This window comes from the organism of the source record quoted next, unplaced genomic scaffold (assembly GCF_019419815.1).
Source record: "Pyrus x bretschneideri cultivar Hongxiangsu unplaced genomic scaffold, Pyrus_bretschneideri_v1 Contig16, whole genome shotgun sequence".
In the NCBI taxonomy this organism is placed as follows: domain Eukaryota; kingdom Viridiplantae; phylum Streptophyta; class Magnoliopsida; order Rosales; family Rosaceae; genus Pyrus; species Pyrus x bretschneideri.
This window is the reverse complement of record NW_025999457.1, coordinates 4,250,957-4,310,613: the sequence shown is the minus strand read 5'-3', so window position 1 is coordinate 4,310,613 and position 59,657 is coordinate 4,250,957. Positions and strand designations below refer to the sequence as shown.

Genomic DNA, 59,657 nt, shown 5'->3' with positions numbered 1-59,657 from the left:
CATAGAGATATTGTTCTCGTGCTTGACGCGAAGGGAGTGGTGGTGGTTGATATTACGTTTATGGAGGATTTTCTGGGTCCAAAGGGTTGTATCATGGAGAATATACAGATGTTGGGAAAAAGTTTTGAATGCTTTTTTGTTAATTGCAGAATAGAGCTTGTTGTGGCTCATGAACTAGCTCAGTATGCAGTTCGTGCTGATGATTTAAATCTAGGATTTAAGAGGAGCCTAGTTGGCTCTCTCCTCTTGTACTGTCTATTGATCCCTCATGTTAATGAAAGTCACATTTTCATAAAAACATGAAATAAAAAATCTATAAACATAACTAAATGTGTAGAAAATTGATGGAAGACTAAACCCTTGAGTGGACAAAACTAAATGAGCATAAAATTCAATAGAGAATATAAAAAGAAATTTTAAATTTAACAAAGAGTGTGGGTGTAAGAGTAGTATTGGAAAGTATGTGAGGTGTATTAAGATAAATTTTAATCTAAAAAGTAAAACGGGGGTGTATTAAGTATGTGAGGTGTAGTCAACAAAATGTGGGGTGTATATAAAATCCACAAGTGATAGTCACATGATTTTATTTAACGGAAGACTAACAGAACATTGGATTTGGACCTCAATTGCTAATAGGGCTCACCACTGGGGTTTAATTAATAGTTTTTTCACCACAAGGGTCACCTTGAAAGTGGCGTGTCACCACAGGGACTACAAAAAAAAAAAAATTTGGCCATCCTTTTAAGTATCGGCTCCTGTGTCACGTTACACATACACTCAAGAAAAATACAAGGAAAACTCTCGTTGGCTTTTGGATCTCACCCGACCCATTTTGGTGGACCTCTCTTTGGCATTTGGATCTCACATGACCCATTTTGGTGGACCTGAATACAAGAGTCTCTTCTTGTATGTATTTTGAGTTTATAGTTAGTAAATTCGCGTGCACTTTTTTTAAACTCTAATATATGATACACGTGTTCTACACGTACATACATACTTTTTATGTTTAATACACGTTTAAATAATTTTCAATAATACAAATAAATTTTATCTCTATTAGAGAGATAATACAAATGATGATATAAATAGATGGTAAGAATAACATTTTTTAATATTAAATTCAAAAAGGCTTATTTTTAGCTACACTATGTAGAACTCCATTTTGCTTTCATTTTGCCTCCTGGCTCTTGTAACTTAGAAGCCACCTCTTACTTCTTAAAACTCAAAATTTGTTCCATTTTGACTTGTGGACTCTCTTCTTCCTAAAACTTATATGTCACGTCTTTAAATGTATGTGGGATCATGTTGGCCAGGGATGGGGTGCAATTCCCTATACCCTTTCCGTGTCCCAGTTCAGATTAGTCCTTGGTTGAAAGCTTTGGGATATTGAATATCTTTGACAAAAAAAACCAACCAATAAGACTATGCCACATGAGCATTAAATTTGATTATAAATCTCAATTATGTGTTAACATTCTAGACTTAGAAAATATTAAGTTTAAAAGAGATTGAAGAGATGAAAACTAAAAAATAAATTGATTTTCCTGGTGCACCCAAATCAAGCCCACATAAGAGATTAACAAATCTAAGGCAACATGGAGAGAATTTTGAGTTTTATAGAGATGACTTTCAAGTTTCAAGGGCAAAACGCGATCAAAATCAAGTTCCACGGTGCAAAGTGAAGCGAACTTTGAGTTTCAGAGGTAAAGTGGCGACTTTTGAGCTGTAATGAGCAAAATTAGATTAAATTCGAGTTTCAGAGGATATAGCTAAAAGTAAGTCTTTAGTAAAAAGGAAAACTAATGAAAATGATTCCAAAACTTTGAATTTTAGCCAAAAGCTAACACACCCCGACCGAAGTCGAGGCGTGCTAGCCGTCACGTGAGAGTGACGTAGCCAAGAGTGCAAAAGAAGTAATTAAAAATGTGAACAAATTAAAAGCAAAACTAAAACTTAAACTAAAAATAAGTGAGTATGCGGAAGTGGTCAAACCCAAGTTACAAACATTCAGAGCATAGGTAATTTAAAGGTGCAGTCGAACTAAGTACTAAATACACAACCAGAGAAAAGAACCCTACATAATTTAGTGGAATGTCAAAACTGTTGGGTAATCCTCGTGTGCCACACAGAAGAACAACTATCTAGTACCTGGAGGGACGAAAAACAGAAAGGTGATTGGGCAAAAACAAAGCTTTAGAAAACACATTTCTCTTTTCTGTAAGTAATAACCCTTCACTGTAAAACCCGTATAGTTTCCAAAAAAATAATATTGTGTAAGTATGAAAATCAATGCATAAGAGCAGTGAAAACATGAGCATGCCACGTCACAACATCTCAGCAATAATAAATGTAAGTCAGGTGTGAATCAGTCTAAACTATCATGCCAGTCAGAGTCACCTAATGTGACCTGTACGACTGGACCTATTGCTCATCAGCCTATGCTTGTACACAAGTCGAAGTCACCTAGTGTGACATGTACGACAGGGCTAGGTGTACGCTCTAGTGCTACGATCACATGAAGGCTAGCGATAAATCGCGGGTTGCCTACTAGTCGGAGTCATCTAATGTGACCTGTACGATAGGGCTAGCACCAAACTTGGATCCAAGGCTAGCGATAAAAAAAATTGAAATCTTGTATATGTCAGGCGTCAGGGGAATGGCTTGAATATACAATTAGGTGTTGGGGGAAGTGCCTGTTTACTAAAGTGGAAATTGAGAGTTTAATTACAAAAATTGGGTTTAAGGGATGAACGAGAGTTAACTCATACTCTAACGTATTTGGAGCCAAGTGGTATAAGCATGGTATGGGAGGTGCATGCTTGAATGCCTTAGGTATGTGTTAGCAGGATTAGAAGGGAGTGAGTACATTCATGCATCTCATTTGCACATATTTCATGCATTTGAAAGAATTGTTACAATTTAATTATTATTTTGTTGGTACTTTTTGTTGTAAATTAATTTATGTACTATTCTATTTCCACTGTGTATTCAATAATTTTTAATAATTTAATTTAATTTTTCCACCATATCTTGGTTGTAGAATTTATTTCTATAGCTAAGATATGACTTACATCCTCGCTCATGAATAGTCTTTATTCGTGGGTCAAGACGTGACAGTTTTTCTAATAATAGTGCATCACTTCACAAACACATCAGGATACATTCTAGGGGCTTTTAGATCCAGGTCCAAAAACATAATGTTTTTAGAAGTGAGTCTAGTTATCGAATTATATGTTTTTATTTCTTTTATACTTATTTAATATTTTCTAAAAATATTCAAAATCAATTAAAATCTTTTAATATTATGCATTTTCCAACTCCAAAATAATTTTTTTTGTAAAAATCAAATTTCTTCATAATTATCTCTTTGATTATTTCTTTTTATTTATTTATGTTTTGTTATTTCTTATTCTTCCTCTTGCTTTAACCCATTTATAGATTTTATTTTAATTTTTATAATCAACCTATATCACAGGTTAATTGTATTTATCTACCTATATGACATATTTTTTTTCATAGTCAACCTGTCACAGATTAATGTGTCTTGCTTGTAGGTATATTATGTTTTTTTTTTCTACCTTTTACTTAGGTTTCATAGCTCACTTATAGGTATATTATACATTCATATATTTATCACTTGAGTTAGGGTAAAATATTTTGCAGATAGATTTATGTTAGTATATTAGTTTTTTTGTTATAAGATATTAATTTGAAGAGATAATTATTGATAATTAAATTTTTACAATAAATTTTTACATAAATTTTTACTATAAATTTTTTAATTAAATAATTATTGGACTTATTTTAATAAACTGGACTATTTCTACTATTGACTCAAAAAATTGGACTTATATCAAGTTTCCCTTACATTCTATACCTTTGCAGGAAATCCTCTGGGCGGTCCTCTTTCAATACTTTATGTATATAATTATATCATTCCATAGTAATTGATCGTCGATTTAAAAGACGTTCAATAAGTTGTCCAAATATAATTATAAACTCTTTTAGCACGTGGACTACAGCTTGAATTGCCATCAATAAATATTTAATGGTTTCATAAAGTTCTTCTTCCTCAAATTCTTCTTCATCAGTTTCTTCTTCTTCTTCAATTTGTTCTTCCACCATCTTCTCCACTTCCATTTCTTCATCCACTTCCATGCTTGATTGAGATATTATATAAACTACTCGACCAAATAAACAAAATCATAAAGAAGTTAACAACATACCCAAATACCACCAACCACGAATTTTTTACATCGAAACCATCATCTAATCTATATACACACACCACAATTAATCTATACACACACACCATATATGATTACTAAATAGCATCATCATCATCATCGTCTAAAATTACTAAACAGATATCTACACACACATTCCATCAGCATCATCATCACCACAATTATTCTAAACACATACATTCCATCGGCATCATCATCATCTCATCTAAAATTACTAAACAGATATCAAAATATATGATTGAAAAAAATAAGAGGGGGAAAGCAGCAAGCTTTTGCCAATTGCAGCAAGATTAGTTAACTCCTTGGCCAATTGATGACCCCCTGACTTCACATGAACATACACCACAAAAACCCCATGAACCGCCGTTTCTTCCACTTCCTCCGCCGCCCCCTTCCCCTTTTGAATCAACCAATAAACCCATCAAACAAACACCACAAAAAACCCAATTTTCTCCTAGAAAGCACCGAACTTTGATCCTCCCACACTGAGTTTTCAAATTTTCCCTGTCCTAACCAAAAATTACGCGCTGGGTTTTTCTGTTTCGATTGGTATTTCGATCCTAAAGGGTAAATTCTACAGTTTAATATGAAAAATTGAAAATTTATGTACGCTATTCAACCTGCCAGCACACTCCTGGATGCATAATATCTGATACAGATTTCTGAAAGCCTTGCACCGAGAGGAAAGAAAGGGAGGATTTCTTCCCTTTCCCTTTTTAATCTATTGCATGTATGTTTTCTCTTTTCATTGCATACGTATTGGTTTTTCCAGCAATCAAATAGATTAAACATATACAAATTGGGAAGAAACCTGCAATACCTTGTGGCGATAGAGGAAGATGAGAGACAAAACTGTTCCACTTCTGTGACGAACGTGAAAAGAAATCGCACGGGCTAGGGTGAGATTCTTGATGACACTTTGTATTTATACCATCTACCTTCAAATTCCTCAAAATCTCTTGGCCATTAAAATCCTAATAAATCTTTGACATTCTTACTATAACTAGATTTGAATGTATTTTTAAACTCTTAAATCGGCTACCCCTGAATTTGGGTATATTCTTCAAAATCCTCTTCAATACTAATTTGACTACATCATGATTTCAAAATCTTTTAAAATCCTCTTTTAAAACTCTAATCGACTACACCCAGATTTTAAAGTCTATTAAAATTTTACAAAATCCTAATTTGACTACACCCCCTAATGTTGTTTAATGGCTAAGGCTTAGTGTCACATCCCAGCCCGGGCGGGACGACTTCCCGGGCCCGCTTCCACTACCGTAGCACGATATTGTCCGCTTTGGGCTTGCCATTCCCTCACGGTTTTGTTTTTGGGAACTCACGAGCAACTTCCCAGAGGGTCACCCATCCTGGGAGTGCTCTAGCCCTCTTCTCGCTTAACTTCGGAGTTCCTACGGAACCCGAAGCCAGTGAGCTCCCAAAAGGCCTCGTGCTAGGTAGGGATGGAATATACATATAAGGATCAGTCCCCTGGGCGATGTGGGATGTCACAATCCACCCCCCTTAGGGGCCCGACGCCCTCGTCGGCACATTTCCGGCCAGGGATAGGCTCTGATACCAATGTCACATCCCGGCCCGGGCGGGACGACTTCCCGGGCCCGCTTCCACTACCGTAGCACGATATTGTCCGCTTTGGGCTTGCCATTCCCTCACGGTTTTGTTTTTGGGAACTCACGAGCAACTTCCCAGAGGGTCACCCATCCTGGGAGTGCTCTAGCCCTCTTCTCGCTTAACTTCGGAGTTCCTACGGAACCCGAAGCCAGTGAGCTCCCAAAAGGCCTCGTGCTAGGTAGGGATGGAATATACATATAAGGATCAGTCCCCTGGGCGATGTGGGATGTCACGATCCCATCAGAACTCCAAAGTTAAGCGAGTAGTGCACGAGAGCATTCCCAAGATGAGTGACCCACTGGGAAGTTGCTCATGAGTTCCCAAAAACAAAACCGTGAGGGAATGGTGAGCCCAAAGCGGACAATATCGTGCTACGGTGGTGGAGCGGGCCCGGGAAGTGGTCCCACCCGGGCCGGGATGTGACACTTAGGTAGTTATAGGAAGAAAAAAAAATTAGAATTTTTTATTTTTAAATTTTGTCCAAAAAAAAAAAATTCAAATCCAACGGTTACCTGGCATCAGCATAACTCCAGCTAACAACTTTAGGCCGACCTGAGGCTAGCTGGCTGGCTCATTTGGGCTAGCTGGTTGGCCTGATTTGGTATTTTTGGCTTGGTGGGATCCACGAGTCTTTTGGCCTAACCTTCGGTTGGAGTTTTCGTATCATTTCGGGCTATTTTTAACCCTATGATCCTCTGGCCGGATCGGTTGGAGATGGGCTTAGTGGACATATATCAAGCTTTAAAAGTGATGGTAAGCATACACCCTAGTTTAGGGTGATGAGCAAAAATGCTCTCTTACATATTACCCGTATAATGTTATAACATGATGTTAACGTTCAACGTCTAAATAATATAAAATATAAAATTGCACTACAATCATTTAGATTTACACTCTAAGGTTACATTATCTTAAAGTTATAACTAATTATATTGAATGACGTTGGTATTACTATAACAAGATTTCCCTTTACAGCATTGATGCTAGATTACACTCCTAAGGTATATATGATGTTATACTTGGATGCGTTTGCATTTCAGTATTAATGATAAAGTTAAATGGTACCAAAACCCAAAACCCCACTAGGCAGCGTGCGTATTGAACATCATAGGCAAGTGCTGCAGAATAAAAGGGAGAAAGATAAACAAAGCCAATAAGAAATTAAGTGACTAGAAACCAGGTTGAAGCAACTGAACAAGGAGCATAATATTGGTTATAGGAGTAGCAATATCTCTCAAGTTATAAGTTGAGATCCTAAAGCACAAACTACCGGTAAGTCCAGACACTACAAAAGATAAAAAAACTCAATGCTAAATATGCAGTGAGTGAAATCAACTCAAGCAGGAGGATCATCCTTCGGAATGCAAGGCTCCAAAGTTAGTTATGCGACGCTCGAAATTTGCTTCCATATCATTGACTTGCTCGACGAATCATTAGTACGCCTTTGAATTAATCAGATTTTTAAATTAAGTTCATTATTTAATAAACTAATAATTAAGAAAAACTAGTTGATTAAATGATGATTGTGGTATATGAGAAGTCTCTCTCCTTCTTTTTCTTGGACACCAAAAAGCATCACAAAAGTGAGCAAAAAGATGGATATGGTAAAACGATGGAGACATTTAGATGTAACCAAACCAAGAATAACTCGGAAGTTGAGATAGTTTTTGATAAAAGAAGCATGACATGTTAGACACGAAGTTAAAGGGACATATCACCATGAAAAAGATAAAAATAAAATACAATGTAAACAACAGATTAATCGAAAGCTTTGAAATTAAAACCTACCTCTGTAACCCGTCGAACTTCAAGCTTCAACTCAACCTCTTGCTTTTGGCACTAAGCTTCTTTCTTAGAACCAGCTACAACCTATACGAACACGAAGCAACCATAGACTTGCTAAACAAGTTACCCAATGAACAATCAGACATAGATACCTATGTGCATTTGTTTTTACGCATATGATATATGACATATGTGTGTATATTACAACTATCTATATCTATGATTTAAACAAACCTGAAAAAGAACTACTTAAGTAATCTATACTACAAGAAATGTGAGAACAAAAAAATTTATGACAGATGCATCACTCGATGCAATTGCTGATAGATACATCATTCGATACAATTTCTGACAGATACATCACTCGATAAAAGGAAATGTGGGAACAAAACAATTTATGTGCTCTCACCATCAAGGACCTTCAAAACTGCGCGCTAGCAGCTGGATTGCAAAGACTGACTCACATTTGCAGCCTCCCCTTCTAGCTGTCTGCTAGGTTTCTTCCCTATAAATTGCCAAATCAGTCAGAGGATACGTTAATTGCCACTTACTACTCAGAACACACTCAAGTTCTATTTTTCTCTCTACAGTTTTTTTTTTTTTACTTAGGCATTAGAGAACCTTTGGCGGACACCTTCATGACTCCAAGGGAATCACATTTCCCAGAAACAAACGATTTTTAGTGGAATCAATCTGCACCTTCCCATTCTCATCTGTATTTTTAACTTCTTCTTCTTTCTCCATTTACGCGTTTTTGAACAACCTAGTTTTCTTGTCAAGCATGGCTCCACACGACAGAAACTTTTATAGGGCCATATGAATTGAGGAATCCTTTTAATTATCGGTTTCCATGTCACGTTACATATACACTCAAGAAAAATACTAGGAAAACTCTTGTTGGCGTTTGGATCTCACCCAACCCATTTTGGTTGACCTCTCTTTGGCATTTGGATCTCACATGAACCATTTTGGTGGACTTGAATGCAAGAGTCTCTTCTGTATGTACTTTGAGTTTATAGTTAGTAAATTCGAGTGTAATATGCATATTGTACATTTTTAGTACATCTTAAAGATTGCACTTTTTTTATGAGAATTGTTATTAGCACTCCAAAAATCTCATTCTACACTCCTCACAAGTGTATTTTTCTTTCTAATGAGATTTTTGGAGTGCTAATAACAATTTTCTTTTTTAAACTCTAATATATGATACACGTGTTCTACACATACATACATACTTTTTATGTTTAATACATGTTTAAATATTTTTCAATAATACAAATAAATTTTCATCTCTATTAGAGAGATGATACAAATGATAGTACAAATATATCGTAAGAATAACATTTTTTGAATATTAAATTCAAAAAAGCTTATTTTTAGCTACACTATGTAGAACTCCACTTTGCTCTCACTTTGCCTCCTAACTCTTGTAACACATAAATCATCACTTTACTTTCTAAAACTCAAAATTTGTTCCACTTTAACTTGTGGACTCTCTTCTTCCTAAAACTTACATGTCACATCCTAAAACATATGTGAGATCCAACAACCAATAAGACTATGCCACGTAAGCAATAAATTTGATTATAAATCTCCATTATGTGTTAACATTCTAGACTCATAAAATATTAAGTTTAAAAGAAATTGAAGAGATGAAAACTAAAAAATAGATTGATTTGCCTGATGCACCCAAATCAAATCCATATAAGAGTATAACAAATCTAATGCAACGTGGAGGGAATTTTGAGTTTTATAGTGGCGCTTTTAAGTTTCAAGAGCAAAATGCGATCAAAATAGAGTTACACGGGGCAAAGTGAAGTAAACTTTGAGTTTTAGAGGTAAAATGATGACTTTTGAGCTGCAATAAGCAAAATTAGATTAAATTCGAGTTTTAGAGGACATAGTTAAAAGTAAGTCTTTAATAAACAAGAAAACTAATGAAAAAGACTCCAAAATTTTGAATTTTAATTAAAAACTATCCTGTAATTTTATTTAATGATAAAGAAAGGAAAAAAAAAAAAAAAAAAAAAAAACCTTATTGGCGCGCGTGCAACTCAACGAGCAGAAGGCCACTGCCTTTGATCATCGCCAAGGTGATGCTCAATGAGCACTCCCAGTTACATCAATTTCTTCAAACATTGGGGTTTTCTGGGTTTTCACCCACTTCAATTTTGTTTTTTTTTTTTTTGTTTTAAGTTTTTAGTAATTTTTTTTGTTATTATGGAATTTCCTGTTCACCGCCGCTGGGTGATCTCCAACTTTCTCAAGAAATTTTTCACCACTCCAACATTTTTGTTCACTCCCACTCCAACATTTTTATGTGATTACAAAGCTATGTAGCTTCGTAGCAAGGGTTGTGTTTGATTTGGATATCTCATCAAGAGAACGTAAAAAAGAAGTGAGGAATGACTGGGTATCTCTTGAAGAACAACATGGGCATGGGCATCACCACCTCATCACCATCATGAAGGTGGCTGTTGCTCAGAGGATGCACGAAATCAGAGAAGACACTATTTTTAAAATTTAATCAAAAAATTGGATCAGGAAATAGACTATTTATGAAACTGGATCAAGAAAGAGACACTATTTATGAAACTAGACCAAGTTAGAGACATTATTTAAGGAACTGTACCAACTACTATAAACTATATATGAAACTGGACCAAGAACTAGACACTATTTATGAAAGTGGACCAAGAACTAGGCATCATATATGAAACTAGACCAAGAGTGAGACACTAGTTATAAAACTGGACCCAATAACTAGGCATTATTTATGAAAGTAAATCAAGAACTAGGCACTATTTATGAATTTGGACCAATAAATAGTGTAATCCTGTTCAGTTTCATAAATAATGTAATATCATTCAGTTTCATAAATAGTGTAGTACCGTTAATTTTTTATAAACAATATAGTAGTTCAATTTCATAAACAGTATAGTTATGTTCAATTTCATAAATATTGTTTGTGATGGACGCGTTAGGTTTTTTTTTTTTTTTTTTAATTTTATATCAAAATTGTGTCATTTCATTAAATTTTAAGTTTTTTTGTCATCTTTATTAAAATTTAAGGGTTTTTCATTAATATTTAAGTTTTTTTTTTCATTAAATAAAGTTATAGCATGATTTTTTGTCAAAATAAATTTAACCCAAACTCTTTTCATAAAGCAAGTGACCCTTTACCACAAGAGATTTTTCAGTGTGACCGGCATACGAGGTGGTACACCACGTGTCATTATACAACTTGTGGGATATGTGTGTTAAAAACTTAAAAAATAAAATTTCTCACCACTTACATAAAAACACGTGGTGTACCATTTTGTTCTCGTCACAATAAAAAATTTCTTCTTTACCACAGTGGTGAAAAGGAGTTGAGTCATTGCACAACGGCGTGAGTTCGAACCCGTTGGTACAAAAAAAAAAAAAAAAAATTTCATGAAAGCTCCCTTATGAAAATGGCCAAGTTTATAAAATATCAATTTTGCAAAGTTGGCCAGGAACATACGTACGTGTTTTTCACGTACTAATTTCGTAATTTAAATTTACCGACTATCGCTTGGTGGAGTTTAATTCCACACCCACACTGCAGAGACCACTCGTTTTTTAATTCCACACCCCACACTGCAGAGACCACTCGTTTTTTAATTCCACACCCCACACTGCAGAGACCACTCGTTTTTTAATTCCACACCCCACACCCCACACCCCACACCCCACACTGCAGAGACCACTCGTTTTTTAATTCCACACCCCACACCCCACACCCCACACCCCACACTGCAGAGACCACTCGTTTTTTAATTCCACACCCCACACCCCACACCCCACACCCCACACTGCTTTAATTCCACACCCCACACTGCAGAGACCACTCGTTTTTTAATTCCACACCCCACACCCCACACTGCTTTAATTCCACACCCCACACCCCACACTAGGCCTGGCAAACGGGTCGTGTCTATCGTGTTCGTGTCGTTTTCGTGTAACACCTGTTATCTTAACGGGTCGTGTCGTGTCACACCCGTTATCTTAATGGGTCCTTAACAGTTCGTGTCACTTTACCCAACGGGTAAAGTGACCCGACCCGTTATGACCCATTATGACCCGTTAAGAAAAAAATATTTTTTTTAAATTTGCACATACCACACATTGCCACATAAATATTACTTCAAAACATTAAAACATTTCTCGTTCAAGTACTATATCTACACTCGAAAATAAAAGCCTAATAAAAAAATAATACATACACTACTAATATATTACAAATATTAAATGTGCAAGGATAAAGAGTTTTTGTTTTTAAGATTGTAAGTCTTTCTCAAAAGTTTACACCTCCATTTACAAAATCTTCAATTTACATTGATCATAATGAAATTGTATTCAATTTACACCTACATCTATATAATTATTATAGTTTTTACTTTTTAGGGATATAAAATTATTAAATTAATGTATATAATTATTAATATTATAGTTGATTCATATTTTTATTAAGCATATAAATTATAACATAAGATTTTGTGATATCCACATCCACTAGTGTAAATATTTTAAATTGAAGATCAAATTCATTCTTTGTATTCATATAGGGTTAAGGAGTGTAGTTGTAAAAATTCATCAAAATCAGAGTTAAAATAATCGTTAAATCTTGATTTTTCGTTTATAACCGTCGAAAAGCTTTGTCCCGTTACTTGATCTCTGAATGTTTTTTTTTTTTGTGATTTTTTGCTGATGTGATCTCCAAGCATATACAAACAATTTTGACGGTTTGGATCGTTGAAATTAGTTTTGGAGAATTCGTAAAACGATAGATTGACTAACACTTAGAGTTTATTTATACTTTCATTAAGTATAACATAAGATTTTGTGGTATCCACTTGTGTAAATATTTTAAATTGAAGATCGAATTCATTCATTGTATTCATATAGGGTCAAGGAGTGTAGTTATAAAAAATCATCAAAATCGGAGTTAAAATAATCGTTAAATCGTGATTTTTCGTTTATAACCGTTGAAAAGCTTTGTCCAGTTACTTGATCTCTAAATGTTTTTTTTTTTTTTGTGATTTTTTGCTGATGTGATCTCCAAGCATATACAAACAATTTTGATGGTTTGAATCGTTGAAATTAGTTTTGGAGAATTCGTAAAACGATAGATTGACTAACACTTAGAGTTTATTTATACTTTCATTAAGTATAACATAAGATTTTACGGTATCCACTTGTGTAAATATTTTAAATTGAAGATCAAATTCATTCATTGTATTCATATAGGGTCAAGGAGTGTAGTTATAAAAAATCATCAAATCGGAGTTAAAATAACCGTTAAATCGTGATTTTTCGTTTATAACCGTTGAAAAGCTTTGTCCCGTTACTTGATCTCTGAATGTTTTTTTTTTTTGTGATTTTTTGCTGATGTGATCTCCAAGCATATACAAACAATTTTGACGGTTTGGATCGTTGAAATTAGTTTTGGAGAATTCGTAAAACGATAGATTGACTAACCTTTAGAGTTTATTTATACTTTCATTAAGTATAACATAAGATTTTGTGGTATCCACTTGTGTAAATATTTTAAATTGTAGATCGAATTCATTCATTGTATTCATATAGTGTCAAGGAGTGTAGTTATAAAAAATCATCAAAATCGGAGTTAAAATAACCGTTAAATCGTGATTTTTCGTTTATAACCGTTGAAAAGCTTTGTCCCGTTACTTGATCTCTGAATGTTTTTTTTGTGATTTTTTGCTGATGTGATCTCCAAGCATATACAAACAATTTTGACGGTTTGGATCATTGAAATTAGTTTTGGAGAATTCGTAAAACGATAGATTGACTAACACTTAGAGTTTATTTATACTTTTATTAAGTATAACATAAGATTTTGTGGTATCCACTTGTGTAAATATTTTAAATTGAAGATCGAATTCATTCATTGTATTCATATAGGGTCAAGGAGTGTAGTTATAAAAAATCATCAAAATCGGAGTTAAAATAACCGTTAAATCGTGATTTTTCGTTTATAACCGTTGAAAAGCTTTGTCCCGTTACTTGATCTCTGAATGTTTTTTTTTTGTGATTTTTTGCTGATGTGATCTCCAAGCATATACAAACAATTTTGACGGTTTGGATCATTGAAATTAGTTTTGGAGAATTCGTAAAACGATAGATTGACTAACACTTAGAGTTTATTTATACTTTCATTAAGTATAACATAAGATTTTGTGGTATCCACTTGTGTAAATATTTTAAATTGAAGATCGAATTCATTCATTGTATTCATATAGGGTCAAGGAGTGTAGTTATAAAAAATCATCAAAATCGGAGTTAAAATAACCGTTAAATCGTGATTTTTCGTTTATAACCGTTGAAAAGCTTTGTCCTGTTACTTGATCTCTGAATATTTTTTTTTCGTGATTTTTTGCTGATGTGATCTCCAAGCATATACAAACAATTTTGACGGTTTGGATCGTTGAAATTTAGTTTTGGAGAATTCGTATGGCATCAATCAAGTTCCGTGTGTGTGTGTATATATATTTATTAAGTAGATTTAAATCTATTTATTTTGTACGTATAAATTATAATTGACTGGTACACGGAATAGTACATACATCACGTGTCACATGTGTCATTATAAAAATAGTGAGATATGTCATGACAGTCATGTGTGTGATAAAAAGTTAATAACTTAAAAAAAAAAAAAAAATTCTCACCACTTCTATTAATTTTCATTTTTCCCTCTCTTTTTTGTTTCATTTTCAACTTTTTCTTATCATTTTCACTTTTCCCTCCAACATCTTTCCCTAATTCCCTCCAACATCTTTCCCTAATTCCCTCACTTTTTGTTTCATTTTCAACTTTTCTTAACATTTTCATTTTCCCTTCATTTTTTTTTTTCAAAAAGGGCTGCAACTTGGCAACGGCAAGAAATTGATTATTGAAATTTGAATGGAAAGAAATCACTCAAATTTCAATGGATGCAAAATCATGCAATGCATCATGCATATTAAATTATTAATTAATAATTATTATAGTTTTTATAAAATTTAATATATATATATATATATAATTATTATAGATAGACTTAATATTTTGGGGGTATAATTATTATAGTATATATAATTCTTATAATTATTATAAATTTTATAGTTAATTTAATATATATATATATATATATATATTTATTATAATTTTTAGGAGTATAAAATTGTAAAATTAATGTATATAATTATTATAGTATTTTTTTAGGGTTATAAAATTATAAAAATAATATTCTGCTTATCGTGTATCGTGTTACCCGCGTGTATACCCGAACCAACCCGTTATTTTAACAGGTGCTTATCGGGTTACCCAATAACGACCCGATTCGTTATCGTGTCGACCCAAACACCTGTTAATTTCGTGTCGTGTCGTGTCGGGTTATCGGGTCGTGTCAGAAATTGCCAGGCCTACCCCACACTGCAGAGACCACTCGTTTTTTATTCCACACCCCACACCCCACACTGCAGAGACCACTTCGTTTTTTAATTCCACACCCCACACTGCAGAGACCACTTCGTTTTTTAATTCCACACCCCACACTGCAGAGACCACCCATTTGTCAACAGTCGAAGTCAACTCCACTCCCCCTATCCCAACCAACACGCCCGGCATTTTTCTCTCCTTTCACTTTGTTCCTCGCTCCCACAAACTTTCCCGTTCCCCCAAAAATTCCATAACCCAACACACAGACATCTACCTCTCTCTATCTCTCTCTCCTCCTTCCACCTGAAAAATCACATATACTAAGTATACATACAACAAATCTCTCTCACACTATCTTTGTAGCCGGAAAATGAGCAGCTATGGCCGCCAAACCACCTCACTTGTCCTGTATTTCAATTTCCATTTCTTCTTGTCTTTCTTCTGCTACCTTCCTGTTCCTGTGGTGTTCTCTGCACTATCCTCAAACCAAAAAACCGCCATGATCGATCTCTCCAACAGCCTCAACGCTTCTGCTGGTGGTGCTGTTTCATGGGACGTCAACAAAGAACCGAACCCATGTTCGTGGAAGGGAGTCGGGTGCAATTCCTCGACCAATTCATCAGTTATCCGGATTTCGTTGTCCGGGCATTCTATATCTTCCTCGGAGTTTCTGCCGCTCGTTTGTCGGATTGAGTCTCTGCAGGTTCTTGATGTGTCCCGCAACCGTCTGACCACAATTCCGCCTGGGTTTATCTCAGCTTGTGGAAAGCTTGGTGAGTTGAAGCTGCTCAATTTTAGCGTGAACAATTTGGTAGGTCCTCTGCCCGCTTTTGTTGGGTTTTCGGCGTTGGAGGCTCTGGACTTTGCTCGGAATAACTTGAGTGGAAACATTGACTCCGAGTTGGACGGGTTGGTCAAGCTCAGAAGCTTGAACCTTACCTTCAACCGTTTTACTGGGCCTGTTCCAACTCTTCTCGGAAAGTCTAAGGTTTTGGAGGCGCTTGAGCTTTCTATGAATATGTTTGATGGTCCTATCCCTGATGAAATTGTGGGATATCCGAATTTGACTCTCATTGATCTTAGCGTAAATCAGCTTACCGGGATTATTCCTGCTCGGATCGGAGAGCTCTCCAAGTTGGAGGTTTTGATTCTTTCGGCCAATACGTTATCCGGCGGAATCCCACAAAGCATTTCCGATATCACAAGCCTTTGGAAATTTGCAGCAAATTCTAACAATTTCAATGAGAAGATTCCTGATGGCATTACGAAGCATCTGAAAAACTTGGATCTCAGTTATAATAAATTGAGTGGGTCGATTCCATCGGAGCTCTTGTCGGCAAGGAATCTGCAGACTCTGGATTTGTCGAATAATAGATTAGAGGGACCGGTACCTGAAGTTCTGTCTCCGAGCTTGGTGAGGTTGAAACTGGGAAGCAATTTGCTTGATGGGAAGATACCTTCTGCAGCAATTGCAACACATGAAAATTTGACCTACTTGGAGATGGAAAACAATAAATTGATTGGATCAATTCCTCCTGAAGTGGGCGATTGCCGGAAATTGGCGCTGCTGAATTTGGCTCAGAATCGACTGTCTGGGGCTTTGCCGCCAAATTTGGGTAACCTTGGCAGTCTTGAGGTCTTGAGACTTCAATCGAACCATTTGAGTGGGGGAATTCCAATTCAAATTACTCAACCACCCAAGTTGTCCGTTCTGAATATCAGCTGGAATTCTCTCAACGGCTCAATACCACCTTCAGTTTCACAAATGCAGAGTCTTGTTAACATGAACTTACAAGGCAACAAGCTCAGCGGTTCCATTCCCGTCGGTATTGCCTCCATGAATTCTCTGATGGAACTCCAACTTGGACAAAATCAATTAAGTGGTGACATTCCAAGAATGCCGGCGAATTTACAAATTGCTTTGAATCTCAGCAGCAATCTTTTTCAAGGACATATTCCGGAAACTCTTTCGAGGCTCAGTGGACTAGAAATTCTGGATCTCTCAAATAACAATTTCTCAGGTAAGATACCTGATTTTTTTACTACATTGGGAGCCTTGACGCAGTTGTCACTTTCTAACAATGAGCTCTCTGGAGAAATTCCGAAGTTCCCTTCTTGGGTCATGGTCGACGCACATGGGAACAAGGGTTTGATTAACAGAACAACAATAAACACTCCACCCCAATTGGAGAAGAAGAAAAAATCATATGCAGTGACAATTGTTCTTGCCCTTGTAGGAGCTGTGGTCGCTTTTGGAGCGATCACCATTGTTGCCAGAGGAAGAACTTGCTGTTCCTGAGGTCGTCCAGGGCAATCTCTTAACTGCAAATGGTATTCATAGATCAAACATCCATTTCACTAAAGCGATGGAAGTAGTTTCCGACCAGTCAAACGTTGTGCTGAAGACTAGGTTTTCAACTTACTACAAAGCCATCATGCCGTCTGGAGCAAGCTACTTTGTCAAGAAGCTCAACTGGAGTGACAAGATATTCCAACTGGGCAGCCATGATAGGTTTGCCAGGGATTTAGAGGTCTTTGGGTAACTAAGCAATTCCAATGTCATAAATCCTCTGGCCTATGTCTTGACTGGTGACAGTGCTTATCTGTTCTATGAATTTGCTCCAAAAGGAACCCTTTTTGATGCTCTTCGTGGTATCTCGGGTGATGACATGGATTGGGGGAGCCGATAAAGTATTGCAGTTGGAGTAGCACAGGGTCTTTCTTTTCTTCATGGGTGCACTCCAAGTCCAATACTCCTCCTTGACTTGTCAAGCAAAAGCATTTTGCTCAAGTCCCTCAAGGAGCCTTTGATTGCAGAAGCTGAGCTCTTGAAGGTGATCGATCCTTCAAAGAGCACTGGAAGCCTTTCTACTATTGCTGGTTCTGTTGGCTACGTTCCTCCAGGTAAGCAGTTCTGTGATTTCTTCACCTTACAGTAACATAATATTGTTTCTCAGAGTCATCCCCGACTTGTCAGTATACCGCTTATTTAAGTAACTTGCTGGATTTGGAAGTAACTGTGTCTGAATATTTGTCTCTGTTCTGTGGTAACAGAGTATGCATACACTATGGTTGTAACAATGGCCGGGAATATCTTCAGCTTTGGGGTCGTTCTGCTGTAGTTGCTGACGGGAAAGCCAGCAGTTAGTGAGGGGATTGAGTTGGCCAAGCGGGTCTTGAGTAACTCAGCGCAGCAAGATAAAAGGGATCACATTCTTGATTACAGTATCAGCAGAACATCAACTGCTGTCCGAAGCCAGACGCTTGCGGTCCTGAAAATTGCTCTCGCTTGTGTTAGTGTATCATCCGAAGCAAGGCCAAGAATGAAGAGTGTGCTTAGGATGCTCCTCAATGCAACATAAAGCAACGCGGCATGATTCAACGTCGTATATGAATACAAGTTCCATGCATAAGATGGGATGAACCTGAAGCTTTGGTCAGTTCCTACAACTAGAATATCAGTCGTTCGATGTAGTTAAAAGCTTATCTTTCCATAGAATATATGGCAACTATAGGAAGTAATGTATCATGTAGAAAATTTATAAACTGAATGCGAATATATAAACAATGCGCTGCTTGTACCACTGCTTCATGTTCGTTGAAAATAGGCACGATACATACGAAGTCCTAAAAACATTTTGCGAGTTGGATTTCGGTAGCAATACGTTTGTATCATGGATACGCTTGTTAAGTTACAAATACATACTACTACAACCTCAATAACCAGTTTCATGCAATAGCCAACTCTAAAAACCGGAAAACGACTGAGAAAAAACAACGGCCGCCTCGCTAAAACTTTGCAATGAAAACTTGGTATGATAAAAACCTGGTCGAAGCAACGTGGCTAAAACTTTGCAATGAAAACTTGGTATGATAAAAACCTGGTCGAAGCAAAAAGAGCACGGTGCGCTTATGTTCAGTGTAGCATATTGTCGAAGACTCACCCTATTGAATAACTCTTTGGTGACTAACACTCCAACATGGTCGAAAACACAATTGAAAATATCAACAAGACAATCTTACCACGGCAGCAAAAGCTCGTACAAGCTTTGCAACTGTGTAATGTCTATCAAATGAAATCCAATTAAATGAGTAGATTTGTGCGCCCTGTTGGATAAAACCCTTTCCGGTACATCACTTCTACCCATCTCCTTGCTTCAGATGTCCTCCCATGTCTAAGAAAACCTTCTACTAAGGCGTCGTAAGTCCATCGATTAGGCTCATAACCTTTTTGGCACATCTTTTCGAACAAAGCACAAGCGTGCTCCATGTTGCTTTGGCTTAGTCTTCTAATCAACAAATTGTGTGTGAACACGTCTAGCGGAAAGCACATTTCAATAGCTTCTTCCAAATTCCCAATATCTCGGCTCACCTTAATCTGACCAGAAAACGCACCAATGAGCAGACCAAGCATTGAACGATCAGACATCTCATTCCGCTCCTCTCTCAGCCGTACCCAAGACTTGTAGAGCTCTGGAGTTTTCAGAGATTGCAACAGAAGTATGTTACCGGTAAAGGATGTAATATGGCGGCCGACTTTCTCCAAGTCATTTATGAGATTTACTGCCATATCAAATTCTTTATTCTGGCACAGCAACTGTATCAGAAACTCGTAACAGTCATCGCTTGGAACCACTCCCTTCTCTTTCATTTCCATCAAGAAGTTAACTGCAATTTCCGCCTTTTTGGCTTTGCATAGACCAACGATCAGGGTGCTGTATAGCCTTCTCCCCATCACCTTTCTCCTCTGGTGCAGATCATTGAAGAAGTTCAATGCATCCGAAATTCGTTGACTCTTCAAATAACTCTGCAACATAAGAACATCGGATCTCACATTGGGATGAATCCCACTCCGCTCCATCATCTCAAATACTTGTCTAGCCAGATCAGGCCTTTTGGCATGCCCAGCTCCGTAGATGAAAAAGTTGTATATATCACGGCTGGGTTCCCTACAAGACAACTGCATCTCCAACAAAGTAAAAAATTGCTTATCTGGATTTTCCATATCACAGAGACAGCAAATTACATCTTTGAACAGTTTACGAATTGGTAAGTGACCCTTTTCTTGCATTTCAATCAGAAGCCTGGCAGCAATATCCCCCTTGCTAGACCTGTTAAAACCATTTATCAAGCTAAAATATGTCTTCTTTGTAGAAACCTTATTAATTCTGTTGAGTTCCGCATGTACCAAATAACCGTCTTCTACCCTCTCAGTACTGCAAAGAGTTGTAATGAACTTATCAAATGTATAGTCACTTGGCATAAAGTTTCGTTCTAGGGCGAAAATAACCAACTCTTTCATCTTCTCGAGCTTTCCCTCTCTGCACAATGAGTCTGCCAGAATAGAAAATGTTTTCCTACCTGTAAAATACCCTTGTTCCATAGAATGCTTCAACACTCGATAGGCTTCGTCAATGCTACCATCCCCACAGAAAACATTGATCAAATAGTTGTAAACCATACTATTAGGCGTGAGCCCAAACTCGGATCTTGAATTATACAACTCAAGTGCGACATCCACCATCCCCGCTTTGCAGAAGAAGCACAAGGCAACATTCATGGTGATCTTATCAGGGGAAATCTTACCCTCCTTCATCTCCATCAACAAATCACAAACCTCCTCGAGGCGATCCTCCTTCAAAAGCCTACATATCAAAGTATTGTACCTAAAAGCATCAGGTACATACCCTTCCAACGACTTCTTGTTCTGCAAAAACTCCAATGCTCCATCCAACCTCCCAGCCTGAACAAGATCACGCATCCACACACTATAAACACTCTCCATGAAAGCCACCCCAAGGTCCTGAAACTCCTCGACTAATTGGCCAGCATGCTGGAACTTCTTCTGCTTACAAAGGGCGTCCACAAGGACACTGACGGCATGGCCAGTGACCGGCTTGCCGTCAGACACCAATTGACGCAAATAGGCTTCAGCTTGATCGAGCAACTTCTGCTTACAGAACCACTTGAGCATGATGGAATGGGTAATTTCGTTCTCGAAACCCCTCAAAGAAATCTGCTTGGCAATGACCTGAACAGCATCAAAGCAACTCTCCTCCACTAGAGCATTCAAAAGGACATGGTAGGCAAAGGAATCGAGGTCGAGACCCTGGAAGCGCATTTTACCAAACAGTTGGAGGGCAATGTGGGGCTTGCCGGCGACGGCGTAGCCCATGACCAGAGTGTCGTGAAATCGGACGGTGTGGGCGTACCTCTGCTTGCAGTAGTTGGAGAGGAAGTCGAGCATGAGAGACATGAGCTTGGCCTTGGAAAGGATCTTGAAGATGGCGTTAAAGGTGGCGCGGGTGTGGCGGAAGCCGGGCTGGCGGCCGGCCCAATCAAAGAACTTGAGGCAGGAGAGGACATCATGGTCGTTGCTGCCGTAGCGGAGGACCTCGAGGACGAAGGCCTCCGTGAGGCGGAGACTGAGATGGGAAAGGGCCAAGTCGGCGGAGGAGTAAGGGATATTATAGCGCAAGGGGATGTCGCCGTCGCTGTTAAGGCGGCGGTCGGTGGTGGCGGCCGCGTCGCCGTCGGTAGAGGATTTGAGGATGAGGAAGATGCGATCCAATAAAGCGTCGTTGCGAGTCTGGAACCACTCTTTGAAAGAGAGGACCACGTCCCTCGCCGGAGTCATGCGGGCCATGGTTGAGAAAGCAGCGGCGGCAGGGGAACCGTTGGGGCTGAAACTGAAGGAACAACAAAAGCAATAACAACCACCGCTGATGCTGCTGCTGATGGTAGCAGCAGCGGCGGCGGCGGTGGAGAGAAGAGAATTGGCATCGAGGATGGCGGCGGAGGAGGAGCAAAGGGAGCAGTTGGTATTGGCCTTGGATTTGGCTAGATTTCTGAGTGAAATAAGCATAATTACTACTGTATTATTAATCTGTCGATATTGTCGACCGAGCTGCTGCAGCTGCCGAACCCAGCGCAGCCTCAATTGGTTTCCCTCTTCCCTCTGCCCGTTTGCCGGTCCTGGTTTAAAATATGACGGGTTTTATAAGCATTTGAAATTACCATTATGCCACTGTCTCAGAAATCCAAGCACTGCCGATTTGATGAGCTGCGGAAGTTAATAGCATAGCAACGAGTCAATGATTCTTATGTTACAAAAGAAGAGTATCTGTCGATTTCGCCCAACATTGTAAATAGTGGCGATTACCCTTAAACTTTTATAATTAGTCAATGAGTCTTTAATAATGTTTAATTTTTAAATTTATTTTTCAATTTATTTTGGTTACATGGTAAATGTTTGAAGGCAATAAAACAGGAGAATTTCAATACAAAACGGTTTTAATCTTAACATTTAACGCTAGCAAGATATACATCCAATGGTTCAAACTAGATTATGCGATATTATTCTTTCACGAGGTTATTCTTTAACGAGGCACTTTCTTACTTTGATCTACTTCTCCGAGCAGTAGAGAATAGATTTTAAAAAAAAATATAAACTGTTCCGACCATTAAAATATAATGAAGAGTAAGACATTCATGTCACTCAAATAATTTTTGGAAAGAGAGTTAGCTCAAGTTTCATAGATGATACATCCCAAGGAACATACACTCATTTGTCAGCACAAATGCACCTGTTATTCACGCATACACACGTATAAAAATAACTTACAGAAGAGGAAGATCCATCGGCAATCCAAAATAGCAATTCCCACTCCATCAAATGCAATTTCTCATTCCTATTTCCGCATGAGGGCCGCAAGATAACCTTTTCGAAGTTTTAGTAACAACTTCCTGTTAAAATCATAAAAACAAAGATTGATATGCATATATGTCAAATTATGATTCGTATTTTTTCCCCAACTGAGTTTTACAGAAACATTTACCCTAATACAGCTTGAGAATGTGCTTCTTTCAATTCCTTTAACAGCAATTCTAAAACCGAACCCAGCATCGTGTGCATTGTGCCATACAATCTCCCTTGCAATCAACATTGAAACCCAATACTCTTGAATTTCGAAGAAGGTTTCGAAGAGATTTCCCTTTATTCCCCATTCATTTTCCAATATCTGCTCATTGGTTTTCAACTCCCGTTCAAGTTCACAACCAAGAACCTCTCGAAACTTTTTTAGCAACTTACATAGGTCATCGTCGGAAAGGTTTAAACTCCGAAGATAGTCCAGTGTTTCGTTTACAATCTCAAACTTTGGTACTTCCGTCTTCCGGTTTTCACCCCAGTAAGGTGAATGAACCAGGCCAAATGCTTTTCCAAGCGTCTTCTCTCCCTCTTCAATGCTGATACCAAATGCAGATGGAGCTTCCCGGCATGTTTCCCATGCCTTCCTCTCTTCATCTTTCAAAGTCGAAATTTCAGTCTCTGCAGTTGAATGTAATACCCATTTCTTGGTAGACAAACCTGACGAGCAAGCTCCCCTGTTTCGATTTGGCAAAAAAATTAGCAATCTGGTATTTGGTGCGGTATTTATAACATCACGCTGCAGCAACGATGATCACAACGTTACGTCATATTACGAAACATCGTGGATTATCACAATATTATGTCATATTTTTCCCTCAAATGGCAAGAAATCTAATTCCTTTCCACCTTTTCCCTAAAAATTCAGTCTTTTCCGCCTTAAGAAAACTAGAAAACACACTGATTCTACCCAAAAAAGGCCTATACCATTCCAAAGAAACTACGAAAGCATAATGTCTCTTAGTAAATAAAGATGCCTGCGAAGATGATATCACCAAATCCAACATTGCTTCTCTGAAAGCAGTAAGACAACGAAGGAAAGGATGATCAGCTGCCTCTGCAGACACTGAGTTTGACAATGAGAAAAGCTGCTAGAGGATTAAACTTTACAGTACCTATCTTCTAACCTCAACGGACATAAAAGCAGATAACTTATCAACTTCAAAAACATTAAGTTACTCCAGAAGTTGAGATTACAACCAACTCGATAGGAAGAAGGGACCCAAAATCTAGCTATGTCAATCTAAGATTCAAATCGAACAAAAAAGGGAAACGAAAACTAGCTAAGACTGGTGTTTGAGACTCACAACTTCAAAACCCTTCAAGTTTCAACGGATACTGTGATTCCAACCCACTCGAAAGTAAGAGGGAGGACCCAAAAATTAGCTATGACAACTGACAAGTAAACAAAACTCAGAACCTCAAACCCATTCCGGTTTCTGTGTTGAGAGTTCAACATACAGCATCGATAATCAACGGTGTTATACAAGTAGAGTCATATGACCTAACATTTTGAAAGTTTCCATGAAATGGTACTCACAGTTGAAAAGCAAAGGCATGTTGCAAAATCATTGGTTAGCAATGGCGAAGCTAATGACCTTCCTAGCATCCCGGCACTGTCAAAAAAATACAACAACAATAAAATAAAAGGTCAATAGGGTCAGAAAAACAAAACAGCTGACATATGGTTAATCCAAAAAGTGGAACAAACAAGGGAACACAGACACCAGAGCATTTTGTTGTTGTACTTACGAAACTAGCACTTAGTTTAGTGAATTGTACATTTAGGGTTCGTTTGATAACCATTTCGTTTTTAGTCTTAAGTTTTCATTTTCTATTACTAGATATATATAGAGAAAGCGAGAAATGCACGAACAAACTACAAGACTGAAAACAAAAAACTAGAAAAGAAAACCTACTTGAAAATTGTTTTCAGTTTTTTGGTTTTTGGTTTTCGGGTTTGCATATCATTTCTTTGTGCATTTATTCCACATTCTTCCCACCACCCTTCCTCTACATTCATGCATCCTTTCGTCCCAGTATTTTCCTTTCATTGCCCTCCAACCAAAAGTGAAAACTAAAAACTAAAAATGAAACGGTTATCAAATAGACCAAGAGCATGCATCGTTACAATTTCTCACCTGTCAAAAGACGAAATTATTCCAACATTTCTCACTATGTACAATAATGTTAAGCTCGTAAAGTTAAAATCACAATGACAATCAACATTTTCCCGAATATTTACATTGACAGTGGTACTAGCTTAGTATTCTTTTCAATAACTCGAGCATGCTAAATTTACTCGGAAGAAGAAGATGAACAAACCAGAAAGGACAAGGAGGTGCCTCCTCAATTCAACTAAGCTTCTATTTAGGGAAAAGATAGAAATTAAGGTTTGGTTCTAAGGTCTGGTTCCACTTTGTATTCGAGGGATAATTACACAAATGCCTCTACGTTTGACTCAGCAAGTTGGGTATTTTACCACCTCAATCTTGGGTCGCATAACAATCGTATATCTCATCCTTAGAACATTAATATGTGCTCTTAATATTGTTTATTAACTTGATTGTCGAAGAGCTTTTGGCTCACAGGTGGCCAGGCTTGCATGTGCTCAACCATCCACGACAGTGTGCAAATTGATTTTAACAAATTCTATCATCTCCAATGGTTGAGATAAAGCTTAAAATTTAATCTTTAAACCCAATCATTGAGCTAAAATAAATCTTAGGAAAAGAAAAAAAAAAAATCTTTTTGGGTTAGATTATGCTAAGAATTAAGCGTGTCCTATGGACCCATCAAACCATCCAATGCAAGTGGGTTGTGCACGAGTGAACCGAAAGCCTCAAATCTCAATCCACCCTCCACACGTGCGCTACACGCCAAATTGAAGCAAGCGGGGCCCACGTGGATAGTGTTGTTGAAGGAAGTATGATTCTCTCCTTCTTATTCTCATCCTCTTCCCTTCCCTTCTCTTCGCATATTGTTTTTTGTTTTATTGTCCTTATAAAAAAAAAATTGAATATAAGATGTTGACGTAATTTAATCGTGACCGTTCAAATAGAAGAGAATGAAAAGGAAGAGAGATTAGGAGGAAGAGAATCCTCTTCCGTTGGCCACACCCCAACAACTTGAACTTGTTCAAAGGTTCGAATAATCTGACCGTTTGTAATCCAACAGTCAAAGATCAATTATTTTTTCTTTTTATAATCCAATGCCGGTGATCGATGCGATGAAATCTAATACTACAAAAAAGAGATTGATTCAACAGCTAAAGCAATTTAAAAAAAAATTATTTAAATCAAATTTCACTCAAGAAGAACTGTATAAATATCTCTGTATTTGTTCTAGCATCCACAAAAGTTCAAATATCGAAATTTAAATATTTTTAAATTAAATTATAGAACTTACTGAAGGTGACAATAACCTTGTGGTTCTTCTTTAGATTAAAATATAAAACAAAAACAAACCTCCTTTGTTCCCTAAACCTTGTAGTTGGACTTGCAGGACGAATCCAATTCAAAATAATAAATAATATTTGGGATAAAGAAATTAATTTTACTAGTTACATTTTTTACACACCAGAACTAAATTACGTATGTGGGTGAATCAATTCAACCAAAAATGATAGATTACAATGGATTACATCATGCCCGTGCCTTGATTACATCTGAGAACGATGCGGCTCAACTGTGTGTCCACGATCCTTCGATACATCGGCATTCATTTCCTTGAGCTGCTCAATTACGCCAAGCAGAAGATTCTTCCAACTCCACATCTTCTTCCCACCAAGTAGCACTCTGCATATTATATCACATCTCATTCAGTTAGATTTCAAGCCATTATTCTTCCTTAAAAAATCTGTTTTTGCATTCGAGTTTCTAAACAATTTGAGGGAGAAAAGAAAACCTTTACGATAAAAGAAAACGTTTAAGATAAGGAGAGCTAACCCTGTAGCCTCTACGAAGAAATTGCAGCGAGCTTCCTTGTTCCTCTTGCAGTCCCAGGACCCTCAAAAGTTCTTCTTTTGTCTAAATAGTACACAAATAATCAGCCTTAAAGCATAACAAATTATGTCTAGCAACTAACAGAAGGTGACTGATGATTGGAGGTTTAGACAGAAATATACTTCGCCCAGAGTAAAGCGTGTTGCACTCTCTGCTACGCAAGCATAAGAACCATCGGCTTGTTTTAGCATTACCTGCCAAGGCCCTGCACAAAATGAAGAAAAAAACGAGACAAATACCCATTGAGAAAACCAGAGGATTTTCAGAAAAATAAAGTGCCAACAATATCATGGTTAACAACACAAACAAGCTGATTGTATAGCAGAACCTTCCTGGATAAAGAAACATTGACAAGCGCATTGATATTGAAAAACATAAAATCAATATCAAACTAAGTTCTTACCCATACCAACTGATGAGGAGATAATTTTAATAACAGTTGTAAAGAAATTACAAAGGGACAACCAGACACTTAAGATTAAGATTTTATAAACCTCCAGTGAGAATCACATAGCACATAGCTGATTTCGCCTTGTTTTTCAAAACAGAAAAATGGAAGTGTTGTATATACTAACTTCTAAAACGTACAAAAAAGGATATCAGAGAACAACGATTATATTGATAAATAAAATGTTACTAGCAAGATGAATATTTGTCCCTCGCCACCGCAATAATAACACATCCAAGTACAAACGTTAATTACAAGTAAAATCAAGACTACCCCATACCAAGAAGAATAACACTAAGTGTTAGAACAAAGATGCACGCAGACTCTGCAAGTAGTACAAATGGTCCCAAAATAATCAAATTCTAGACTGTTGGAAACAAACAAGAATAAATATTTCTTGACGTGCTTATAACGGGTTAGGTTTGTGATCACGATTTGCAAACATGAACAATACATTCTTCATCAAATCCAAACAGGCATTAATGTTGAGAAACCATTGTCACATGGATAATAGGCCTTGCGTAAATTAGCATAACTTAAAATAACTTCTGACTATTCTTTAATCATTCCTCCGAGAACTTATTGTCTAATCTAAACAATCCAAGTAATGTGCTCCAATTTATGTGAGAAGTTAGATTATAAACCTTAATGAAAGTGATCGAGGATAGGATGAGGAATAGACAACAATCAGGTGGTAAAATTTGTTAAAAAGAAAACATATTACATACCAGGGTATTGGCGAAATAGTGCTCCACTGTAATTCACTATATAAGGCGCTACTGCTACTGTCTTGAGAGTTAGCAAATAAATGGTTACCAAAAATTTATGTTAAGAAAAAAGATTATGAAACGCAAATTAATTGTATACCTTTGAGTAATCTCTTATTCGGATATAGAACACTGGTGTAAATTGAGAAAGAAAGCGATAGTGCAAATCTTTGGTTGGAAAGCCAAAAAGGCCCAAGTCAGCACTGCATAATTAACAAATTCTAATGTAAGATGAAAAGTATATTTCTAAAATAGCAAAATCAGATTTCAATGGATGGTCAATTAGGATTACCGCAATGTGTCTAGTTCAAGATTAAATAGAAGTGTTGGGGTTGACATGGCAAATGTTTCCTGCAAATCCCAAAGAGTTAAAATGAGGCAGCAGCAGCAGCAATAATACTTCACACAATAATTGACGGATTCGATAACACCAGCCACACAATTCTCATGATTTAAAATGTGAAACTGTCAACTTCAGAACGCAGATACTTCAAGCTTATAACAAGATGATGACACCTTTAGACTCGATGACAGAATTGGAATAAGATTATGTAGCTGGGAAACGGCATATATACTACACCTTCACATTTTAAGATGCCCAATAAATCAAATTATCAATTCAGTTGTACATGGAATTTAGTAAATACGTAAAATAAGTGCACTTGTGAGTTGAACTTGAAATATGCATAAGACTACATGTTCCTAAAACCACAGGCCTCGGATCCAGTAATAGAGGGAGTACATATTTGATAGATCACTAAATAACCAGTGCTAGCACATTCAATTTCTTGACCTCTGTAATTTTCAAGTTCATAATCTTGAAATGGCTTAGCAGAGTTTTGTGAGTCAGTTTCTAGATTTTCTAGATTAAACAACTGTTTTTTTCGATTTCAAAAGATAAATCTGCAGCACTAGAAAGATTACTCGTATCAAACTAATCTTACCGAAATATATTGACTGGGAAATATCAATTAATATAACTAGCATGCAAAAGTTATGACACCATAAGAAACCCTTAAAAGTTTTCAAGTCCAAAACCATAGTTGATACTTATAGAAGTATACAATCATCAAACATAAAACTCATATATATAAAATAAAATTTAATGGTAGGAACGAGCATTCATCTATCAAATGATATTGAAATCATCATTGCAAGTCACATTCAAAATGGTTGAGAGAACTAACAAAGAGGAGACCATACCACATACTTCTCAATTGGAGCAAGCTCACGAGTGCTACAATTTATGAATATATAAAGAGAGGGAGGCTGACTGGATGCCCAGCGACCTGCAATTGTAAGATATAACATAGCGATGAAAACTAGTACTCCACGGATAAAATGGATCATACGTTGAACAAAAAGAAAGCAATCAAATTAGCATGAAAATCATAAGTTGAGATGAAATTAACAAGAGGAACACAAGCATTCATTTGAAGAAATAAACAAGCAAGCATTTCAGTCCTATATTATAAATTAATAACCAACCTTCATTTTCATCTTCAAAGTCAAAATCAAGTGTGTCCCTTATAGATTGGAAGAACTTGGTGACTGGACCACTGGGGACATCATCCAGGGAACCTATTGTTATATCATCGAGCTGAAAGGAAATAATCAAAATGAAAACAACGATTCAGAGAGCTTAATGTTGAACGGTAATCTACTTACTCAAGAGCCCTTTTGGCAATATTTCACCTTTTCTTATGATTGAAAATTTATTCTCAATCACTAAATCAATTCTGAATTCGTGGGGTGAGGAGATCTGATGCATTTAAATTACACAAAGAAATTAGAGAATAGTAAAATTCTGAGTTATGTTTTTACTGAGTCGATAGCCGTTTTGAACTGCTCAGAGGCCCTGCGCTTTTCTGGCTTATCAGGAAACACCTGAAGATAGAAATTTTTTAGCATACTCTTCAAATTGACAAAATAAAATGTCCATGTGAAACGAAGATTCTTCTTACAATGCAAGCTCTTGTTTCCCTTATTTCTTTGAGCTTCCTTACAACAGCCAAGACAAGTTGTACGTTTGCATCAATGAATTCATCTGAAGACCCCTTTTACATATTTAGGAAGTTGAGAAAATTATGTCTCATGTATTCAGATTGCTATGTGTCATCAAGAAGCTATATCACTGTAATTGATAAGATGAAATCAAAGAACAATGATTTGGGGCTAAAGTACAGCATTTTTTTCTTTGGGGTTGGGGCTTAAGTGTAGCATAACTTTAAAGTTTAAGTAGTGAGAAGAAAAACAGAACACAAAAAACAAGTAACACTGATGACTACATAGAGTGGAAACAGTATGCATCTTATAACGAACTACTGGAAAGTGAACAGAATCTTTAATAAACAATAGCATGTGGCCATGCTGGGTCATCCTAGTAATCTAATAACTTGGTAGCAAAAAGAGATACCTTATAAGAGATATGTCGCTAGGCAGGGGACTGGAGGCACAAGCTCGAAAATATAAGGTACATGAAAAAGAATAAGTATTAGAAGGGCAAAAATATTATATCCAGTCAAGCTTCTAAACAATAAGAAACATACCAAAATGCTCATCCAAGTGGAAAGACAGTTTGGAATCCCAAAGAAAAGAATGAACTCACATTATCTAGTAGTCTCTAAACTGCATAACATTCTTTTAACAAACTTCCATAAATATTCTACATTATTATTAGCATTTCCAAGTTAATGTGCCCTTTATCATGCACTGTCTTAACCAAGTTTTTATTTCGTCAAGTAAGTTTCCCGAAGCCTTGTTCTACTTCTTTGTTGCCCCATTACAAGAAATTTATAACAAAAGATAAAGCGAATCAGTCCAAATGCACCGAAAGAGCATGCTCACAAATGAACATTCTAAACTGGGTTTTACTAAAACCATTCCAAGCTAGATTAACCAAATGGGCACCAAGAAACCACTCTGAAAATTACCAATTTCCCATGAAACAAACAAAAGTTAGAAACTTCAAAATCTTCCATAACTTGTCCTGCAATTTCTCTCAAAACTCAGAAATTCTGGTCGAAATAAACGTACAAAGAGCAAGAGGACTTACGGGAAATCAATCTCCAAGCGGGTCTTCCCGTCTTCGAGAGCATAAGCAAGCGATCTTGCAGCATCAGTAACAAGAACTTCATAGGACTTTGGCTTGTAGACTGCAATTCCAGACGTTGGATCGGCGCTCGAAGCCGAAGAGGCCTTATCGACGCACTTGATGCTTCTGCTATTCGATGGAGATTTCGGAAGCGCTGGAGAAGTTGAGAAGGCGGAGAGGGTGGTGGCAGTCCTGGGTAAGGAAGAGAGAGAAGTGTGAGAGAGAATTGAGTGGTGAGTTGGGCAATAAGGAGAGAGAATGCGAGGTGTTGATGACAAGGCCATGGCCATGGCCATCTCAGTGTTTGGGGGATTTTGGTGTGCGGGAGAGAGGTGGAGGGAAAAGAAACTGAAATGGATTATTAGACGAATGATGATAAGGAATTTGAAGGACTCTGCTCTTGCTCCCGCTGGGTCCTCACAGGTTAAATTTGATTTTGACAATTATTAGATATATTTTTATACCACCCATTATTTTGACAATCATTGGTTTTCGTCTTATCGTGTTGTAGGGAAAGGAATTGGCTTAGCTTTATAATAATATAGATTAAATTTATTTTCAATGAGAATCGAATTTAAGATATTTTATTTATAAATAAAAAAGATATTAATAGATCGTAATATTATAACATGTTTTGTTGTATTAATAAAGAAAAAAATTATATTCACGCTCACAATTTGTTGTATTAATCGAATTTAAAAATTATTTTTGATAAGAATCGAACTTAATTTCATCAAAAACACTTTCGGTAAAAACACCAGGTAGATTGGAGGAGATTTCAATTTCATCTGCTCACAATTTAACAGTTTACATTGCTATTGTGCTGTTATAACCCTCTTTTTAGTATTCATGCTCTTCCTTCAGATTCTTCCCAAACAGAAAAAATAAAAAAAGCAGAGAGTAGTCAAATCATATATAATTTGTGGGAGGACTCCCCAGCGTAGAGAGAGGGGACTGAAATTAATGATGCAATAATGGCTCAGCAGAGGCAGTCAGGGCTGGAGCGGTTGGGATTACGCGGCCACGATCCCCACCATTCCAACGGCGGAGGACTACCGGATCACCTCGCCGTAGGGATCCGCTCCGCTCCCCACAAGCCCGTTCGGACCCGCCGATCGGCTCGATCCGACAAAGGCCCACTTAGAATCTCCTTTGTCGCCGTCGTCCTCGTTCTCTCTCTAGTCCTCGTTATCACTCTTCTCGCCTACTATTACCTCTCCCGCAGCAGCGGAGGTATGTATGTTTTGCTTTTGCTTGTCAATTTTCTACAATAACTTTCTGTTTGGTTTCCGGGAAAATGGAAGGGAAAAGAGAGTTAGTAGTTAGTTTGATAGTTGTCACTTTGCATGACTGGTGGAGACTGCCTTTGTTTGGCTGCTGAGAAAATATAGAAACAATGATCACATTCTAGTTTTCTTATTTGATTTCGCATTTCTGTTTCGGAGAGAACTAATTGTTTCTCCAATAAAAGATCTGTGTTACGGTTCATTTGAAGTTTTGATTATGGAAGCTGCAGATTTGAGCTAAGCATATGATCATGTTTTGTTAAACAGAAAGAGCGAAACATTCGGAGAAAAAGAGCTTGTCACTATGTTTCACTTGCATTCTGAGTATTTAATGTGCTGGTTTGATTGTCGATAATATACAGGAAATGAATCAACCCAATTAATTGTTTAATTTCCTTTCCATGGTTGTTGAAGAAATGTTACAAATTACGCCTTCACCTTTTTGCTATGATTAATTCAACAGTATGGGGTTATGGAATTATATGGATTCTAGCTTAGCATCAAGTGATTGCTTTTTCGTGTTGGTGCAGAAATAAATAGTTATGCTGAGGAAGACAGCTTGAAGAATGATCCTGACTTTCTCACAAACGTGACACGGACGGAGACTTCTAAGGTCCTTAGGTTTGGAAAGGGTTCGGTAGTTCATGGCCGAGATTCTAGGTATTGGGATAAAGATGATAGGAGAAGGGATGAAGATTATAACGGCGATGAGGTGGAGCATAGTAGTGCAGGTGTTAGGGATGAATCCACATATAAGGGTGATGTTCCTGTGAGTGTTAAAAGCAGTGACAAGAAGTCCTCAAATGACTACTTAACTAAAAGTTACAATAGGAAAGGGGGATTGTACAACGAAGCTGGGCGCAATGAGTTGAAAGTTTATGAAGCAGAGTATGAGGCCTCTCTGAAGAACATCCAACGGTATAAGGATGAAGATTTGGATAAGCAAAAGGATGAAGATTTGGATAAGCAAAAGGATAAAGATTTGGCTAAGCAAAAGGATGTAATTGATGTTGATGACGAGTATGATGACGGGATTGATTTTCATGAAACTCACTTGGATGAATATGATGGTACAAGACATCAGAATGATGACCATTTTGGTGAAGAAAAATCACATGATGAAGATGGTAGAGATGTTCCTGATGTTGGAATTAATGATCAAAACGTTCCTGAGAAGGTTGATAAAATCTCCGCCAATTCATTTGAAAATGACTCTGCTCAGCACTCTGGAAACCTGGATGAAGTTAGCACAAAATCCAGGCATGTGAGTGTAATTTCTGGTCAATCTTCAAGAAAGTCACGGTCCGGTACGAAAAAGAAAGCTAAGCGCCGCAAATACTCTGGTAAATTATCTGTTTCTTCTTGTAGATTGGTGTGTGCGAACCATGTTTAATTACATTTATCTTTCATTTATTGATATTGGATTCATCTTGCACTAGTGAAATGCATCTTGGCTTCTTCTTCTGGATCTAGAATTCATTTGCACATTTGGTCTCATGCTCTTTGCATGCTATTGATTGTAAATTAGAATCTCTATGAAAATCAGAGAAGTACTCCTTAGTACAGACAAAACAGTTAGATCTTATTTCAAATCATAGAAGTGCTACTGAGTGCAGACAGAACAGTTAATTCTTTTTGCAGCTGAGTAACTGCATAATTTCAGTATACTGGTATAATATGGAAGTGACTTTTCACCTACTCCCCATACTATACAACAATATCAAAGCCTTATCCCACTAAGTGGGGTCGGCTGTACGAATCCTAGAACGCCACTGCGCTCGGTTTTGCACCAAGTCTTCCGTTAGCTTCAAGTACTCCATGTCTTTTCTTAAAGTCTCTTTCCATTTCTTCTTAGGTCTTCGTAGGTCTTCCTCTACCCCTTTTTCCTTGATCCTCAGTCTCGTAATCGCATTTTCTAACTGGAGCATCTGTAGGTCTTCGTTTCACATGTCTAAACCACCTTAGCCGATTTTTTTTCATCTTATCTTCAATTGCGGCCACTCCTACTTGACATCGAACATCCTTATACTTGATTTTTTTTTCCTTTCTTGTGTGCCCACATATCCAACAAAGCATTCTCATCTCGTCAACACTTATTTTTTGCACGTGTTGATGCTTGACCGCCCAACATTTTGTACCATAAAGCATTGTTGGCCTTATTGTCATCCTATAAAATTTTCCCTTGTGCTTTAGTAGCATAGACGGTCGCACAACACACCTGATGCATTCGTCCACTTCATCCATCTAGCTTGTATTCTACGGTTGAGATCTCCATTGAATTCTCCGTTCTTTTGCAAGATAAATCTAAGTTAATGAAAGCGTTCACTCTTTGGTACTTCTCGATCTCCAATCCTCACCCTTATTTCATTTAGAACCCCATTCCCACTAAACTTGCACTCTATATACTCTGTTGTTGACCTACTTAGGTGAGGACCTTTAGATTCCAACACTTCCCACCAAAGGCTAAGCTTCGCATTTACTCCCTCCTGTATTTCATCTACCGGCATTGTATCATCTCCAAAAAGCATACACTAAGGGATATCATCTTGAATATGTCCATTAACTCATCTATTAACAATGCAAAAAGTTAAGGACTTAAAGTTGAGCCAATGAACCCTATGGTTATGGGAAAGCTTTCAGTTCGTCTTTCATGAGTTCTTACTGCAATCATTGCTCCATCATACATATCCTTTATTACTTGGATATATGCTACTTGTACCCTTCATCTCTAGAATCCTCCAAAGAATTTCGTTTGGACCCTACCATACGCTTTTTTCAAATCTATAAAGGCCATGTGCAAATCTTTAATCCTTATGTGTATCTCTATGTCGTTTCATCAATCTCCATAAGGGATAGATTGCCTCCATAGTTGAGCGCCCTGGCATGAATGCGAATTGATTGTTTGAGACCCTTGTCTCTTGCCACAGTCTATGCTCAATTACTTTCTCCTCCCAAAGCTTCATTGTATGACTCATTAACTTAATACTTCTATAGTTCATTTATGTCACCCTAATTCTTGTAAATAGACACCAAAGTGCTTTTTCGCCACTCATTTGATATTCTTCGTTTTCAAAATCTTAAAAGGTTTGTGAGCCATGCTATACCGGTCTCTCCAAAGACCTTCCACACTTTGATCAGTATACCTTCGGGACCCACTACTTTTCTATGCTTCATCTTTTTCAAAGCTACAACCACTTTTTTTTTCCTAGTAATTTCTACACTCCCCGTACTATATGTCCTTAATTTATTTCGATTACTATGAAAAAGGAAAAGGAAGCCGCTAGATTACTACAGCGTTCTCAAGTTGTTGGTAGTCCTATAAAATCATGACCGTAGTGTTGAGTCCTTAAACTTCATTAACCTCAAGGGAACCGATCATGGTTTTGCTTAGTTAATTTTTACGGTTCTGTATCAATACATTTTTGGCTTCGCAAATTTGGCATGTCTTAAACTTATACGTATTGCCAGTCCTACATGCACTAGGTGGCACTGGAAGAACAAAACTTGAGCTTGGCAATGATTGTTTGATGCTGCTCCTTATGTATAAGAACTGGTTCTGTGAATCATGATATTTTCTTTTGCATGTTCTCTTGGAGTAACAAATTTCAGGTGTTTTATTTATAATGTGAGATATTTCTATAGATGTAGAAAGTGGGGTTGTTTGGAGTAAATGCTGTGAATTAGACCATGACTGGTTGGAAGAGCCATTATACCTGTTTTTTTCTGGCTTGGGTTTTGAAGGATTGTTTTATGCATATAGTTGAATGCGTCTTCATGACAGGAGTTGTCCTTCGATCTAGCAACTTTAGGGGATGCTCCTTGTTGCTGCTGTTGTGTTTTTGACACGTCATAATGAAATTCTTCAGGTTCCTCTTGTGAGATGAAGTTTTTAAACTCTAGTGCAATGCTTATAGAGCCTTTAGAAAGTCGAAAGTTTGCAAGATTCAGCTTGCAGTATACTGAAGTAGAGGACAAGACTGAAGGAGAAGAGCAATGGGAACCGAGATTTGCGGGACATCAGTCTTTGGAAGAACGGGAAAATTCCTTTATGGCACGTGATCAAAACATAAAGTGCGGCTTTGTTAAAGCTCCTCAAGGATCCCCAAGCACTGGATTTGATTTGGCAGAAGATGACACAAATTACATCAGCAGATGCCACATCGCTGTTAGCTCTTGTATCTTTGGAAATTCAGATCGCTTGAGGACACCTTACGATAAAATGGTAAGGAGGTTCATTTTTTATGGGGGGAACAATTTTTTACTGTTCTCTTAAGGATGTGATTGCATTTGTTTGATGTTCTCCAGTTTTCATATCATCTTTCTTGTCAAGAAAAAAATAAAAAATAAAAAATATGTTTCATATCGTCTTTGTCAAGCATTGGGCTTTTAGCATCCATTGACACAGGAGTAAATTGAAGTTTTACGCCATGACATGTTAAGCTGGGTTTAATGAATGAAAACTAAAGGGAATATGGACTATTACTCATGTCATATGTAAGTGAAATATGGAACTATAACTCATAGGATTAACAGTAGACTTTATACCTTTTACACCATCTCATGCCTTTTGCTTCTTGTCATAACTTTTACAATAACTTTTACACCTACCAATAAATAGCAATGTTTCGGGCCCTTCTCTTATTACATGGTTGTTCAACTCTCACATGATAGAGCAAGTCCAGTGCATTTCTAGTGAGAAAAAAAAATTCAATTACAAATCTCCAAGGCTTGTGTTGTTCACATACTGAACTTGTGGAATATAGTGTCTGCTGTGTACCGTGATTAGAGTGGAACATGGACCTTTTTATGATCTAAACTTGCAACACTCTTTTAAGTTGAAATTCAATGATGTGCAATGTAGACCAACACATCAAATGTAACTTTGGGATTGAGCTTGATTCACTATTTGGGATAATCTCGGACATTCTTCACTTCATCAGGTCCACTTTATGCTCAGTAGGATTTTATTTTCCCATATTTCAGAGTTGTGATTTTTCTTGTCCCATGTTCTGGTTAAATCACACATTTGTTTATATGATTCTAATACTTGCGCTGGTCTTCTTTAATGGTCTCATACCATCCACTGGAAATTTCCAATAACAATGCAATTTTTAGTTTGTTAATTATTTTTATCTTTATTCAGTTTAAAAAAAAAAGAAAAAAGAAGGGAAGATTCTTTGATTTAGGCATAAAGTTGCAATAAACGGCATAGCCAACAAAGGGGAAAAGAAATACAGAGTAAAAAAGAATGGTGACCCAAGCGAAGTTCTCTTGATTTCAGGTCTCTCGTTTGTCAAGGAAGAATGTTTGTTTTGTTATGTTCATTGATGAAGTTACTTTGCAAACCCTGACTGCTGAAGGGCGAACACCAGATAGGATGGGTTTTATTGGTTTATGGAAGATTGTGGTGGTGAAGAACCTACCATACACTGATATGCGGCGAGTGGGAAAGATACCAAAACTTTTGCCTCATCGCCTTTTTCCTTCTGCAAGGTGAGACTTTGACTACTAAAATGTACTAATTGTCATGTTGTAGGTGGTTAGTTATATTTAGTAGCTGCCTTTAAAGGTTGTAAAAAAATGCTAACTTTTGTGTGTATGCATGTTAGTTGTGTAGATTATGTTGTGCGTGTGCATCTGTGTGTCCATTGTAGTTATGAAAAACAGTTATTAAATGTGAGTCATTACTCAAATATTCTGCTCTCAGTAATCAAGTCTTACCGAAAATGATTCACATCTTGAAGAAAACTAGGAAGTGTGACATTAAGCCAACAACTGAGGAGCGATGTTCAAAGAATATAAGCAGCTGCATATTACTACAATAGGACTTGTGCTTTTGTACGCTTTGCTTGTTGGATTTGTTCATTTGGTGGGTGGTGTTTTTCCTTAGCTCGTCTAATGCCCTTCCATAAATTTTCAGGTATTCAATCTGGTTGGACAGTAAATTGCGCCTCCAACTTGACCCCTTAGTCATATTGGAATACTTTCTGTGGCGAAAAGGTCATGAGTATGCAATTTCCAATCACTACGACCGACACTGTGTATGGGAAGAGGTTGCACAGAATAAGAGATTGAATAAGTATAACCATACTGTCATAGATCAACAATTTACATTCTACCAGGCTGATGGCCTAACAAGATTTAATGCCTCGGATCCCAACAGGCTTCTTTCCAGCAGTATGATTTTATTAAATGAGAAAAAGAGCGTGTTTCATTATAATATTTTGACTGCAATGCACTTGCTTGTACCAATCCATGACATAATTTGTTTTATCACATCTGCAGATGTACCAGAAGGGTCTTTTATCATCCGGGCGCACACTCCAATGTCAAACTTATTTTCCTGTCTATGGTTCAATGAGGTTGAGCGTTTTACCCCTCGTGATCAGCTAAGTTTTGCATTATACATACCAGAAGTTAACAAGGATGAATCCGGGAAAGCCTTTTCATCTTAACATGTTCAAGGTATGATTGGTTATAGCCAAACTGAATATAAACTAAGTGAATAATTTCGATTTGATTCAATTACTGTAAAATTACCTCTCCTCACCACAACCGACATGAGGTGAATAGTAAGAATAACGGTGCTTGGATGCCTTATGGATAAGGACTAAGAAGTTATTCTCCTCACAAGCTTATGTGGGTAAATCCCAATTCACGCATCAATCTTGTGAGGAGGAATACTCCTTATGCATAAGAAGCCAAGCATTTTTCTCTTACGAATAGAAAAAAGGGGCGTGGATTGGATATAAATTTCTGCTTCTCTTCTGTCAATATTGCAGGATTGCGAGAGGAGAGCCATAGCTAAGTTGTTTCGCCACAGGTCAGAAGAGAAGAGGAGTATTCGGAAAAAAGCAACAGAGTAGAGTTTCTTTGGCTTTTCTGCAACTGCTTTATACAAATGGTGTTTGGCCACGCTCCACTGTGTAGAAGTGCCGACTGACTACACGGTACACAGAAATTTTGCACTTTCAGTGTGAGAAGACTATAATGATGATTAAATTCTCTTTTTCCAGAGAGTTCTTGGAGGTGAAGTAAGCGTTGCTGCGGCTGCTTTTGCTGCTGATTCCACTCTTTCGAAAAGAAACATAACCCTGCATGCAAGCTACATTGGCTTCTTGGTTGTATTCCTCTCATTTTTTGATTCGTTGCTCCCTATCTGGATTCTGGAGGCAAGTGAAGTAGCGATACGCTTACGGCAACCGACACTGTATCCAAATCATAGGTCGATTCATGCATTTTACACCAGATGGATATTTTTCGGTCTCGTTGTTTTTGTAATTGCTCATTCAAGCATGTACCATATGCGTATATTCTTTTAGGCAATACAATTCATTTCTCTGAATTGACCTTGCTGAGCCACTTTGCCCTCACTTTTTACTTTAAAACCCGTATTTCGGTTTAATTTGGGAAATACTGATTCAGTTCGATCTTCGTCAAGTTGAAGCTCCCTCTACCTTTCGGTTTAAAAGGCTATGGTGGACAGAACTGTTTTCCCCTTTGCACAAAATTATCCAAAATATTTTCTTTCATGGTCAGTAATTTCATGAGAATACAAGGGTCTGTTTGGTATCATATTTGAAAAATTTTGTCATTTCTCAAAACATTTCTTGAAAACAATTTTATTTAAAAAAACTTGATTGATTTGCGATTTAAAATTTTTAAATCTTACAACTTAAATTAGACAAAGAAATCTAAAAGAGAGGGTTGTAGGAGAGGGAGAAAGAGGAGAGAGGAGGAAAGAAAGTAAGTGATGATTGAAGGAAAGAGGAAGAAGAGAGGATCGGACGAGATAGAGAGGGAGAAATAATCGAGAGAATGAAGAGAGCGGATTGAAGGAGAGACGAAAAGGGTAAATAACAAAAAACAGGAAAGAGAAAGAATAAAAGAAAGGGAGATAGATTTGGAGTGAGGGGAGGAGGGAGAGAAAAGAAAGGAGTGGGTTCAAATTTAAAAACTCTAAAAACTCACTTTTTATATTTTTAGAGAATAGATTATATTTTTGAGTTAGTCTTAAGTTTAGTTTTTGAAAATAGTTCTATCAAATAAGTTTTTAAGGCCTAAAACTTGAAAATTGTTTTGAATTTAAAAAGTTGGATTCAAGTAGAGTACCAAACAGGCTCTAAAGATTTTTGGATAAAAGACCTCAAGAATTTGAAATTTAAGCTTCACTGTGCAACTATTCAACAACTGCTACAGCTTCAGAATATGTGGCTGCAAAGCTGTACATCTCTCCAACTAGAAGAAGGAATTAATTGATAAAAGTGGTAGCAAGAGCTAAGAAAGCAGGATATATCGACCGATACGCCATCACCACTTGCAAAAACACTCATATACCAAAACTTCCAATAGTTACCTAGACAAAGATTTACTGCTTTCTGAAAAGACTAATAATGCCATTGGCAAATGACTTCATATTCCCCCAAAGAGATGATGTCGTTGATGGCTCTGCATCTTCAGCCTGCGTACTGGAATGCTCTCTGCAAAACGAATAATTTTGTATTACATCCAAATCAAACTCAAGAAAAGGTGTTAGAGTGAAATGTCTAGTTTAACACTTGCCCACATAACTTAATCCTTGATAAAGAGATTCGGATAAAGAGACTGAGCATGGCCTTTGACCAAACTTCTATCGAAAAAAATTAAAATAAGTAGATTTGACATATCTTCAGATGGGATTAGCTATTAAGTCTTCATCTGCACATAATTATTGCGAATTGAGAGCTTAACCATGGAAAACGACAAGGAAATTACCATGCTCATTGGTTTGCTAACTACTGACTCATGGATTGGTGGTTCGTTAACATCCCACCAACCATGGTAGAAGAGGTAACATATAAAGATAATATCATGTTCCTGAACTTAAATTTCTGCATGTGCTGAGGGCCCTATTTCCCTAATAGGAATCAAGAATATTGAGGAGAGAGAAGTATAAAATAAGACGGAAAAGGAAGCGGCAAACGAAAAATGAAGACCAATCCAGAAGAATTCTATACAAAGGAAAATTCCTTGAAATGCTTGGATAAGATAGAGAGGCCTACAAGCAAATCAGAAATACAATCGTATTTATCTTGCGCAGATAAGCAAGAGGATAAGACGTAATACTTTATAGCTTGAACCCATGGAAACACAGTTACAACCAAATCAAACACTAATCTTTTATCCGTACACTTAATGTCCGTCCTTATACCAGTAAGTAATTATGATTTTCCATTCAATTACATTGTCCCCATGCCCAAGCAATGGCATAAATATATGAGAGAAGGGGCACATGAAGAGCTACAGGGTTAAATAAAAGCAGAAGAGTACCCTGACTAGGAGCATCAATGGAGTTGAACTTATAGGTTATTCAGGGTCATAACTCAGAAGTAGAGGTCCATAGTTGATGTTCTAAAGAAAATTTTCATTTATCTTTCACAACATTAATTGCAGACAAACTAGTAGCATGGTTCGTTCAGAAGAATAGTTTGGGCACGATCTTTGGCCTGAATATTGTAGATAACCAATTTATTTATCTTTTCACACACTAAATGCATATGAATTAGAAGCGCACTGATTCAGAAGCATAGTTAATTGTTGCTATCCAGTATAACCATACGCCATGTACTGCATGAGGATCCAAGCTAATCATGGTATGAGAACATAAGGTGGCGACAAGTTCTATTCAGGTGACAATTTTTCCCACTTATCTATGTATAGAAAATTTTACAACTATGTAACTATAGTAAAAACATAGGATACTGAGCTGAGAAGTTTTGAGCGAATGCTTCAAGTTCGTTCTTACCGTATTGAAAGGGTCATATATCTGGTGAAATATGTTGAGAATGATTGAAGTGGAGACTAGAGTAGATGAACACCAAAATTAAAGCAACCAAGTTCATACACTAACGATGTTACACACCAAGCAAGAATATTTTATCATTTGTCCTTGTGTACAAGCCTCTGATCTTAGTGCGTCTAATACAAATCTATATCCATTTGAGCATATCTTAGGTGGCAAACAATCACATCAGATATTTGAATGTCGATGATAATGACACTGCTATACAAAATAGAAACTTACCTGGAAAGTTTGTCTGGCTGAGGGATCTCTTTATATTGCTCTGTTTTACGCTTTGAGTCATCATATTGTTTAATCATATCCTTTGTATCACCTAAACTTGGATGAGCAACTCTATTACTTTCCCCTATTGGCAGATCTTTTTCTTTTGCAACAAATTCATTTTGATCAGCTTGGGCTTCATCTGTTTGACTACTTTTCGGTCCCTGAAAGAGAAAAATACAAGAGATATAAATAGAAGTATGCTAACATGGAACATCATCCATTCATGGACAGAAAAAGACTTTCATTTATGGCAACCCTGACATTAGTTTAAAGCATTGAAATTTTGAAAGAATCAAGAACCAAGGTTTAATGAAGAACCTAGCATGCACCTCACGGATTCTAAGAAATTTCTTGAATAAGGACGGATTCAATATCACAATCCATTAGGGCAATAAATCAGATGAGAAGAAGCCTCATATAAAATTCAATGCAATAACATGAGGAAGACCTAGGATGCAACATTTTTGTGTGCTTCTACGAAGAATACATTGCATAAGTTATTAAAGCATACTATAGTACTATTAACGTCGGCTACTTACTGGAGTGGCAACCTCTTCAGACACAACATTAACTGAGGAGGAAGTCTGAGCCTCTTCTTTGGGTTCTAAATTCCCGCCACTTGCACCGTTAAGATCAGTATCATATGTCACCTTAGAATCAATTCGAACACTGACATCAGCTGACATCTCACTGCTTGAATTCTCTTCAACTTGAGTCACAGATTTAATTTCTCTAACTTGTTCTTGCCTTGGCAAATCATACATCGCCGCAGAAACATTTTGAGCATTGGAATCAGCTGGCACCTCACCGGTTGATTTCTCTTCAACATGAGCCAAAGACTCAGTTTCGCTAACTTTCTGTTGTACTGGCAGATCTTCAGTCGCAGGACACGAGGGAGACATCTTAGCTCTGTACTGCAGCTCCTGAAGGATGTTCTTCACGACATAGTAAGAGCCACCCAATTCTTTCTGAGCATATGAAACAGTAGGGAATGCCCCGGCATTCTTTGCTCTGTACCTGTAAATGATAATCAATGTCGCTTCACTTAATCCCTCCTTACCGAAGATTCGAAACCCCAAAATAAAATCGTATAACATTCTACCAAATCAAACTTCAAAACAATGACAAAACTCTCTAAACACAATAATTGATCATCAATTCAAATAAAAACCATCAAGATCAAACACAAAATCAGACTCAGTACTTCATAGAATAACATAATCTACTTACTGGTTGACAAAGGATTCAAGCATAACTTGGCGCTCCGCCTTGGGAAGCCTTTTCCCCTTAACTTTGGGTTTGGGGACATTTCCATTCGGCGCCTCCGCCTCCCCCTCTGCCTCTGCCTCGGCAGCAGCGGCGTTAGAGTTACTAGCGTACGGCCGTCGGCGCCACCCACTCAATACTGTAAAAACCCACCAAAAAAAGAAAACATTAAACACAAAATCTTTTGATCAAACCGTAAGTTTCACGTCGTACTTCGATTTTTTGAGTGTAAAAAGGAAGGGAAAAATTACCAGATTTGTGGGGGCAGTTGGAGTTGAAGGAGGAAAAAGTAAGGCGTCGTCGTAACATGCTCTGTGCATTCAAATCGCTCAGTCGAAATCCATCTCTACATTTGCATGTCGTCGCTGTGCCTACGATTTTGTCTGAAAGAAAGAAGAGAGGGAAGAGAACAGAGAAGCAAAAGGGTTTTACGTTTTTGGGTCTTTTTGGTTTCGTGGGTCGGTCTGTCGTCTGATAAGACTTCCAGAACAAGAAGACAAGAAAACGACTTGGAATCTGTCCATGCAAGGCCCATTCTTCGGATTCTCAAATCTTACAGCCCATTTTTCCCTTATTTAGAGCATCTTTGCTGACATGCCTTGAAATGGGACATGGATCATCTCTAGATCCAGTTGTCCTAATCCATCTATTCACATTATTCAGACTATTAAAATTTGATCCAACAGCTATAAATAGAGGCTCACTTTAAAAGTTATAATAATTTTAGCCATTGGATCAAATTTCAATGGTTCGGATGATTTGACTAGGTGGATTAGGACAACTGGATCCAAAGAGGATCCATGTCCCTTGAAATGGGCATTTTATATCTTTTCTTTGTCGAAAAATTCACGGAAAATAAATTATCCATCTTAGCTAAAAAATGTAAATAAAAACCTAACATTAAATTCTTTTTACATCTTTTTGTGATGAGTCCCACTAATCAAAGATAGAAAATTGAATGAGATCTCAAATTTACATCACTCTAATTGGAGTCTCACTTTCATTTATATTTGTCGAAAATATAAAACAGGATGTAATATGGTTTTTGCATCTAAAATTTGCATTTTTTTCATAGGATATGCTCTTAATTTTACCTCTTTGAATAGTTGGACTTGTCAATCATCACCCAAAGATGTGAAAAAGAATGTCAATTTAGGTTTTTATTTACAACTTCTGACGCAGATGGATTATTTGCATTATACCATTGAAGAATTTTTCGGCAAACAAAATATGTAAAATGGCCATTTCAAGGCATTTTGTATCCCCATTGAAGATGCCCTAAGTTATGAATTGTCTTGGTGAATATGATCTCATTCTTCAATTCATTCTGTTTTAAGCTCAAATTCTTTTTTTTTTTTTTTGTGACATCCCACATTGCCCAGGGGAGTGATCCTTAAATGTATATTCCTATCCCTACCTAGCGCGAGGCCTTTTGGGAGCTCACTGGCTTCGGGTTCCGTAGGAACTCCGAAGTTAAGCGAGAAGGGGGCTAAAGCAATCCCATGATGGGTGACTCACTGAGAAGTTGCTCATGAGTTCCCAAAAACAAAACCGTGAGGGAATGGTAAGCCCCAAGCGGACAATATCGTGCTACGGTGGTGGAGCGGGCCGGGGAAGCGATCCGCCCCGGGCAGGGATGTGACAATTTGGTATCAGAGCCTAACCCTGGTCGCGTGTGTGCCGACGAGGTCGTCGGGCCCCTAAGGGGGGTGGATTGTGACATCCCACATCGCCCAGGGGAGTGATCCTTAAATGTATATTCCTATCCCTACCTAGCGCGAGGCCTTTTGGGAGCTCACTGGCTTCGGGTTCCGTAGGAACTCCGAAGTTAAGCGAGAAGGGGGCTAGAGCAATCCCATGATGGGTGACCCATTGGGAAGTTGCTCGTGAGTTCCCAAAAACAAAACCGTGAGGGAATGGTAAGCCCAAAGCGGACAATATCGTGCTACGGTGGTGGAGCGGGCCCGGGAAGCGATCCGTCCCGGGCCAGGATGTGACATTTTTAGTATAGCTTAGACTAATAATATCGCCTATAACAAAAGTACAAAAGTTACTGTCAAGTAATTTTTTTTTTTGTCGGGCATGTTGGAAACTTCAATTCAAAAGGAATTAAATTATTTTGTTTGAATGGAATTATATATGATGGGTTGTGTCCATTTATGAATAAGGTTATGATTTTTCAATTAAAGAGAAATTATGCAACCTTTGTCTTTTAATTGAAGAGATGCAACTATTGACTCTTCAAGAAAAAACAAAACTATTATGAAGCGTCACTTCCACATTTTTATATACAAGACCAGCAGCCTCCTTTTGGGGTCACTAGTTTCACCAAAAACAATGGGACAAAAAATGTCCCCCAAACAAAAAAGTTCAAAAGCAGCCCAAAATAATACAAGGGTATTTTCGTCATATAAACAATAATTTTAATAATTAAATTTTTTGTATAGTGTTTTTTTTTTTTAATAATTAGTACCTCACAATGGGTTAACAATAATGTGACTTAATTAGTTATTTATTAAATATTATTTTCTCTATTTTTAAGCACATTTAAAACAATTTAAGAGGCACGTAATGTCGGTTATAAAAAAGGTCTTTCGCACGCGCATAATAATGTGATTCAATTAGTTGTCAGATGATTGTTTTTTTTTTTTTGAACAAATGATATTATCTACACTAAAGGGAAGATGGTGGGCTTAGCCTCACAATAAGCTAGGAATAATATGATACAATCAGTTGTTTATTAAATATTATTTTCTCTATTTTTAAACACGTTCAAAACCTTTTAAGAAGTGCGTACTGCTGGTGATAAAAAAAAAAGCCATTCGCACGGGCACAATAGTGTGATTCAATAATTTATTTATTAAATATTATTTTCTCTATTTTTAAACAATTAAGAGGCGTGTAGTGCTAGTTATAAAAATACATTTCGCACTCGCATGATAATGTGATTCAATTAATTGTCAAATAATCCTTTTTTTTATTTTTTAACTTTAACGAAAAACCACATTTTACACTAAAAAGTCAATCATGGTACTATTCATTTTACCCTTTATTTTGTCCTTATCGTTAAAACTCAAAGTTTTCAAGTTATTTTCATTATTTTTTTTTTAATAAACAATATTATATACACTAAAAGCAACTCCAACCCCAAAAAGTGAGATGGCCCAAAGTCCATTTAATCCACCCAAATGAATCGAAATTGACCCCAATAAACAGTAATTGGCCAAATGCATCTCCACCCCTAAAAAATGAGCTGACCCAAAGTCTAATCAATTCATATTAAAATATTATTAATATTTTTATAAAATAATAAAAATATTTTTATTTTTAATTTTGGATAGAAATTTTAATTAATCTTGTCACGCCACGTGTCATTTTCCGAAAATACAATTTTTGTAGAAGATGGTTAGGTATTTATATATATATATATAATCGTTTAATTTTTTTTTTCCGTATTTTTTATTATTTTTTTATTAAGTTAATTAATCTGGACCATTGGATTTCAAAAAGGTTGAAATCCAACAGCCCAAAAGTGGACACGTGGCCCATATTGAGATTCTAATATATATATATATATATATATATATATATATTTATCTTTTTTTTTTTAGTCTGGAACGCATGTGTGTATCCCACGTGCCAACCGCAAAAAAAGAATCAGTTGTGGCTGACATTAGGATGACGTCAGATTGGCCGGTTCTTCACTCAGCCTATTCTAGGCCGGCCTAGAGACTGGGGTGGACTTTGGGCCAGTCTATTTTGTGGGGTAGAGTGGGTTTTTGGGGTGCCAGCCTATTTTTTTAAGCTTTGGGCCAGCCTCTTAAAGAGGGCTGAAGTTGCTATAAGGGGGAGGCGGTGAGTTTAGCCTCACAATGAATTAACAATAATGTGATTCAATCAGTTGTTTATTAAATATTGTTTTCTCTATTTTAATGTCAATTCAATAGAATGTAGATGGAAATAGACATGCCTATTTTATTATGTGGATTCAGCTGCTTTGATTGATTATGAGAGGTTTTTTCTAGCATGGTCTAATATTATTATTTTTATTCATTTAATCCAAATATTTGACTTTCCTTTTGTCATAGAAAAAAAATATTGAAGCAATTCGTGCATATAAATACATTTAAAATGTGTAAGTCGTGCGTAGCACGTCGTATTTCAAAAGATACCTTTTGCACGCGCGTAAGCGTGTACATGAAGGCTAGTTTATTAAATTTGGTATTTAGTTGCATTAATTATTTCTTATTTTCCTATATGATTAAAATATAGCAATTAGACTCTATTTTTTAAACAATGCATAGTTGTGTTGATGCAAGATGTAAACTAATCCACATGCCTAAGAGGACACGACAATGTCTTTGGCCCTACAACTTTAATTTCTTCAACTTCTTCAATGTATCGAAGTTGAACTTCTTTCCTCACTTTCTCATTGTGTATTGTTTTTCTTGGGAAAATTTGAAATAAGTTCAATTTTTAGTGACTTTTGACTTTTGAAATAAGTTCAATTTTTAATTACTTTGTACCCATTTCAAAAATCTCCTTCTTTCTTCTTACTTTTTGGAGCTTTTAATACGGTTTTACATTTGACGTTATCCTCATCCGAAGACCTTGGACACCAAATACGTTTCTCTTTTTGTGGGCTACCTATTGCTTAATTCTATTTACTCCACCAACTACTTTCCCACTCAACTTACGCGTTGCCTTATCCATCACACAAAGCTACTAAAATTATCAAGAAAATTCGAAACTACAGTAGCCAACCCTCAAATTCGAAAATTATAGCTGCCCAGCCCCACAAAATTACCACAATCATCTATAATATCTATATAACAGTAATCGAATTTGAAACTAAATTTCACCACCACCAACAATCCCAAATTTATCAATAATTAGGAGTTCGAAATTTACCTTGACATGAGAAAGGATAAGGTTCATCTAGAAAGGACATTGACACGAGAGAGTAGGGAGATCAAAATTTTTAAACTAAATGATGTGGTGATTGAATATTGAATTATTAGTTAAGTGTTGATTAACGTGTTTATTTTCTATTAGCGACACATCATCGAATTTTATTTAAAAATTTGATCTTCGTAATATTATCCGAGAGAATTTCCAAGCTTCATTTTGCGTGAGACTCGGCAAGCAAAATAGTTTATTTTTTGTGTCATCATTTCACCATTAGCATTTACATGGTTTTCTAAAGGCTCAAGAAATGCATTTTCTACGTTCGAATGGAGGCATTAAAGACTGAGATTTGAATGGGCTTTGAGAATGCGCAAGGTCGGAAACAACTAACTTAGAAAATGGAGTATTTGATTGACGGCAATGGAGGTTATGAAAATGTGGAGTATTTGGTTGACTGCAATGGAGGTTATGGTTAAAAAAGTGTCTACCAAATTGTGTTTCTCACTCCTCGTAATGATATAGAAAATAAAATAAAATTTAATCATGATTATGTTAGTGGACATATGTCAGGCTTTAAAAGTGATGGAAAGCATACACCATAATTTAGGATGGTGAGAAAAAATGTTCTCTTACATATTACCTGTATGGTGTTACAATATGACGTTAACATTCAACGTTTAAATAATAAAAAATATAAAAGTGCACTACAATCATTCAGATTTACACTCCAAGGTTACATGATCTTAAAGTTATAACTAATTACACTGAATGACGTTGGTATTACGATAACAAGATTTCCCTTTACAATGTCGATGCTAGATTACACTCTTTAAGGTATATATGATGCTATACTTGGATGCTATTGCATTTCATTATTAATGATAAAGTTGAATGTACCAAAACCCAAAACCCCACAAGGCAGCGTGGGTATTGAACATCATAGGCAAGTGCTGCAGAATAAAAGGGAGAAGGATAAACAAAGCCAATAAGAAATTAAGTGAATAGAAACCAGCTTGAAGCAACTGAACAAGGAGCATAATATTGGTTATAGGAGTAGCATTATCTCTCAAGTTATAAGTTGAGATCCTAAAACACAAACTACCGGTAAGTCCAGACACTACAAAAGATAAAAAAGCTCAATGCTAATATGTAGTGAGTGTAATCAACTAAAGCAGGAGGATCATCCTTCGGAATGCGAGGTTCCAAAGTTGTTATGCGAACGCTCGAAATTTGCTTCCAACCATTAACTTGCTCGACGAATCATTAGTACGCTTTTGCATATACGTACATAAGTCATCTAGCTGAGCTATGAGCAACTACATCAATGACTAAGAAGAAAAAGCACATGGATAATCAATATGTGTAACTAACAAGACGAACGAAAAAAATGAGTACTCAGATACGAAAAGCATCACAAAAGTGAGCAAAAAGATGGATCTGCTAAAACGATGGAGACATTTAGATGTAACCAAACCAAGAATAACTCGGAAGCTGAGATAGTTTTTTTGGGCAAAAGAAGCATGACATGTCAGACATGAAGCTAAAAGGACATATCACCATAAAAATGATAAAATAAAATACAGTGTAATAAATAGATTAATCGAAAGCTTTGTAATTAAAACCTACCTTCGTAACCCGTCGAACTTCAAGCTTGAACTCAACCTCTTGCTTTTGGCATTGAGCTTCTTTCTTAGAACCAGCTACATCCTATACGAACACGAAGCAACCATAGACTTGCTAAACAAGTTACCCAATGAACAATTAGACATAGATACCTATGTGCATTTGTTTTTACACATGATATATGACATATGTGTATATATGTACAACTATCTATATCTATGATTTAAACAAACCGGAAAAAGAACTACTTAAGTAACCCATACTACAAGAAATGTGAGAACAAAACAATTTCTGACATATACATCACTTGATACAAAGAAATGTGAGAACAAAACAATTTATGCGCTCTTACCAACAAGGACCTTCAAAACTGCTAGCTAGCAGCAGGATTGCAAAGACTGACTCGCATCTGCAGCCTCCCTTTCTAGTTGTCTGCTAGGTTTCTTCCCTATAAATTGCCAAATCAGTCATAGGATACGTTAATTGCCATTTACTACTCAGAACACTCTCAAGTTCTATATTTCTTTCAACTGTTTTGTTTACTTAAGCATCAAAGGAACTTTGGCGCCATTTTTCTTGGTTCGTTAATTAAGCTAACGGTGTTTATTTTCTTGTAGGTGGAATTTCGTCAAATTTGACGTATATGAAATTAGCATCTATAATATCATTAATACATTTTACTAGACGCTCTACATGATATACAATTTTTTATTAAACACTATATCATGATTCGTGATTACTACAGGACACTATATTAAAAAGATTTGATGCGGTAGTCAACTCTTTAGCCTAAACCCTTTCATGATATTGCAAAGTTTTTTAGACAACCGAACCAACTACCATAAGCTTGAAACAGTTTGAGCTTGGTATCGGGCTTGAATTTGTTAAGCATGCTTAAGCTCGGCTCGTTAAAGAATCAAGCCAAACCTAGCTTTAGCTCGGAAATAATTAAACAAGCCAAACTGCAGCATAATATTTTTCGGTTTGCCTTTACAACCATGGCTATACTCGCAGACACTGATGTAATTTCCGTCAGTAATCAAGGGCCCAAAACAACAATTTGATAATAGTTCAAGAACTAGTGAACCAATTATTTATTGAAAGAATGGAAAATTGAACTAGTGATGCAATTATTAAGGTTTTGAAAGAAAGTCAAATGGTGGCCAGTTTGATCCAAGGAAAGTAAAACAACCAAGACATCAATCACAACAGCCGGTCAGTCAATGCAGGCCCGGTTTAAAGCAGAAAAGTCAGTGGCAGGCCCAAAAGTCAGTGTCGGCCGGTTCGCTGCATGACCGCCAAGGTCGCGAGGACTATGTTAACGAATCGAATTAAAACCATCCTGACACATTTTCCAGGAACAAACGATTTTTAGGGGAATCAATCTGCACCTTCCCATTCTCACCTATATTTTTAACTTTCCGCATTTACGCGTTTTTGAACAACCTAGTTTTCTAGTCAAGCATGGTTCCACACGGTAGAAACTTTTATCGGGCCATATGAATCGAAGAATTCTTTTAGGTCAAATTCTTTTCGTGATCCCTATAGTAACACATTATTTTCGTTGTAACTCTTATGATGAAAAAGTTTTTAATTAAACCTTCGTGGTGAGCCTTGTTAGCAATTGAGATCCTAATCCAAATCCAAATTTATGTTAGTCTTCCGTTAAATAAACTCTCGTGACTATCACATGAAGGGTCAAATTCGTCATTTCAATCCAAAATACATCTTATTCAACAGATATCTAGTATAATTTAGGGTTTAACTGAAATTAGATTTTAAAGGGGGGAAAAAAAAAGAGCTTGAATGCAAAGACTGAAACTAAACCTGTAAAACCATGTCAATGGCTAGGAGAAGAGGTGAAGGAAGTCGCGCCTAATTTCTTAGGTACGATTTAATTTCGTTTGGAAATCCTAATACTTCTAATAACCATTGTTTTTTTTTTTTTTTCAATGCCAACACATCTTTGATCATGAGTTAGAGTCTTAGTCTTACTTGAATTTTCATTCTTGTATCAATTTGTACCAGTTTGAATGCATAAATGCTTTTCAGTTTTGTCTTTAATTGGTAATGTGGTTTTATACAGGCCCTAGTTGGCCAGTACACAACCTTTCAATTTTTTTCTTAATCTTCTTTGAATTTTAATTCTTTAACTTTCTTATGGTCTTGAAGTTCATATGCGGAGGGCAGACCTGAAGATTGAATTTTCAATGTCTTTCACCTATTGTCTTGAATTCTACAATGCTTTTCACCCGTCTGAATGCATATATATACTACATTTCACCCATTGTCTTTAACTCTTTAAGTTATTCTTGTACATATGTGATTTTTCTGGATTATATAGGTTGAGAACTTGAGATACATGTGCTATCAAATTGGGGTGATGATAGTGACTGTGGATGAGGTCCACTAATGGCTATGGCAGTGGCTGGGAGCCTAAGATGAGATACGGGAATTGCTAGGTTTTTTTATCTTTTCAAATTTCTTTTATTTGTAATTTTATTTTAATTCAATCATGTTTTTGTCTTGGGTATTTTTATTAGTACCCCATATATTGTTGAACACCCCACATATAAATATATTATTAAATGACATATAGTTTTATATGAAATGACTATCTAGCCCACGAATACCAAATTAGTTGAAGTAAAACAATCAAATTAGTTGAGCCAATAAATTTCAAGAAACAAGTTGGCAAAAGCTTGTCAAATTTGAGTGGTTTAGCAGGCGGAGCATTTCTCTCATCCACCTGCCAGCGGCGGAGCAAACATGAAGTTTAACATTGCGAATCCCACCATAGGGTGCTAGAAGAAGCAGGAGATCGACGACGACACCAAACTACGTGCATTATGGGATAAGATGATCTCTCAAGAAGTCAATGGTGATGCATTGAGTGATGACGTTAGGAGGTATGTCAAAAACCCACCGCAGAACATTCACAAACAAAAAAAATTAAAATTAAAAAATAAAATAAATTTCAGCTTTAAAAAGTAATACTTTCACAATAATTCGAATCAAAACCAATGCAGGCAGTGGCAGATCTAGGAAATAATATTAGGGGGGTCAGTAAGAATAGCGCGCAATTTTTTTTTTACCAGATATAGCATGCATATCGCTGTTTCATTGAGTCTTGGTAGGCCTGAAGTCATTTGGAAAGACATACTGCACACTTGTTAATGCTTCATTTGCGAGGGTAACTAACATGTTCCAAGGCTACTCTCATATGAAAGCTTAACAAAGAAACACACTTATCTTGAACACACTAATAATGTTTGATATCACTGCATCCCATTAATATGTTTGTCCAAGAATGATGATACTTTGTTATTCCCTGAGATCACCATTTCATTCACTATTCTTTCAGACATTTTATCAAACAGTTGGTGGGTATATATGAAGTGAACTCTAATATTCAAAAAGGCAGCACCCAAAGTATCCAAGGACATTCATCGAAGTTCGGAGGGTCAGCATCCAAGGTATCCATGAATGTTCACCGAAGTTTGGGGGGTCAGCTAACCCCCCTTGCCCCTCAATGCATCCGCCACTGAATGCAAGAGTGCCTTTTAGTTAAAGTCGCTGAAATGTCTGCAGAAAAGGAACGTTTGATGTTTGCTTTTAATTTGGGTCATAGAGATATTGTTCTCGTGCTTGACGCGAAGGGAGTGGTGGTGGCTGATATTACATCTTTTCTGGGTCCAGAGGGTTGTATCATGGAGAATATACAGATGTTGGGAAAAAGTTTCGAATGTTTTTTTGTCAATGGCAGAACAGAGCTTGTTGTGGCTCATGAACTAGCTCAATATGCAGTTCGTGCTGATGATTTTAAATCTGGGATTTAAGAGGAGCCAAGTTGGCTTTCTCCTCTTGTACTATCTGTTGATCCCTCATGTTAATGAAAGTCATATTTTCATAAAAACATGAAATAAAAAATCTATAAACATAACTAAATGTGCAGAAAATTGATGGAAGACTAAACCCTCGAGTGGATAAAACTAAATGTGCAGAAAATTGAATAGAGAATATAAAAAGAAATTTTAAATTTCACAAAGAGTGTGGGTGTAAGGGTAGTATTGGAAAGTATGTGAAGTGTATTAAGATAAATTTTTAATCTAAAAAGTAAACGGGGTGGTATTAAGTATGTGGGATGTAGTCAACAAAATGTGGGTTGTATATAAAACAACCCTTTTATCTTTTTATTTTCCAAAATAAATAAACTTAATTTTGAATGATTCACATGTGATAGTCACATGATTTTATTTAACGGAAGACTAACAGAACATTGGATTTGGACCTCAATTGCTAATAGGGCTCACCACGGGGGTTTAATTAATAGTTTTTTCACCACATGGGTCACCTTGAAAGTGGCGTGTCACCACAGGGACTACAAAAAAAATTTGGCCATCCTTTTAAGTATTGGCTCCTGTGTCACATTACATATACACTTAAGAAAAATACAAGGAAAACTCTCGTTGGCTTTTGGATCTCACCCGACCCATTTTGGTGGACCTCTCTTTGGCATTTGGATCTCACATGACCCATTTTGGTGGACCTGAATACAAGAGTCTCTTCTTGTACGTATTTTGAGTTTATGGTTAGTAAATTCACGTGGACTTGAATACAAGAGTCTCTTCTTGTATGTATTTTGAGTTTATACTTAGTAAATTCGCGTGTAATATGCATATTGTACATTTTTCGTGCATCTTAAATATTGCACTTTTTTTTAAACTCTAATATATGATACATGTGTTCTACATGTACATACATACTTTTTATGTTTAATACACGTTTAAATATTTTTCAATAATACAAATAAATGATGGTACAAATAGATAATACAAATGATGGTACAAATAGATGGCAAGAATAACATTTTTTAATATTAAATTCAAAAAGGCTTTTTTTTAGCTACACTATGTACAACTCCATTTTGCTCTCACTTTGCCTCGTGGCTATTGTAACTTAGAAGGCATCTCTTACTTCTTAAAACTCAAAATTCGTTCCATTTTGAATTGTGGACTCTCTTCTTCCTAAAACTTATCTGTCACGTCTTAAAATGTATGTGGGATCCAACAACCAATAAGACTATGCCACATGAACAATAAATTTGATTATAAATCTCAATTATGTGTTAACATTCTAGACTTCGAAAATATTAAGTTTAAAAGAAATTGAAGGGATGAAAACTAAAAAATAAATTGATTTTCCTAGTGCACCCAAATCAAACCCACATAAGAGATTAACAAATCTAAGGCAATGTGGAGAGAATTTTGAATTTTATAGAGACGACTTTCAAGTTTCAAGGGCAAAACGGATCAAAATCAAGTTCCACGGTGCAAAGTGAAGCGAACTTTGAGTTTCAGAGGTAAAGTGGCTACTTTTGAGCTGTAATGAGCAAAATTAGATTAAATTTGAGTTTCAGAGGACATAGCTAAAAGTAAGTCTTTAGTAAAAAGGAAAACTAATGAAAACGATTCTAAAACTTTGAACTTTAGCCAAAAGCTAACACACCCCGACCGAAATCAAGGCGTGCTGGCCGTCACGTGAGAGTGACGTAGCCAAGAGTGCAAAGGAAGTAATTAAAAATGTGAACAAATTAAAAGCAAAACTAAAACTTACTTAAACTAAAAATAAGTGAGTATGCAGAAGTGGTCAAACCCAAGTTACAAACATTCAGAGCATAGGTAATTTAAAGGTGCAGTCGAACTATCTAAGTACTAAATATAGAACCAGAGAGAAGAACCCTATATAATTTAGTGAAATGTCAGAACCGTTGGGTAATTCTCGTGTGCCACACAGAAGAACAACTATCTAGTAACTGGAGGGGCGAAAAACAGAAAGGTGATTGGGCAAAAACAAACCTTTAGAAAACACATTTCTCTTTTCTGAAAGTAATAACCCCAAACTGTAAAACCCGTATAGTTTCCAAAAAATAATATTGTGTAAGTATGAAAATCAATGAACAAGAGCAATGAAAACATGAGCATGCCACGTCACAACATCTCAGTAATAATAAATGTAAGTCAGGTGTGAATCAATCTAAACTATCATGCTAGTTGGAGTCACCTAATGTGACCTGTATGACTGGACCTATTGCTCATCAGCCTATGCTTGTACATAAGTTGGAGTCACCTAGTGTGACCTGTATGACAGGGCTAGGTGTAAATACGTACGCTCTAGTGCTACGATTACGTGAAGGCTAGCGATAAATCGCGGGTCACCTACTAGTCGAAGTCACCTAATGTGATCTATAGGACAGGGTTAGCACCAAACTTAGATCCAAGGCTAGCGATAAAAATATTGAAATCTTGTATATGTTAGGCATCGGGGGAAGGCTTGAATATACAATTGGGTGTTGGGGGAAGTGCCTGTTTACTAAAGTGGAAATTGAGAGTTTAATTACAAAAATTGGGTTTAAGGGATGAACAGGAGTTAACTCATACTCTAACGTATTCGAAGCCAAGTGGTATAAGTATGGTATGAAACGTGCAGGTTTGGATGCCTTAGGTATGTGTTAGTGGGATTAGAAGGGAGTGAGTACATTCATGCATCTCATTTGCACATATTTCATGCATTTGAAAGAATTGTTACAATTTAATTATTATTTTATTGGTACTTTTTGTTGTAAATTAATTTATGTACTATTCTATTTCCACTGTGTATTCAATAAATTTTAATAATTTAATTTAATTTTTCTACCATATCTTGGTTATAGAATTTATTTCTATAGCTAAGATATGGCTCACACCCTAGCTCGTGAATAGTCTTTATTCGTGGGTCAGGATGTGACAGTTTTTCTAATAATAGTGCATAACTTCACACAAACACATCAGGATACATTCTATACCTTTGCAAGAAATCCTCTGGGCGGTCCTCTTTCAATACTTTATGTATATAATTGTATCCTTCCATAGTAATTGATCGTCGATTTAAAGGACGTTCAATAGGTTGTCCAAATGTAATTATAAACTCTTCTAGCACGTGGACTACGGCTTGAATTGCCATCAATAAATATTTAATGGTTTCATAAAGTTCTTCTTCCTCAATTTCTTCTTCATTAGTTTCTTCTTCTTCTTCAATTTGTTCTTCCACCATTTGCTCGACTTCCATTTCTTCATCCACTTCCATGCTTGATTGAGATATTATATAAACTACCCAACCAAATAAACAAAATCATAAAGAAATTAACAACATAACCAAATACCACCAACCATGAATTTTTACATCGAAACCATCATCTAATCTATATACACACACACCACAATTAATCTATACACACACCATATATGATTACTAAACAACATCATCACCATCATCGTCTAAAATTACTAAATAGATATCTATACACACATTCCATAAGCATCATCATCACCACAATTAATCTAAACACACAAATTCCATCAGCATCATCATCGTCTCATCTAAAATTACTAAACAGATATCAAAATATATGATTGAAAAAACTAAGAGGGGGAAAGTAGCAAGCTTTTACCAATTGCAGCAAGATCAGTCAACTCCTTGGCCAATTGATGACCCCCTGACTTCACATGAACATACACCACAAAAAACCCCATGAACCGCCGTTTCTTCCACTTCCTCCGGCGCCCCCTTCCCCTTTTGAATCAACCAATAAACCCATCAAACAAACACCACAAAAAACCCAATTTTCTCCCAGAAAGCACCAAACTTTGATCCTCCCACACTGAGTTTTCAGATTTTCCTCGTCCTAACCAAAAATTACGAGCTGAGTTTTTCTGTTTCGATTGGTATTTCGATCCTAAAGGGTAAATTCTATAGTTTAATATGAAAAATTGAAAATTTATATACACTATTCAACCTGCCAGCACACTCCTGGATGCATAATATCTGATACAGATTTCTGAAAGCCTTGCACGAAAAGGAAAGAAAGGGAGGATTTCTTCCCTTTCCCTTTTTAATCTATTACATGTATGTTTTCTCTTTTCATTGCATACGTATATGGTTTTTCCAGCAATCAAATAGATTAAACATATACAAATTGGGAAGAAAACTGCAATACCGTATGGCGATAGAGGAAGATGAGAGACAAAACTGTTTTACTTCTGTGATGAACGTGAAAAGAAATCACATGGGGTAGGGTGAGATTCTTAATGACACTTTGTATTTATACCACCCACCTTCAAATCCCTCAAAATCTCTTGGCCATTAAAATCCTAATAAATCTTTGACATTCTTTTTTTTTTTTGTCAAAGAAAAAAAAAAGTTGAGAAAAGAAAGAAAAAAAGTTGAAAAATAAATGAGAATGTGCTCACAAGTATTGGTTGTTGAAGACATGGTCCAAAAATTTGAATCTGGCCCTAAGTGATGTGTAAATCTTCCATTGGTGTTTAAAGTTGATTTTTGCATTCAAAAGTGAATTCTAAGTATTTATTTCATTACTTTGCTTACTATCGCTTTAAAAACTTTTGTTTATCCTTAACCTTTCTTTGTTAGCCAATACCTTAGTCCCGTTACAACCCTTAGACTTCGATCTTGATTGTTATGTGTTTCAATATGTGAAGTTTAAAATTGGTACAAGCATATGGTATCCCTGATTCTCGCTTCTAAGTAGTGGCAATATGTTCATGAGATCATATACATGTTGTACTAATCATTCCAAAAAGTGTCATCTTTGTTAGAACATATGTGAGTGCTAGTCTACAAGTTTACATCAATCTTCTCACATATACCTAGTGTAGGGAGTGTAGTCAGAAAATCTGTGTGAAAATAGAGAGTATAGCCGGTGAGGAATTGAGGGATTCTCTAAGGCATGTTGCTACATTCAAAATGTTGTTTTAATTGATTAAATGCGAGCTAGTGAGTGGTGACTGCGGTTAAGTATATGCTCGAGGGTAAAGATGGCTAAAATTTGTGGGAATAGTGATTTTTAACATGTCATGTTTCATTGGAAATCCCTAAGGCAATTGTTGGAAGGTCTAGGTTATGTTTTGTTTGTTTTGTTTTGCTTGGGGACTAACAAAAGCTAAGTGTGGGGGAATTTGATAGGAGCATATTTATGCGACTTAGTTTGCTTGTTTTCTTGCATTTACCAAGTTAATTTCTACTTATTAAAGCGTTTTAAACTATTTTCGTGTGTTTTCAGGTTCAAATGACAAAGTTGGTAAGAAAGTGCAATTTGGTGCATTTTAGAGCAATTTTAGGCTTGGAATGGACAACACATGCATGGAGCAAGGTGGATGGATGTTTTTGAAAATCAAAAGAGGCTAGGAATGTGCTTAACATCTAGAAGAATTAATTCAAGACATTGAAAATAAGGAATCAGCTATAAAGAAGGAAACAACGTTATC

General features: G+C 36.6%; 5 protein-coding genes, 1 long non-coding RNA gene and 1 pseudogene across 6 annotated transcripts; 2 read left to right on the top strand and 5 right to left on the bottom strand.

Annotated features, from left to right (window-relative positions):
• Positions 1 to 15,338: 15,338 nt before the first annotated feature.
• On the top strand, positions 15,339 to 18,709 carry LOC103937721 (annotated as a pseudogene).
• Positions 18,710 to 19,013: 304 nt separating this feature from the next.
• LOC103964110 (pentatricopeptide repeat-containing protein At1g71210, mitochondrial) lies at positions 19,014 to 22,177 on the bottom strand. The gene has a single exon (XM_048581018.1). The coding sequence runs from the start codon at positions 21,988 to 21,990 to the stop codon at positions 19,210 to 19,212; it is 2,781 nt and encodes a 926-aa protein (XP_048436975.1). The 5' UTR covers positions 21,991 to 22,177; the 3' UTR covers positions 19,014 to 19,209.
• Positions 22,178 to 23,012: 835 nt separating this feature from the next.
• LOC103964109 lies at positions 23,013 to 24,392 on the bottom strand. Its single transcript, XM_048581213.1, is given in 4 exon segments — positions 23,013 to 23,122; positions 23,125 to 23,572; positions 23,811 to 23,899; positions 24,374 to 24,392. Coding segments are annotated over 4 exon segments (666 nt in total).
• Positions 24,393 to 26,241: 1,849 nt separating this feature from the next.
• Positions 26,242 to 31,442, bottom strand: LOC103937724 (protein LPA3). Its single transcript, XM_048581212.1, has 12 exons — positions 31,108 to 31,442; positions 30,472 to 30,498; positions 30,017 to 30,113; positions 29,877 to 29,939; positions 29,541 to 29,652; positions 29,256 to 29,341; positions 28,345 to 28,403; positions 28,153 to 28,255; positions 28,014 to 28,074; positions 26,960 to 27,042; positions 26,781 to 26,861; positions 26,242 to 26,630 (listed from the first exon to the last, which is right to left on the bottom strand). The coding sequence occupies exons 1-12, from the start codon at positions 31,440 to 31,442 to the stop codon at positions 26,571 to 26,573; spliced, it is 1,167 nt and encodes a 388-aa protein (XP_048437169.1). The 3' UTR covers positions 26,242 to 26,570.
• A 489-nt stretch (positions 31,443 to 31,931) lies between these two features.
• Positions 31,932 to 39,777, top strand: LOC103964107. Its single transcript, XM_048581016.1, is given in 8 exon segments — positions 31,932 to 32,379; positions 32,963 to 33,775; positions 36,299 to 36,654; positions 37,714 to 37,925; positions 38,353 to 38,609; positions 38,718 to 38,833; positions 38,835 to 38,897; positions 39,215 to 39,777. Coding segments are annotated over 8 exon segments (2,160 nt in total). The 5' UTR covers positions 31,932 to 32,120; the 3' UTR covers positions 39,299 to 39,777.
• Positions 39,778 to 40,671: 894 nt separating this feature from the next.
• On the bottom strand, positions 40,672 to 44,263 carry LOC103964106. Its single transcript, XM_009376998.3, has 5 exons — positions 44,055 to 44,263; positions 43,768 to 43,942; positions 43,077 to 43,554; positions 42,496 to 42,698; positions 40,672 to 40,912 (listed from the first exon to the last, which is right to left on the bottom strand). The coding sequence occupies exons 1-5, from the start codon at positions 44,110 to 44,112 to the stop codon at positions 40,801 to 40,803; spliced, it is 1,026 nt and encodes a 341-aa protein (XP_009375273.2). The 5' UTR covers positions 44,113 to 44,263; the 3' UTR covers positions 40,672 to 40,800.
• A 12,887-nt stretch (positions 44,264 to 57,150) lies between these two features.
• Positions 57,151 to 58,462, bottom strand: LOC125475810. The gene is made up of 2 exons (XR_007257229.1): positions 57,824 to 58,462; positions 57,151 to 57,482 (listed from the first exon to the last, which is right to left on the bottom strand). It is a non-coding gene; the product is annotated as an uncharacterized LOC125475810 (long non-coding RNA).
• Between the last annotated feature and the right edge of the window lie 1,195 nt (positions 58,463 to 59,657).

What these genes read in the sequence shown, in the direction of transcription:
- LOC103964110 (XM_048581018.1), bottom strand. Translation starts at nt 21,990, where the DNA reads ATGCTTATTTCACTCAGAAATCTAGCCAAATCCAAGGCCAATACCAAC.
- LOC103937724 (XM_048581212.1), bottom strand. Translation starts at nt 31,442, where the DNA reads ATGGCCATGGCCATGGCCTTGTCATCAACACCTCGCATTCTCTCTCCT. An exon ending in CCTAGCGACATATCTCTTAT is followed by an intron (nt 30,114 to 30,471) that starts AAGGTATCTCTT and finishes CCTAAATATGTA; the next exon opens with AAAGGGGTCTTCAGATGAAT. An exon ending in CTCCAATTGAGAAGTATGTG is followed by an intron (nt 28,404 to 29,255) that starts GTATGGTCTCCT and finishes TGGGATTTGCAG; the next exon opens with GAAACATTTGCCATGTCAAC.
- LOC103964106 (XM_009376998.3), bottom strand. Translation starts at nt 44,112, where the DNA reads ATGTTACGACGACGCCTTACTTTTTCCTCCTTCAACTCCAACTGCCCC. An exon ending in CAACTGCCCCCACAAATCTG is followed by an intron (nt 43,943 to 44,054) that starts GTAATTTTTCCC and finishes GGGTTTTTACAG; the next exon opens with TATTGAGTGGGTGGCGCCGA. An exon ending in CAGCCAGACAAACTTTCCAG is followed by an intron (nt 40,913 to 42,495) that starts GTAAGTTTCTAT and finishes TTCGTTTTGCAG; the next exon opens with AGAGCATTCCAGTACGCAGG.